The sequence below is a fragment of the Diorhabda sublineata genome, chromosome 11 (assembly GCF_026230105.1).
Source record: "Diorhabda sublineata isolate icDioSubl1.1 chromosome 11, icDioSubl1.1, whole genome shotgun sequence".
NCBI classification, from domain to species: Eukaryota; Metazoa; Arthropoda; class Insecta; order Coleoptera; family Chrysomelidae; genus Diorhabda; species Diorhabda sublineata.
In genome coordinates, this window is record NC_079484.1 from 7,350,828 (window position 1) to 7,412,530 (window position 61,703).

At 32.9% G+C, this 61,703-nt stretch overlaps 3 protein-coding genes across 3 annotated transcripts; all 3 read right to left on the reverse strand.

Moving 5' to 3' along the window:
- Positions 1 to 11,124: 11,124 nt before the first annotated feature.
- On the reverse strand, positions 11,125 to 21,481 carry LOC130450532 (uncharacterized). Its single transcript, XM_056788992.1, has 4 exons — positions 21,457 to 21,481; positions 17,558 to 17,785; positions 15,150 to 15,325; positions 11,125 to 12,036 (listed from the first exon to the last, which is right to left on the reverse strand). Exons 1-4 carry the CDS (start codon positions 21,478 to 21,480, stop codon positions 11,277 to 11,279), a joined length of 1,188 nt encoding a protein of 395 aa, XP_056644970.1. The 5' UTR covers position 21,481; the 3' UTR covers positions 11,125 to 11,276.
- Positions 21,482 to 27,049: 5,568 nt separating this feature from the next.
- LOC130450436 (cytoplasmic aconitate hydratase-like) lies at positions 27,050 to 48,640 on the reverse strand. Its single transcript, XM_056788810.1, has 14 exons — positions 48,538 to 48,640; positions 46,283 to 46,449; positions 44,066 to 44,211; positions 43,672 to 43,741; positions 40,553 to 40,684; positions 37,954 to 38,148; positions 37,725 to 37,896; positions 36,786 to 37,003; positions 34,982 to 35,291; positions 31,813 to 32,169; positions 31,531 to 31,756; positions 31,310 to 31,475; positions 31,132 to 31,254; positions 27,050 to 27,352 (listed from the first exon to the last, which is right to left on the reverse strand). Exons 1-14 carry the CDS (start codon positions 48,638 to 48,640, stop codon positions 27,050 to 27,052), a joined length of 2,688 nt encoding a protein of 895 aa, XP_056644788.1.
- A 3,914-nt stretch (positions 48,641 to 52,554) lies between these two features.
- On the reverse strand, positions 52,555 to 60,047 carry LOC130450437 (enkurin-like). The gene is made up of 4 exons (XM_056788811.1): positions 59,849 to 60,047; positions 59,576 to 59,782; positions 55,045 to 55,235; positions 52,555 to 52,743 (listed from the first exon to the last, which is right to left on the reverse strand). The coding sequence occupies exons 1-4, from the start codon at positions 60,045 to 60,047 to the stop codon at positions 52,555 to 52,557; spliced, it is 786 nt and encodes a 261-aa protein (XP_056644789.1).
- Between the last annotated feature and the right edge of the window lie 1,656 nt (positions 60,048 to 61,703).

Below are 61,703 nucleotides of genomic sequence, written 5' to 3' on the forward strand. Positions count from 1 at the left end.
ATATTTTGGGCTTCCTTCATTAATTTTTTTTTATTTTTTAATCTGTAAGCTCGCTGTCTCTCGGCTGGAGATTTTGGAGGTTTAGAACTTTTCCTAGTCAAAAAATATACAAAAATTAGAAAATTTATAAATGCATAATTATAAAAATTTCAACCGACTTTAAGAAAATTGATAAAAAAAGGTTTTTATAAACATTTTTTTTAAATTATTATAATTAATTTTTTATTTAAAATATAATATTATCTTAATAATTAACAAAAATGGTTATAAAAAGATAATTATGTCACTAAATCTTTCACATACAATGATAAATATTTTATGAAAATTATTTAAATAAGCTAAAAAATAACTTTTCTAAAGAAAATTATATAAAAACATTATTATAATGAAAAAATATTGTCGATTTTTCTGATAATATTATCGAATTATTGACTACAGTTGTTAATATTTAAAAATTATTTATAAAATAAATCATAATAACGTGGAAGAATTTATAGACATCGACAAAAAAATTAATTTTTGGTTAGGTTAGAAATTTTCTATTTTATGTGGATGCGCTCGATAATTCATATTGGGTTGATTATCTAATTTTATGTGTTGTTTTCAAATATATATTTATATGAACTACATCGATAATTATTAAAATATTTAATAAATACAAATTGCACATGCTCATACATATAATACATGAATTATAACGTACCTTGCAACCACGTGTTTGTTAGATGTTCCGGCAATATCATCTACACCTCTTTCTGACATAGTTATTTGAAAATACTTTCAGTTCACTTTAGCGGAACACAATGATGACTCCTCACATTTTTCTCATACCGGGCCCCTTATATATGCAAATCGATTCTTAAGGAGTAAACTCCAAAAATCAGAATGTTTACGACAAATTTTTCATTGATAAATAATTCAAAAGTGTCTGAAGAAGTATTATTTCGATAAATAAGCTGCAAAATATAGCATGTCGATGCCTTCGATCAAAGAAAGTTGCAAACACAACTTTGACTTTTAATTTACAAACAGTAAAAGGAAAGAAAATAATTTCCTAGTTTTGGTTGGCTCCAGACATGAAAACTCTCATTTTTAAAACAGATTATATGACATTGGACACCTTTTTATCATAAAAATTCTTTTATTGCTTTAGATGTATCCGATTTCTCCAGTAGAAATTGATTACCAATTTTTTTAAGTCCTATAATTACATTAACACCCCCTTGCTTCATCTGTCATTGCTTCGGTACCCCTATGATCTTAGAAATAGATCGGAATTTCAGTCTTACGTATTTTTGGGCTGTTAATACGCGGCCATCTGGAAACATAAGATAATTTTGACTTTTTCGCATCGTTACTGTAATAAATACTTGATTTCACTTATTATTTTTCAGGCCAGTTATGAACTTATGGATATTACCATAGATTAAATATTTCCTCTATACATACAGCCCATATATTTCCATGCAACGTTTGTTTTGAACCCATAATGATGGATATCTACTCCCTTATCAGTAGCAGTAGGAAAATCCTTGATATGTCGACCTCATCCTCTTAGAAGGCGACCAATAGGAATCGAGAATTAGACCACCAGTTTAATTGCCACACCAGATCATAAGCTGCTGTAATGGAGCGTTTTTCTATTTATTTTTAAATCTAGATTTTCGTAGCTTAAGCTCGATACATATCAATTATATAATATGCTGACGACATGTTTATATTTGTGAAAAAATTTGCAGTTATATATCTATCAGCTATAAAGCTTGTGCATTCGATAGTATCTATCTATCTATTTAGTCTTGATATGTTGAGATTCCCATAGAAGCTACTCGAATTCCTGGAATCGTGGTGAAGTTTTTAGATCAAAATAATAATAAAATGTTAACTAAATTACTAATCAATTATTATTCATATCAAAACACATAATTTTTAGTTGGGTCTTCGATTTCCTCCAGGTCCACAGCAGCAGCAAACCAAAAATAGAGTTAGTCCAACTGTTGCTGTAAAAAATACAAATTATACATTTAGATTCATATATTTCTTCAGATATTTTTTCAAATTAAACATATGTAAGGTTGATGGGTAAACTTTCATCTACCATTATTACTCGAAATATTTTCAATCATCTCAAAATTTTGGATTGATTGATTGTTTTCAGAAGATAACTACAATACATGGGACAAAAGTTGAAATTTCGGTCCTGCGCGTCATGATGCCCTTAATTCAACTTACGACCCATGTAGTGTAATTAACTATTGTTAATATACGTCTGCAATCGTAGAAAAGGCATTGGAAAAAATAGTAGACTGGGACAACCTTCAGGAGCTGAGACAGGCCAAGATTCTATAAGCCATAACCAGAGAAGATGTATCAGCATAAGTAAGAACAACCTACGAATACTAAAAAGAGTCCTTTCGTCTTAATAGACACCTGAATATATTAGAAATAGAAGACAAAAATCTCTGGCAACTACAGCCATCCCACATTCTAAACTTTTTAAAAAGAGTGGGTTAACAGATCTAAATATTGGGTCCCCTAGTATATAAACCATTTGAATTGCGTTGTACATGATATCCTAATATACATACGTACTAGCCAATTCCTTATTCTTGAAAATAAGGGAAAATCACTAAATATAATATCAGTATTATAGGGTTGGTTACCTCCAATGCGCAAGTTAACAGTACCGCTCCATCCCGCCACTAGTTACGTTTTGGTCCAGAAATGAATCAAGCTGTAGTCATCCAAAAATGTAAAATCTGTCCTATTCGCTCACCTTTATGATGACAAGCAATTTTGGCATCCTCCTTGTATAAAATTTGTGCTAGCTTAGCTTTTCAATTTTGAAAAACAGTATGTGTGAAACGTAAATGAAAGATCTGTTATTTTAGAACAAAGAGCTGTTAATGCGTCTGCATATCCCTTCATGAAAGTTAGTTTGGTTATTTTGAAACTGAACATACCACACATGTTTTGCTAACAGAAAAAATAAAATAGATAGTAGACTAAACGCAATCGAGATGAAGTACCAACGAAAAATTGAAGGAAAAGCTAAGATGGATAGAATAAGCAACATAATAACTTGGAACAAGAAAACAAGAGCTATGGGAAGAAGGAAAAGGGACAGACCAAAGAAAACATTGAACGAAGAAATAGGGAAACAAAGACAATAAATCAAATGATGATACTGGCACAGGATAGAAAAAGCTGGAGGAAATGGGTAAATGGATAAGAAATAAATTTCTGGCTTCTGGAGAGAGCAAAAGGAAAATGAGAAGAAGAAGATCAAAAGTTCTATAAACTTAAAATTAACAGTATTTTCTAATAAGAAAATCTGGATTCTTGTAATAAATATTTTCGAATTGAAATGCGATTAACCTAGCATCGATTAACTAGGAACTACCATCATCGCTTTCACGGATATTTTACATCAATCTTATGAATAGTAACTAAATATTTCATTATTCAGTAAGGTACGTACCTCCTAATAAAGATATCATGGAAAGATCGTACTCCACATGTAGGGGTTTCTGTTCTTCTAGTTGTTGTTTTATTGTCGGTGCCATTTCAAATACTTAAATTTTAATAAAAAGCTCTAACGTTTACAATTTTGACATTTGCATTGACAATTGAGGTGAGTACTATCTTAAAGTTCAAAGTTTAAATTCTATTATTGTTGTTGGATTAAGATAAAATACATTCTTAATATTGTGTTATCGATCTATAGTATGACAAGATTTATTGTTGTCAAAATCATGCAATTGTGTCAGAGCTTTTTGAGTTTTTGATTTTGGTTTGTGTTATATAAGTAACAGATAATGAGATATTCTCATAACTATTTACAAATAATTCGAATTAAATACTGCGTAACTTATCGTCTATTCAATAATCTCATTAAAATCTGTGTTAAGGATTTCCATGAATCATTCAGAATTATGATATTTGAGTGAAAGTCTAAATAGTAGTGAAAGTTGTTCTGTCACTTGAAATTCTTGACATTTGTCACAATACTCTTTAAAATGTCCCAAGTGATGAAATTTTTGTAGCTGCTTCCTATATAGCATACCATGTTCCAGTAAATTAGGTAATTTTATCTTTGATAGACATATACTAATTTTTACATTAAAATTAATTAGGTTGTCGTATTTATTTGAGTGGTTTATCTAAATAATTCTTTAATTAATTTATGTTTATTCTAATTCAACTTTCCACAGGTTATCAAAAGCGTAAAATATGGATAAAGATACTTTAGCAAATACACATAAAGTTAACAATAAAAAGGAGAAAATTGTTAAAAAAGAGACATTTAGAAAGCATAAATTGAATAGTCTAAAAGCACGGATTCAGAAAAAGGTTGAATTGAAACAAAAACCAAACATTTTGAAAGAGTCTTCCAATAAAATTAATGAGAAAGTAACCAGCGAATCAACAAAAATACAAAAAAAACAAGCTCCTCTCAAGAAATTTCTTCAGGTAAATAGATCAATATATCACATTAAAATTGGTTAATAAGAATCGAAACAGTAATTATATATGAGGTGGGAAGGAAAAGGGAACTTCTGCAAACTTCTTAAGTCTGATCTATCGTGGTCTTCTTATTGTGAAGAAGGTTTTCAAAGCATTATCCTATCAATACATTTTTTAGTTTCTTCAAAAACTCGTGTAACACGAGAAGAGATACGTTGGTAAATTTTTGTCTTAGTACTCACACAGTTTCGTGTCAGTGCCTCTTTTGTGATACTGAAATGAACAAGTTCGACCGCCTTCAACAGATTCTCATCTATTTTTGATGCCGAACGACGTCTCGATTGTTCTGGCTCATTTTTATTTTTGAATTACTAATACCACTTGTGAACAATTTCGGGGGAAATATGAACTTAATGCTTTTTTAATGTAAAACGCAAGCACAAGAAGGTAAAACTAATTCCACTCGAGTAGTTCCAGTGGTGCCTGACGTGTAGAGACTCTTGTGGATATTTATCTTGAACTTCTGTAGATTGTATTATTCGTAGTATTCGGGAAAGATATGCCTTGGTAACTTGCACTTCTCCAAAGAAAGGAGTTCCGATAAATTGACGTTCTAGACGTCTGCCTGTGAACTCGGTGTTCAACAGCCACGTTTGTCTGTTGAGTAGGTTTTGCAAATACTGTTCTAGGTATGATTATGTAAAACAGCTCGAAAGAGAATCTGACGTGGCAGTATCGGTAAAATAGAATCAAGTCAGCTCTAAACTAAACTGTCCAAGTTTAAAGTCAACTTTAAGCTCTGTATTGAGCCGAGCATCCTTGGAAGCCGAACTCAAAATGTGCGATCAAAGATAGGCATGCCAAACAGTGTCAAAAGTCCAGTGCGATTGCTTTGAATTCTCCATATTTCTATACAGCTTCAATCCATACGTTGGTGACATATGTCGGGAGATCCCCGGTTAATCTATTTTTAAGAAAGCCATATTGATGATCGCCGATGATGTTGAAAGACTAAAAGTATTTCAGGATTTGCTGTTTGTCGACTTTTTCAATGACCTTGGCAATGGCTAGGACTAAAGCAATCAGACTGTGGTTGTTGGAAACCCAAGACTAATACGTAATTCAACATTCATGTTTCAATACCCACTACCAATACCAGCGCACTAAAGTGATTAAACAACTTGTCACTAAAATCCATTCAATGTATTCCTTATCGAAAATCAAAACTAATATCTTCACATTATGTTGTTTAAATAAGCTATTCAGCTATATAAACTTTCGCCACGCTAGAATATTTAATATTTTTTCTATTGTTCACATCCCAAGAAATAAAAATGTTGTCGAAGTATATTCTGTTCGTATTTCGAACATAAATGACTTAAGTATACTTAAGTATAATCTATTACGAACAACAACTACTGCTTGGACACCACTTCAATGCTATTAGGAAAAAGAAGAAAATCATTACTTTTTATGCTTTTACTGGACCATTTATTTTCTCTCCACTACCGTCTAAAAACTCTATACCCATCCATAAAGTATTTTACAATCTGATAAAACATGACACAAGATCTAAAATATGTGTTGACATACATTCATATGTTCCAATTTATTCAAAACATTTTTGCTCGTCTCGAGTTAGTACTGAACAAGTTCAATTTGTTGCTAGAACGTAAAACTTTTTGTGCTAACTTGATACCTTTGGAACGTGATTTTCATATCGCGCTCGATCAACCAATGCCTGATATCCTTTGCTTCAACGCTCCAACATGCAAGTAAGTTGATTAAGATGATGTTATAATTTTTGGTATTTAATTTTGAGAAAAAAAGATTTGTTAATTCCACGTAACGCGAGAGTCGGCGTTTGAATAATGAAATGTATATGATAATAATTCAAAAAGCCCTGCAAATGTTAAGGCAGCCTTTCACTATGGCTGGACCATCCCGGCTGGTGCTTCTCAAGATGGTGGTTGGTGGCAACCTAAACACATTTAGGCTTGTTCTAAAGTGATTTACCTTCCAAATTAAAGGCATCGACTACGTCTGGTTTGGTCACGACTTCTGACCCCACTAGCTTTCGAAGTCACTATTTTGAACAAGCAATTGGAATAGTAGTAGTTTTCTCTTCATTTTCAAAAACAAGGAGTAGAAGTGTTCTAGGACATCCATAATCCAGCTTTCTAAAGTTACTACGATACTCTTCAAGCTTTTGGTATTCCGTTGTAGTTGATACGAATGCAAATGTAATCGCCATAAAAGCGGCCCACATACATCCACTCTTATGTCGCAGGGAAAGGTCTAGAAAATAGCTACAAATACCTTTTAAGAAAATTATGATGATTAACAACAAAAACACATACAACCAGCAACTATCTTGACGAATAGTTTGAATAAAATTTCGAATGATTTAAGCGTTTGCTTAAATCTCGTGAACAACACTTCTGGAGAGAATTTGTGTTATGTTCTACTTTACTGTCCCCTTTTTATATATTCACTTACATTTCACAATGTATGTCAACTGTTTTGAAGCTTTTAGTACCCAGAAACGTATTTAAGTACGCTCTTTCTCAGTTGTCTGAATTCACAACAGATAGCAGCTAAATTAAGGCAATAAGGATGATTCCATAAAAAACATTGCCAAATTAAATTACCAATTTCTTTTCCAGGGGAACGTCTTCAAATGTACGCATGCAAAAACTGAAAAAGGTAAAACATTGTTAACTTTACAACCGTTAATGTACAATGTCGAGGAAGGTAGAATCAAACTTATGGGCGTCATCGTCAATGGTCCAAAAAAGATTAAAAAGAAAAAACAGAAAGTAGATGGAACGGACGAATATATATTACCTCTGTCTGATGCTGTAAAATCCAAGGAGAAATCGGGGAAAGTTTCGACAAGCAAAGGAACAAAAGAAAAATCTTCCACCGAACAGAAATCGAAAAGGTCTACAGGAATTACAAAAAAGACCGATCAAATGATGAAAGTAATTAATAACAAGATAATTGGACAAAGGAAAATTGGAAACCGTTGAATAATTTATTCTGTACTAATCATTGTTAATAAAACGTTTTTTTGAAATATATAAATTTATTATTTAAAATATTTTTCGCAATAATAAAATATTTATTAACTAAACAAGATAAAATACTAATGGTTGACAATCTGAAATAATATTCTAAAGAATTGTGTAAATTACAGACATTTTTTAGTCCAAGAAACTACCTTATCCACAGGTAGTTTCTAGCTTCCTCATTATATCACCAAACTGTTGAATTCACAAGGAAGTAAAGGTAAACTATCGCGTTTAAAACTGTCAACCATCAGTACTCTCTCTCACTTTTTATATTTATTAATATAGAAACCTAAATATGAAAAACTAATCTTAAAATAGAGAATCAAACGGTTCGAAGAAAATGTATGAGCAGGGCCGGATTAAGCTAGGGGCTTGGGGGGGGGGGCTATAGTCCCGGGCCCCAGGTCCAAGAGGGCCCCATAATTTGGAAAATATTTGTATTTTTTCATGTGTTGATACCACAAATCTAACGTTTTGATATTATTTTGTGAATTTTTCCGGGTTTTCGAATTCCTTAAGGGGGCCCCGTCATTATTTTAGCCCCGGGCCTTATAAATCTTAATCCAGCCCTGTGTATGAGTATTCCCGTTCTAAAACTAAAAACAAGTAGTCTTATACCCTTAACTTTTATGTTCTGTTGGACGGTTTGAATGTAGATGTAGACCAATTTGTGTCAGCTCTTATTTATTTTGTGCTTTGAATTGCGCGATTTTATTAATTATTATTAAAAAATGACCTAAAGTCAGTTCTGTCTCAGTATAGATTAAGCCATATTAACAAAGATATAGAAATGCGGTATTCACAACCCTGTATCACTTTTTAGTAAAACTTTTAAAGCCACAAACAGAAATATTCCAACTACTTTTGTTCCTGAAATACAACGCGAAACGAATAATGCTCACTTATGGAGATTTCTCAGGTTCTGTATAAGAATTGAAACTACTTATAATAGATATTTTGACATAACTGTCAGGCGTACTCAAAAATTTTTTTGGAGTTTTGTGTTTAAGATTGGACACAAGTGTGTTTTTTCAATGGAACACCCTATATATTTTAAAGTGAAATTTTTTCGGATCCAAAAATCAGGAAAATCTATATTTCTGTTGTTGTTTATTTAATATAAGGCCATGAATTCTTTCACCCGTGCATAAAAGTTGGCTGACGATAAAAATAAGGAATTTTAAAATTTTGAAAAGTACGATATTATAAAATGTATAAGGTTAATCTTGTTCAAGAATTGCATCCTGGCGATCTATTTAAAGGATTGAAATTTTCAAATCCGGATTTTGGAAAAAAGGTAAAATGGTCTGACGAATCCCATACAAGAAGCAGTGACATATTTAATAGGCAAAATGTAAGACATTGGTATCAAGGAAACCAACATATTACTTTTGAACGACAGCAACAAGGCCGATTTGGTTTTAATGTTTCATGTTTTGTATTGGGCACTAAAATTGAATATACAATTTTTGAGGGTAACTTAACTGCCCAACTATATCTAAATATATTACAAAATAATATGCCAGAGTTGCTGGAGGACATACCTTTGGAACAGCGACATCAGATATATTTCCAGCAAGATAGAGCACCCGCTCATAATTCAAGAGTAGCTAGAGAATATTTAAGTGGTCATTTTAGTAAACGCTGGAATGACACATACGGGCCAATCAGATGGCCCCCGAGGTTACCGGACTTAAGTATTATAGATTTCTTTGTATGGTCATACTTAAAAAATAAGATATATGCAAATCGGTATAATAATATAGATAAACTCTAAATCTCAACTGAAGAAGCATTTAGAAACTTACAAAGGCAACCCTCTACGATTTTAAATGCATAAAGGCGAATTGAAACTGTATGTGGTTTATGTATAAGACAAAATGGACGACAGTTTGAACAATTTTATTAGATTTACCGTCTTTATAAGTCATTTTCTAATTTGATTCTTGTAATTAGAGTTTTTAATGTTGAATCTGAACCGATATATTTTTTTTGTTTTCAACATTTTTAAATTAATGCTGAAGTGTGATATTTTGAGTTTATGTTTAGAATATAATTGAATAAACAGGTTTAAATCACATGGCGTTTTAAGTAATCATAAAATGCATGTAAGAATTCATGGCTTACAATTAAATAAACAAACGGGGATTTTTCTGAATTTTGAATCTGAAGATTAGGTTGCGATTCATCAATATATTCAGAAAAAAATTACAAAATTTTACGTTAAAATATACATGGTGTTCCATTCAAAAACTACCAATTTGTGACCAATCTTGAATACAGTGCTCGAAAGAAATTTTCAAATACGCCACAGACTTTTATGTAAAAATATCTATTATAAGCAGTTTTTATTTTTTTGCATCTTGTACAGGATCTGAGAAATAATGACATCTCCAAAAATGAACATTTTTGTATTCGTCTTGTATTTAAGGAACAAAAGTAGTTATAATATTTCTGTTTGTGGCTTTAAAAGTTTTACAAAAAAGTGATGCAGGGTCTATATCTTTAATTATAGCTGAGAGTGAAATCTCAACCAAAATGGGACAGAGTGTTACTGTTCTGCATGCGTTCAAATAGTTAGTTTTGTGTATTCAATACAAATGGCGGTCGATACGTGCTATTTTTTCAAGAGTTACAGACGCAAAATGTCGTCGCTAAGAACACCTATCAATAAATAAGCAATATAACGTCTTCTGAAATTGGTGGTTTCATCAATACATTGCTTCTAAAGAAAAGAAAAGACTTTTTCAACATTTTTTTCCTGAGCTTGTTCCTGAAGATAATTTTGTGATCATTTTGTTAGATGCAGTACCGCACATGAAAAAGGCTGGGCAAAATTTCCTATCCATGCCTTACCCATGCTTTAAAAATATTTTTGTAAGTGATCTAATTTCAAATATAAAAAACATCTAGTTACATAAAGAAAAATTACCCAACTCTCTTCTTCCACCTCAACCTATTATTACAAGATGGGGTACTTGGTTCGAAACCGCTTTTCTATTGCGAGAATTGTTGTCAGCTGAAAGATTCAATTCCAGAATTGTCTGGCGAATATTTTCAATCCCCTACTGATATTGAGAAATTATCAAAAAAACGAAAATAAGACGACAGCTTTCGTTTATGAAAACCAGAACAATAACACAAAAATAGGAATCTAATTTGGCATTTACCTATAGTAAAAAACTGATAAAACTCTCTGAAACAGCTTTTGAAAATGTCGCTGAGGTAGAAAGAGAGAGATTCTTTGGAAAATTTTTAGGTAGTATAAGGGTAATTTCTTATAGGAGGAAGGTTTGTTGGAGTTGACCCTGATATAGGAGTTGCTCCTCTGCATGGGTCAAAATGTCATAGGTAAAACAAGAGGCATAATTTTTTAAACTTTCAAAAATTTGATTGAAAAAAATTGTGAATTTCAATTAATTAGCCAAGTAGCTAATATTTCAGAGGGAATGATTCCTGCATTACTCAGCAGTTATAAAAATGTCCCCATTATATGTGGATAGAAGTTTTTCCATTGATAAATTTCTATAATCAGACAGGTGACAAATTTTTTTTATTGAGAACTTCGATTTATTTACGGTGCAATAAATGCATAATTTTAATACATGATTTGCATATTTACTCGCATATTTTGGATTTTCCATTTGCATATTTGAGTTTCCTTATTTATTACGATCGTAAAATCGTTTATAGAGTATATAAATATATTATTATTATCAAATACATAAAAATAATTTAAAACAAAGTTAAATTTTTAATATTCCACCAATCTAAATCTCCATCGTTTCCTTGTATATCCCCTTTTATATCACTTTCGGTAAGTTGAAATTCTTCGTCGAATTCACTATCGGTCATAGGCGTTGGTGACGAAGCATGCAAAACTGGAACTTTATTATACAAATTCTCATCCAATTGAATTTTTGGTTGATTCTGATCTTGTCTGATATTCATACTTGAGCTTGGCAGATCCAAAAATGGAAAGTCATTCTTGAAATTATCGAAAGATTTACTTAGAAAACTAGAATCAAGTTCTAAGTTCAATGTCCAAGAAGGGCGGTTTCTTATTGCAGCAATATGTTCACTTGAGGGACAGTTGAATCCAGTTGCAGCTGATGATTGTAAAGATGTACGACTAGATCTGTCATTCAACGAAAAATGATTCACTATTATTCCAGAAACATTCTGCCCATCGTCTGTTTGTACACTCTTATCCATCATTCTATTTTGTTTACGTTGTACGTGATTAAAAACATAAAGTTGCGTTGGAAACTTGAAAACTGGTAAATTTACGTAGGATGGAATGAAAGTAAAAGAAGGCATTTGACTATTGGTTATACACCAGGATTGACGATGTTCTCTATGATTAGATAGAAATTGTTTAGATCGCAGCTGAATCAGGTTTTTGAAAATTGTACCGTATGCGTCGAAGAAAAATGGACTTGGATTAAACATTACAGTAAAAAACGGTGCGTAGTACTGGTTCATTGTATAGAATCTAAAAAACAAAAATAATGTTTTAGAAATATATTTTGAGTATCATCGTAACTAGATTCAAATGTTTCAACAAATTAATTGCTTCAAATTATAATCCTACTAATATTATAAATGTAAATATTGATTAATTCAACGTTCAACCAACTTAACTTATGAAAATAGTTAATTGCTTCTAGTGAAAAAACTCGTTATCTATACTAAATTGTTAGTCCATGAGCCATAGTGGTTATCAAGTCTTCAAGGTCGTTTTCAGTTGTAATAATTCAACAATGAAAATGTCCTCTTGAGGAAACATATTCCCAACGCAGACGTCAATTTCAATTTAAGATAATACGTAAGCATTTTCCGGAAACTTCAACCCGGGTTAAAGTAAATCACTTATCATCCGATTACGGATCCTAATCCAGGACGAGATTTATAGTCCAATCAATGACGGTAAAAAACGGGTAAACTGTGTATTTATCCCATACAGTAAAGATTTCAAAATCTACCCTTAGCCGAGGGCTGCTTTTTAGCAATTTAAATCATATTTGTATCAGACAACCACCCCTTATAACAGATATCATTAAAAAATAATAATTAACATCTTATCAAATAGTTATTTAATTGATTAAACAGTGTCGAATTGCATAAAAATTTGGATTTGGCTTCTGCCTACCCTCTACTTTAAATTTAAGCTTTTGCCGGGGGTTAGGCTCATAAAATACTAGTTTTAAGCGTATAATTATCTGTAAATACGTTAAATACACAGTGTACAGAGAATATATGTATATGTTAACAGATGTTTCAAATTGTCTAGCTCTTTTTGGTCTTCTTTCTACACTACTACTATACACATCCTCTTCACTATTATACACTGCTCCTCGTACGTGCGAAACTATTTCGTCAGCCAAGCTACTCGACCAGGTTTAAACACATGTACACGGAGCATCATTTTGCTTTTTCCCTATTATTCGGTTACTTTTTAAGCAATCAACTCTCTAACAAACCATTTTGTAGATTTTTTAAAAAGCTATATGCTTATTTAAATACAATTTTTTTCAGATCTTATTTTGAAAAGGCTAATGCCAAAAATGCCCAAAAAAGTACTTTGCGCGAACTTTAAATGACCATATCTTACTCAATTTTTATCCTACAGAAAAAAAATTTTAAGAAAACCAAATCAAGCAGCTTTCTACTCTACAAAATATTGTGTATCAATAATAGTTTTCGAGATATTTTTTAGAAAACTATTTTTCGTTAAATAACGAAAATAATTTTCTCACTTCAAGCTCAATTTTTTTTTTAAATAAATACTTTAAACGGGTCAAATACTCAGAGCAGAGCAGAGAATATGAATAAAGCGAATTGTAAATTTTGTCAAATGAGGTGGAAGAGAGGGTGAGATTATCGCTATTTTTTGCAACGGAAAAATAGGAATTGACTTTATTTTCTTCATAACTCGCTTAGTTTTAAAGCTGGGAACTTTCTTAAAAAATAATTTTTCCGCGAAAAATGCATTAGTTTCCGGTTATTGTGCATATAAACTTTCCATTTTGGCGTTTGAAAATAATAATTACATTTCATTAAACAATAATTCTGTTTGTATTGGATCTGCATAAATCATAGATACACGTAAGCTACAATTTTGGTCACTACTCAGGTTTCTCGATTGAATGCATATTTTGCCACTTATTCGCGAAAAACAATCTAAAAAAGTGACAATTTCCCTCGTGAATAATTCGAAAAGTATTGACTTTCAGAAAAAACTTACTAACACAAATGTTGCTTAGAATTAATCAAATTTTTAGGTTTCCGCACTTATTTTCAATAAAACATTTTTCGCCCCCGGAAAAAAGCAGCCCTCGGTACAGGATAAATTTTGAAAAAAGAGTAAGCAGAACCTGATTCCTAATTTTTATGAAAATCGGTGCTGTATCGGATAAATACACGGAAAAACGGTAATTGATTGGACTATTAAATCACAGTTTCCAAGCGTCGCATTCAATTTTCGGTGCAAATTTTAAATTTAGAACTTTTGATTTTTATTACTTTTTTGTGCGTTAATTTTTTTATGTTATTTTGCAGCAGTTTTTGAGACGCTGGTCACGTGATTATCTAGCGCAGCTCCAACATCGAAACAAATGGAAAAATGATGTTACCAACATTGTCAAGATAGATTCGTATGGTAATATTGAAGGAAGATAATACAGCACCTTTAAATTGGCTCATGGATCATGTAACAGAACTTCAGCCCAGGACTAGACGGTGTCGTTAGAGTAGTATCAGTAAAAACAGCCTCTGGAAGGATACTCAAGAGATTATTAGCAAGATGTGTTATGCCCAATATAGACTGATATTTCTTGTTTTTAATTTTGTTACTCAAGAATTTCATATTGTAAAATTGTTCTGAATAGACACTTTGCAACGTATGCGGCTATGCTAAGGCCTCATTTTATATAGACGAAAGCAACAAGCAAGTGTCACGCCTTATTTGTATTATATTTAATTCATCACACCACAACTCTAATTCATTGAATGATAGAGCTTTTTGACCCAGCTTATCGACTAGAAGAGAAATGCCTTGCTCTACCTCATTTCTTAACGGATGTCGTTTCGTGGTTGGAAGGGAAACTTCTCCATCTCGTACCAATCCATTGCGGTGCACAAGAGAATGTTGACCAGACTATTTTTTGACGTTTAGCACTTTCTTGGCTTCCATTCACTGACAAGATCTCGTAAAGGTTTAGATGAAAATAAGATGAGAACTTGTTGGACTGAGGCTGCTTAACAAGAATATTCATGGGGGGGGGGCAACGTACTGCTCCTGGTTAGCATATCCTGCCTTTTGTATTTGTTAACAGGGTCTTGGATTTCTACTTTCAAGTTCCTCACTGCAGGCTCAATATTTGGCAGGTAGCCAATTAGGAAAGGATATTTGACGACTTGTAGGGCTGACTCGGTAGTTGCAAAGCTGCAATAGTTTATCAAATAAGCACTCAGCTTTGTTGGTCAGTTTTGTCTCTTCCACTTTTTTAGCATCTTAAGAAACCTTTCTGTGAGTACCTAAGGTATGATGATAATTTTTATAGGGCTGCTATGTGGTGTTGTTCATAGTTTGTATTGATTACATACCTGGAAAATATTGAAACATGAAATGGTTTCTTTCTATCGTTTTTTTGTAATGTATCTCCTGCAGCTTTTTCTCGACGTAATCTACCTCGCTCATTTTCTTTGTACTGTAAGCTGAGTATAATCCCTATATTATAATGCCCACTGCCATCAACGGTTTTTATAAAAATTTCGTAATCCTAAAAAAATATTATTTTAGACAAAATAAAAGAGTACATATCACACCTCCGCTCAAATAGTGTCATAAGTCAAAGAAACAATCTACCAAGTAATAAGCGTTTGAAATTAATTCAAATTTTATTTTTCACTTTTCGGATTTCAAAAACTCACAAAGTTACCGCGATAACAACTATTTACTAAACATTATTTGAGATAAGATTTCCAATTTTTCTAGCACCAATAATAAATTAAAAGAGGTTTCCTAATTTTTTGAGTTATGACGCTATTTGAGCGGAAGTGCGATATATAACTACATCATGATCTAATTAATGTTTGTCACTCATTTACGTTGGAACTTGCTACGTGAATTTGAACGAAACAGTAAGTTAATTACTTGGATTAACGTAAAATATAATTTTTACTCCGAAAGAATGGTGAATTCCTTTGGGAATAACGAAAAACTATTTTATATTATCCCCTTCTTACATGGTTTAGGTGTCTTCTTCGTTCAGCTCCTTAAAAATTGGTTCTTTCCATGTGAACCTAACATTTGTCGAAATAACGAATGTCCCATGAAGCTTTCGTACGATTGTCATATTCACAAAATAAAGTATTAGATTTGATTTCTTTGATGAAATCATACGAGGCATATTTTTTAAGTAAGTACCGTTTTGCGATTCTGCCGCCGCAACCCCAAGGTCGGCGTTCCGCTTTACAATTTCATCATTGTGCGAATACTTTCCTCAATATTCTCGTTGTGTTTTGTATCGCATTGTGGCCGGAAATTGTGTTCACGTTGAGTTCCAAAAATGTTGCCGGATTTACACAAAACCCAACATTTAGGCATTGCATTGACTTTCCTTAAGCGGTACCACGATGAAGGTGAAGATTTTTTAGACGAAATTGTTACTGGTGACGCAACATAGGTGGCCTACGTCACACCAGAATCGAAACAACAATCCATGGAATGGCGACATTCATCATCACCCAAAAAAGTGAAGTTTTAGCAAACAATTTCTGCCCGGAAAATCATGTGCACAGTTTTTTGGAACAGAAAAGGAGTATTGCTAGTGGAGTTTCGGCCTAGTAATGAGACAATCAAGGCAGCGTCTTATTGTGAGACATTGATCAATCTGCGTCGTGCAATCCAGAACAAAAGACGTGGCAAGTTGAGTAAGGGTATCGTTTCCTGCATGTGGCTAATCGGATCAAAGATCTCATCGAATCTTTTCAATGGGAAACTCCATATCATCCTCCCTACAGCCCTGATCTGGCGCCCAGCGACTACCATTTATTCCTGCACTTGAAAAAACACCTGAGTGGTCAGCATCTTCAAGACGATAACGAAATCAAAACAGTTGTGATACAGTGGTTAACAAGTCAGGCGGCAGAATTTTATGAGGAGGGTATCCAAAAACTGGTGCCACGTTTTGACAAGTACCTCAATATTCACGGATATTATGTAGAAAAGTAGATTAAGGTACAGGCTTTCATGTAAAAATAAAATTATTGCGATATCTTTGCGATACTTCTTTTTTTAAATCCAAAACGGTACTTACTTAAAAAGTATGCCTCGTATATAAAAATTAATCACGACCTGTTTCTATCAGTTACGTTTTTCAATTAAATCGGTCTTCTGATTTGTCTCTCCCTTTTCTTTGTGCGCGATATAAACCTGGAGCTCCACGTAGACATATTTAAAATCATGTTATTGTTGTTTGACATGAAACAAGCGCGCAAAATAAGGCATTAAAGGTCTTTATTACAACCATGCGCAAAAAAATCAGCTGATTGATTCTTGCAATATTTCGCAGTTCCTACTTTATTGATTTGATCGCTATTGCCTATAAGTTGTAATTCTAAGAATAAATCTGGTTTCTTTTCATTTAATAAACTAATCAAATGTCAATTATAAAAGCTGATTGGTAAAACCAATTTTGTCTCGTCTCCTTTTGGTAACTCGTCTTGCAGATTTTGGTTGCTATCAGTAATTTGAAAGTTACTGTTGCTTTGGATGGATGAAATATATTACAGACAGTAGGCAGTAGAAAAGAAAATGTTTAGTTTCGGTAAGTAGCAGCCTTGAGTCTTTCATAATGTCAAGCTTCAAAAATTCATCAAAAATGTGCGATATTTTAACCTTGACTGAGTACCCTTTTTCATACTTATACGTGTTTCATTACTTTCTGTACCCAGATCTACGTAAAAGTCAACGCGAGCAATGGTGATACCAAAAGCTAATTAGGACCTACCTGTATTAAAATTGGACCATATCTTTTTGGATAAAACACAGCTGAACATGTATCATGTGCAATGGGCTGCATATCTATCCAATGACCATCACTTTTAATATGTCTGCAAGGTATTCCGAAACGACCACAGACACATAAGCAGTGTCCATTGACAGCAGAAAAGAATGGCCAGTAAGCGGTATTCAGAACGTTGGCAGTAGTAAAAACTTGAGCGAAAATATCAAATATCTAGAAACAGATTCAAAACAATTCATTAAAATGTTTCAAATAGTAGTGTCAAGCCATAGTAATAAACGATATTTCCATACAGGAACTTTCAAAGTCAGTTTTCAGTTTAATCCTAGTACTCCAACGTGGGGTGGCCCATGAACCAGGCGTAATGATTTTTTCCAACACTCTTGCTCGTGTTAAAGGTACAGAGCTCTGCGTTTCAGTATTTGTTAACAGTATCAAGGGACAAGTGCTTTTCGGTTAAAATAATCCTTGCTCCAGATATTAATCTCCACTTAATGATGGTCTAATCATTAAAATTATAGGAAAATAGAAGAAAAAAATAACCAGCTTAGAGAAAAATGATGTTGTATGGACGAACACACCCCCTTCATGACAAGAAACTATGGGATTCATTACACAAGGATGAAGGAAATGAAAATAGATTGAAAAAACTATTTTTGAATGAAGAATATAGCGAAGACGAAGACGGTATCCTAGTGAATGATTTAATATCTGTCGAAATAACATGGAAAGAACTACTGGAGGATATAGCAAACTCTAAGAACGCTGAAAGTACTGAAGCCATAGATATACCACCCATAGAAGGGGAGAATAGAGAATAATGATGATGAGATGATATCTATTAAGAATTTTCTATGATATTCTTAGTAGAGAGTCACGTGAAGAGAAGCGCAGAAAAACAGTGTTCCTCCAAAAAATTGAAGTAATCTCTTCGTGACAACCTTGGATATCCAGAGGATGTTCTGTCCCAACAACTCTACGTCATTTTTGAGCTGTTTGCCCGAAATATGTGTGAGCAGAATATCGATTTGGCATTTGTGAAGATTGTAAAGCCTAATGAGTATTAATCTTTTATTTTGGAAAAATATGAGTTCTTCATATTGTCGATTATAAATATTTGTATCTCATTTTATCGTTTATCTTTATATAAAAGTTTTGCTAAATATATAAGTATTTAAAAACTTGAAATGGGTTTTATCCTTTTGAGAAAAGTGACTCAGAAAATATGTGACCAGCTACCCCATTCCACGAAATAAACACTCTTTATATGGTTAACTAGTGAAGAAATAACTTTTTATTATGCTTAGTAAATTAAATACTATCTAGATTTCAAATTAATTGTTACATAAATCATCCACGAACATATGTATATGAGGCTATCTAAAAAGTATATCATTGTTTTGCATTAATTTTATATTTTTAAGTATTAAGTATTTCCAATATATAAAATACATAAATTTATTAATTTCCGAAATATATATTGTCAAGCTATATGGTGGATTTGTTCACCTAGAACGTCTTACAAGTTTGTATTCGATTTTCAAATGAATTTGTCACATTTTACAACATTTATTCGTCACTACTGTTGCACTTTCTTGGTTTATCCTGCTATCCACTATCCACATAAAAAAATCTTGTCCAGTGATAAAGTTAATCGTGCAGATGGTCCTCCTTTGCCTATCCTCTTGCCAGGAAAATTATTATCGTGTGAAAACTTGATTCTTTGCCAAATGTTAGATGGAAAACGTTTCATTGATAGTGGCAAATGATTTTCAAGAAAAAAGATACAGTACTATCACGTGACCGTCAATGAAACGTGGACCAAAAATGGGGTTTCTAACGATAAACCTCATCTATAGACCACCTATTTTTACGATATTGTATGTTATCCTCGTCACCAAAAACCACAAATTCAAAAGGTGAATAATTTTCTGCTTATTTTTGGTGTAATTGAATATGGGATGGCAGCATTTTTTATTTGGGGAATATATTTATGGCCAACAGAGGCTACTGCATTAGCTTTGCAGTGCTGCTAACGTCGAACAACATCTTTGGTTACTTAGTCAACTTTTCTCAACTTGGCGTTTGGTGTATCATCCATAACATACCTCATTTGTACAACACTAGAGCATGGAATTAAAGTTAAATGTTGAATCCGTTTGATAATAGTATTTTCTGATTGATCTCTCCATGTTCTCGTCTTAGACACATAAATATATTTAGAACCTTTGATATTGGACACGTAAAGTCTAGAATGTCTAAAAAATTCTGAGCGACCTCTTGAAAAATTTTAAAATATGATGAACTATCAAAGAAAATAGTCGATTTTTAGGAGAGAAGAAAGGGAAACTTGATACTACAACAAGATACTAAAATAATATAATTAATCAGTCGGTGCAAGATCCAGACTGAATGCTGGTAGGAATATACCACCAGGTTCTTTGATCTTATTCTGCGTAACACACGAAGTATATGATGTAGCATTGTCTTGTTGTAATGCGTTTACGGTTAACTGATATTTCTCCGACAAAATCTCATACATATGCATCAGATATCCACTATATCCCTCGGCATTGATAGCTCGGCCATCTGGAATGATTTGGAAGCACACTAAATCCTCTTTGCGACGGATTTTGGTAAATCCTTTGGTAATTCTTTCATGTTTGTCTATCCAATGCGTCTAATAAAGAAATCATCTTTCAGGCAAGCAAGCTGTTTACATACATCTCCTCGACGTTTCCCTTGAATCTCAGTTAATTCGTGAGGCACTAATCGACAACTTTCGTAGATCTCATCTAATGATTTCAAATGGCAATGTATGGTATCTTTAGATAGTCCAATGGACTCCTAATCGATGTCTATTGGTACTAGGTTGGTTTCCTACTATTTCCTTTGTAACATCAATATCCCATGGACATGAGCGCGAACGATTTTTAAGCATGAAATATCCACTATTGAAACGATTAAACCAACGCTGTGCCGTTCGCTCATTAACTGTGTCTTCCCCTTCAATTTTCCTAGTTGCCACGGCTTCTTTAAGCTTTTATATGCAATAATGTCTTATACTAATTTCATATTTATCGCAAGCTATACTATTTGTAATGAAATTGTACAGTGTAGTCAATAAACAAAGAGAGAGAATCATTAAAAGAAAGTAATGAAATTATACCCCTCATATAATTAGAGATAAGTCTTAACAAGTTACGACATATTCAAATTTAGGCGTTGGAAATTTCACACAAACCGAAATTACTTGGGAAACAACCTCTTGAGATAGCATGTTGGTCATTTTCAATAAATGTTACTGAACTATGACAAAATGGTAAAATTCATGCATATAATCGGACTTATGTCTCATGATGTTAAAAAGTGGTCATTTGGTGTGTAAAAAGGGAAGTAAAAAAATAATGGGTGTTGTAGTATTAGACAATCTTATAAGACATAAGACGAAAGTATGAATAAAAAATTTAAAACAAAACAGAAAGTAATGGGAAACAATTGTACGAGAAATTTTACACTTCAAGGTATATCACTAACCATTATGGCTACCATAAGTGAGTTGGTAGTATATTCATTGAAACTATATATAATACAATACAGATTTTGTGTTTGTATGTCAATGGTTCTCAAAAAACTTGAAATTCAAATGAATTTTTCTAGAAATGTGCATCTAAAAGATAAATTATTATATCACCAGTAAAGATTATTCGTCATTATATATTTTTAATTCGATATATCGAAATATTATCAACTACATTTTCAGTTTTTTCGCCATTTACCAAAAATACTCTATGGTATATTTTCCAGCTGTATACTTCGTCCAAGACATAGAAGCATTGAGTTAAAACAAATAAAATTTAGAACCCTTACTATTATTATTTTACCTTAGATGCGTTAAACTCATCCATCTCTCTATTACATAATATAAAAGCAACTTCAAAGCTTTCTTCCACTATCCTTCTCAGCCTCTCATCAGTAATTTGGACAATATTATAATTTTGTACTTCGCCACAACTCAACATTGCCATTGTTAGACACGTATACAATCAGTATTTGGCAGTATTATATCAATGGAAATATATTCAAAGTAGACTGTAGTCATCCTCAATTGATATGTCACCTGTTTTTTATCAACCCATTATTACCATGTATCTAATCGTTTGTTTATAACATTAAAATTATTTATTGGGTTGTTTATATTTTGATAGACGCGTGATAAACATTTCAAAGCTCACTGTGGCATTCGTACCAATCAATATCAAATAATTTTGCTACTAATTAATCATACTTCATATGAATCTTGTTCACTGCAACCAAAATCTTGTGTAACTATCCTTTATTCTTTTAGTTTTGATCTCATTTAATTAGTAATAGAATATCTTAACATTATAAACAATTATTAGTTGAGACAAAATGAATTTTAAGCTCCGGCATTATAAAAAAACTGTGATTGATTGAAGAAATTAAGAATAAAATTTCCAAACTTGCGTCCATGTATTTTTATAATTTTTAAAAATTAATTAAAAATTTTTATAAATAATTATAATGAGAAAAATAAATAGAATATATGGTAATCTGACGATGCAAAGTCTGAACAAAATGCTGGATTTGGTAGCAGTTCAATTCCACCAAGTTCTTCGATCTTATTCCACGTAACTTTTCAGTACGTGGTTTAGCATCGTCTTGTTATGAGAGGATTTAAGGCTTTTGGTTAACGAAATCTAAATATTACTCCGATAAAACTTCATACATTCGCATCAGTTATCCACTGTATACCTCGGCATTGATACCTCGACCATTTCGAAAAACTGTAAATGTTCGTAATTCCACCAGACATACATACGACAAGACTTTCCGCTTAAATCGACCTCTCTTTGCCACTGGTTATGGTAACTGCTCTTTGTCTAACAACCATTCTTCATGGCAAGTAACAATGCTAAAACGATTATCTATCGGCAGGGCACCTCCACACACCTCTCTCGACGGTTCACTCAAAGCTGGGTAAATTCGTGTGGCGGCACTTTAATCGGCTAATTCTGGTACTAAGGTCGTTTTCTACTGCTTTCCTTGTAATCTAATTATCTCACACAGGTGAACGACCTAAGCGCGAACGTCAAAACGTCAAATTTCTACTAAAGAAACGATTAAACCAAAGCTGTATCATTTGAACTGTGTCTTCACCTTCAATTTCACATATTTTCCTTGCTGCCACGGAAACTAAAAACTTTTGTTTTCTATAATGTTTAAAAAAACAGATTTATCGCACTTCATACTTGTTATATATTGAAAAAATTTATAAAAATCCAATGGCTATCCGTCTGGCCGTTCTATCCTTTCTTTTTTTTGGCTGCACGGTATTTATCCCTAGATTTGTTATAAAGCATTCAAAGTCATTTTATGCGCCCTCTTCAAGTTATACTGAAACGACTCTTTTCCCGTTCATTTTCGATGTTTTTATAGGTTTCTTTTTTCCTATCTCGAGTTCGTTTTGATCTAAAAACAATCAGTAAATCAAGCCCTTTAAATTGAGATATAATTGAGTTGATTGAGTCTGAGGAGAATTAAGAGCGGATATTCAACATGATAGATGTTTTTTTGACTGTGCTCCGATACTTATTGTATCCGTTTGACGACAAAATTATTAATTGACATCCTATGTATAAAGCAATCCCCGTCCTATTACAATTTGTACACCCTTTTTTGATACTACTATTTCATAAAAAAATTTTATTCATAAGTATGTTCAAATCATAATGATAATTATTATACATAATTAAACTTCACACGAATGACATTGTCATTTCGTTAACAGCTTTAAATGCATTAATAACGACGTTGATTCTCTAGGGTATCGTATTAACCAATTCTTGATAATGTTGTGACGTATATTCATTCTACATATTCCTCTATGTCTGACATTGACTTCTTCCATCGATCTTGCATAAGACGCTCGCACATCTTTTCATTTCATGCCAGAGAGTCTCCTTTGGCGATAGGTTAGGGCTGCTCGAGATCCATGCTAACCATAAGATATTGTCCTCAAATAATTTCAATGCTCTTAGGTAAAAAGTATATCTTAAGAAAGGTTGAATATTTATAGGTATTGACAGTACCATCTATAATTTATAACCATACCTTTGGCCGCCATCGACCCTCACAATATGAAGGATACCAGAAATTCTAGATGAAATGTGTCATTACTTTGACAAAGGTATTTATTCCAGCTGTCATTGACTACAAAGCGGGGCTCACCAATCAGATGGATTTTGCTCTACTGTTCTAATTTCAATTTTCTATCGTCTTCTGTCTATTCCAATCTATTTTTCATAAGTGTTGACATCAATGAAGGTTTATGCTTATTTGTGACATTTCTACAATTACGAAATGTGCCTACAATTCATTATCAATAAAGAATGTAGAAGGAAGAGAAAAAAATAAACATGCCGGGGAGCCAGGCCAAGCAAACCCCAAGCAAACTCTAGATTAAATAAAAAGGTAGGATGGAAAGATTGGATATGAGATGAACCGGAACCAAAATACTCGCCCCACACCTGATAAGGTAGAAGTAAAAGGAGAAATAAGATATAACATGAATATAGGCAGCAAGAAGTAGAAGAAAACCCTTTAAACAAAATTATTTATACACTGTTACTTACTTATTCAATTTATTTGAATACTTAAGCCTTAACTAGCTTATATAATAATTAATCATTCACTAATACTTAGCTAACTTAAATTATTTATTTAAATTCACTATTTATTATATACTAAACTTAGCTCCGCTAAACTAGCTCGATATATATAGCAGTAACAAAATTTTTTGAATTCCAGAAAGTAAACAAACCGCCTACTAAGATAAAAGCATATATAAAAACAAACCTTAAGCGAATTCCGCTGTTTATAAAAAGTAAATCAGTCGTGCCGCGACTTCGTCAAATTATAGAATTCCATAATAACCTGACAGAACCGGCTTCACGGCCTATACTTGTTCATAACAATACGCAATGACCTCGATAGTACATTTGCTGTCACGACATCATGACGTAACATTTCGTCCATCGTGAAGAATTTCTTAAGAATGGTAGTATAAAGTATAATGGAATTTGTGTAGGAAATGTCTAATCTCTTTCACGAAGTACTTGCCTCTGTCGTCTACATAGAGTTTAAAACGAAACTCATCCCTCCGATGGATTTTGTTCCACAATTCCAAAACCGCTTTTTCATGGTTTCCAGTACATTTAAATCTATTTTCTTATATGTTGAGTTCAAAACAAAAAAATTTTGTAACCTTCAAATTTGCAGGTTCTTTGTGACAATTTTCGCAATTGGGAAATGCAGCCAGTTCATTTGCAAGATAAAAAAGAGAGGTTAATAATAATTATGTCGTTTAGTCAAGCATGAATTAAAGCGCTGATTTTTTTGGAAGCAGATACAAAAATTATTAGGGAGGCATACTTAAAGAAATAGACCAAAACAACATAGTTATTATAAGTACTAAGACAGATTGGACTAGAAGCTGATATACTATCATAAAAGGGTTCTTTATTCTTTTGTAGGAAACATAATATTACAAGGAATTGATCTTAGAGGGAAGTGGGAATATGTAAAGTACTCTACCACAAGAAAAAGGACAGGCTACATTCATTAACCCTGCACAAGGCAGCAAGCAATCCCATGAAAACTATTATCTTGGTGACATTGAAAAGAAAAATGATCAGCTTTTCATGTGAGGCATATAATTTTATCCGAATGTCAGAAGATATTCACAATTTATTGACCTTATAAAGGTTTACATTATAGAAACCACATGTCACTAGATGGCGTTGAATTTGGCTTCTATAGCGGTGAACAACAAGACAATATGTAAGGATGTTTGATGCTGCTTAGTTTGTTAAGCGTTTCCAGTGATTTTCCTAAACGTGTTTGGGTAGTTAGAACAAAAAATTGGGCTTAAGACTTGGTTTGACAATGACCAAAACTTAACTAACCCTTTTTAACATCAAGTTGGAGTCGAAAGCAGACCAATAAAAGAAAATGAAGAGGTTTTTAAAGCAGGACATATTGTATAATCTTGCCTAGAAGGAACAAATTAAAAAACCATTAAAAATGTGTATCTACAGGCGTCAGGTCTCATTCCCATTCTCATGAAATAACAATTAATCTGAATTATGTGGTAAAAGATTGGAAATGCATTTGTTCATGTAAGAACGGGAGGAAGAGACTTAAATATCAACACGAAACTACTAACTGACCACTAGAATGGAGAGATAAGCCTTATTATCATAAGATATTTCACAATTTTATGGTGAAAACTACATAATTCACAATTCTTATTTACACTTAATTGAATTACGAGTGTCTATGATAGATTGTAGAAATCTGCTATAGAATACTAAGGTCTTTTAAGCAGAAACGCTTTTGTCAAACTCTGGAACTTATTAAATGTATTTGCTTTTAATTCCGAGGTAGCTGATTGAATAAGAGGAAGATAGATTCGAAGAGGTGCAAACTACAAGACCCCCATAAAGGCAAACCATGGTGAAGGTGTAATTTGAATAACAAGCAGTTGTTAAAGCAGTACGAGAATCCATCTGTTTAGAGACAGATTTAATGGCAAAACAAGTAGAGGATAATTTTTTGTATGATGAATACCAAAAGCAGGAATGGACCTAAAACTAAACCCTGAGGTACACCTCTGCCAACTGGTAAATTAGTCGAAATTTTACCATTAGCTCGTATCAGGTGTTTTCTATATTCAAGGTTAAATATAAACCATTTTAAGGGAATAACTCTGATGCCATAATACTCTAGTTCGGTAATCAGAACTCCATGATCGACACAATCGAAGGCCTTAGCGAAATCTCAAAAAAACCGAAGCCGTATAAAATTTATTATTAAAAAAAAAACACAGAGTCCTTAGTGCATTTATTAGGTTGTTGAGCTTTCAAAATATGTTCAAAAAGAAAATTTTTCTCGCCACCCTTGTGCAGGGGAACAATTATAGCTGTTTTTAGACAGCCCCTTTTATATAATAGTATTTCAACAACTAGTCCATTCGTAACAGTACAACTTTTACCACGTTTTTATTTTTTTCGAAGTGCACCTTATGAAAAGCACTTATAGACTTAAATGGCAAATAACACTTTCTATTGTTTATAAAACAACAAAATCAGTTCGTATTCTGGTTTTGTTGTTCACCACTATTGAAGTTTGAATGAAAACTAACAGATGTTAGTAATTTTCGCACTATTTCATCAGAGTACAGAAATATATGAAAGGAATGAGTAAACGTATAAATAAATAAAATCCTCGAAATCGAACTAATCAAGATTTATTTTTCAACAATATCATATATAATAGATAATATAAAAACAAGGTTTTCATATAACTTAACATTATTTTGGCGTCCATTAGCAGATCCTATCGTCGCACATTTCTAAACTTCATATAAATAAATAAATGTATATATGTAGTAAATTATTTAGTAGACATCTTTCTAACCATATAATTCAAAATGCCTCCATGTTTGTAGTATAAAAGATCGATTTCGGTATCGAATCTCAACATCACTTCGAAGATCTTTTCCGCGTCCGTAGATACTTTGATATTTTGACCTGGCTTTGGAACTGAAGGAAAATCAAACGTGTAAGTTTCTTTGCCTGTTAAACCGAGCTGTTTGGCGCCTTGTTCGGGAAGAAATTGGAAAGGTATAATGCCCATTCCTACTAAATTCGATCGATGGATACGTTCGAAAGATTCTGCGATAACTGCTCGGACACCCTGTTACAAAAACGATAATTAAATAGTTAATCAAATTTTCAGTTTGGGAAATTAGGGGATTATCTATTTATAGAGGAAGTGGGTAAAAAACTGAAAATAAGAGTGAATTTAACCTATCTGTATAAAATAGCTGAAGAAACTGTATCTTTTATATTATTCTACCCCCTCCGTTCTTTTTCAATTTTTATTCTTCTGTTGAGGTTCAAAAATGGTAAATACTAATTTTCTGAAACCGGAAAATGGCAACAATGAGGAAGGAAATGTAAAGTAGACCTACAGTAAAACTGAAAACTAAGTAAATGAAGACCTGAAAATACTGGAAAAGAAGGAATTTAACACATTCACCAGCCCCAAGAAGCTGAAGAAATGATAAAATCCTGATGTACTTACTTTAAATGGTGATGACCAGCAATTTAAATGTGCAAATGATACAGTTAAAGACAAGAAACGATCGAAACGTCCTTCTAACTTAGAAGAAGATGAAAAAGTGTATTTTGAAAAACAATTTCGTTCCAATAGACGATTAAGGTACTGGAAAAATGTATCGAAGTAGAACAAGCTCTTGCGTACCATGGCTTTTTAGGAAATTTTCTATAAGGAAAAAGACATCAATATTGACATTGATAAAGCAGATGAAAGAAATTCCCAAAGAAGCCTTCCATAAATGGTCCCAGTTATAGATCTATAATAAATGACTAAAGAAACAGAAAATTACTACAAAATAAAAGTATGTACCTAGGTAAGTACCCGCTTATTGAGTTGAGAAAGAATTGAGTGGAAAACAATCAGAAATTTTAAAAAAATGATATATTTTATCAACAAGTATTATTAAACGATGGGATATTGCAAAAATCATTTCTTGCATGTATTGAAATCAAATGACATTGATGTTCAAAATTGAATATGTGTGATTGATTTATTTCTATAAGGATTATTATCATATTCACAAAAATACTTTCATAAATAATGTTTTCTACCGTTATCAGAAAATATTATAATGAGTTTACCTTGACTTTACTAAAAGAGAGAAAATTGTTGATTAAGAATTTAAGTCATATAAGATATATATTAGGATGGATCAAAAAAAACTTTTTTTCTCTTGCTACTAGGAATGATGACGAAAAAACAAATTCTAGTGAAGTTTATAGCTTAAAATATCAATATTTAGAGGGACCGCATCGTAATTTTCTATTTCCAATTTAAATTACACGGGAATTTATATGTTCTTTTTGAGTTTTAATGTATTTCAACGATTTATTGTGTACTAAAAAGAAATATATATTTTTGTTGGAAATTAAGTGGTCTACAAAAAAGGTCTGTAATAATTTTTCGTTAAGTCAAATCAAAAGTTATTCGCAGTTAAAGTACAACCTAAAATAATATATGACTTTCAGAATCTCTTATAGTTTTCTACGAAAACGTAAAACAACGTATTTTTCGTTCCCAAATTTTTTGAAAAAAACTTACGTTATCTAACACGATTCGAATGAGAGTGTTGAAAACTGATTTCAAATAACAAATAATTAAATAATAGACATAATCGCATCAAAAATCTTTACAGTACTTCCAGCTACATTGAAATCAGTTTTCATACGAATTGTGTAAGTTTTTTTTTTAAAATTTGAGAACTAAGAAGTCAGAAAAACGACGAAAAATATGTTGTTTTACGTTTTTAAGACATTGTTTTGTAGAACTGTAAAAGATTGTGAAAGTCATCATATATTATTTTAGGTTGAACTCTAACTGCGAATAACTTTTAACCTAATGACTGAAATTATTTCATACCTTTTCTGTAGGGTTTAATTTCCTACAAAAAAATCTATTTCTTTTTACTACACAATAATTTGTTGAAACACATTAGAATTCCGAAAAAATAATTTATTTCCATGTAATTTAAATTGGAAATAAAAAAACGAGATGCGGCACCTCAAAATATTGATTGATTTGAGTTCAAACTTTACTAGAATTTTTTTTATTCATCTTGGAAGTTTTTTTTTGGCTCACCCACCTTACTATATATCTCCATTTTCATATTGCGAACAAAGAAGAAAAGTGTTAAACCGGAAATAAAAACCTTTTGGTTCTCCATGCACTAGACAGCACCTAACAATCATGAAAATAACTGGATCACAGAGAAAAATACGGCAAATATTATATTTCGACCACCACGGAATTTATTATAAAGAAAATTTGTTCAATTATCAGTATCTTGTATAAATTTATTGATGTCATCCCATGATAAAACTTTATAGTTCTTTCCTCGGTTTCGAGCGAGATCGATTTTGATAACTTCCTTATATCAATTTTTCCATAACATTCTATGTACTTTTCAACATTGCGTGGGCACTTCATAACGTGGGGAGTTTATAATTTTCGAGTTTTTTGTCGCATCATTCACGTAAACGGTCATATGTTTTCCAATATATCAACTCGGATTAGACCCGTAACATATGAGATACTATTGTATTTACTTCATCCGATATATCCGATGGGTATTAACACCAATATCATATTCAACATCCATCTTCTTGAAAACTACTTGAAATGGAGTAACTAAGAGCAAACACAATTAAACCCGCGGCATGCGAAGGAACTGTTTCTACAATAGCGACACAGAAAGACCAGCTGTGAATTATATTGAAAGTATTGATAACATTGAGGAAAAAACGTAGACGATGTAAATTCACATTCACAGTTGTACAGAAAATGTTGTGGTAATTATTTAGTTTAGGTTGCATATGCCCGATTTCCTTGAAATTTTAGTATATTATACAGTTTTTTATGCTGAAGAAGAATATGTATAAATGTTGGGCGCGGAAAATATTCCTTCACATAGTTTTTTAGGTTTGAACATTGGAAAATGTACACTATCTTGGATAGTTGATATTTTGCAAATACTTGATGTTGATGTCTGTTGAACATTTCGACTATCTTTTAACATTTTAACACCAAACCCCCCCTGGCCTCCAATCATCACCAACATTAAATATAATTAGTTACGATTAAAGTAATGACACAAATCAATTTCTAACAATAATCATTTATTTACACGTATAAATAATCATCAATTTCTATTATACATTCGTGACATTTCTTCAATGAATGATTCAATTCTATTTGAATATGAATAATGTCTTTTAAATAGAAACTCCCCAAAATGGATAATGAGATCTAGTTCTTCCATACCGTGATATGTTATCACGAATATCTCGCCATAGTCGCTCAATATTTTGAGTATGAGCCTAACCTAACCTAACCTAATCTAAACATAACTTAACCTAACCTAAACATAACCTAACCTAACTTAACCTAACCTAATCTAACCTAACCTAACCCAACCTAACCTAACCTAACCTAACCTAACCTGATCTATCGAAATTTTCAACCTCGAAAAAGTATGTGAGCGAATAATTTTCGCGCCCTATATGTATACATTAAATTAATCAGCATAATTTTCTCCACAACATACTAAAATTACAAGGAAATTGGGCGTATTCAACCTAAACTAAATAATTACCAATGTTTTTTGTATTTCATGTATTCATGGAAGAGAGAATTTTTGGTCTAAATTTGCGGTCGCGGTGAAAAATTAACCGTGTCATGTGCCATCAAAAAACAATCTTCTCACACAATAAATACGAAAATAACTATGTTGTTATTGTTCTATTATAAATAACTGGAAATAACATAGCTAATAAAATATTAAAAAAAACATTGAGATATAACCAATATAAATACATTTTCTGAAAAATAAGATATCTAATTTAACTAATACTAACCAGTAAGTATGGTCCTTTTGCAGCCCAATCTCTACTAGAACCAGATCCATAATCTTTACCTGCAATGATTATGAGAGGTATTTGATTTTTCATATAACTTTGAGCAGCGTCAAAAACATCCATCTGTTAGAAAGAAAACGGTTTTTAAACTAATATTATCATATTAAAAATATCTCACTTCTTCATTAGTTGGCAAATAAATAGTTCTAGGTCCAGGTTTTGACATAAACTGATTAACCAATCTGATATTGGCGAAAGTACCTCTCGACATCACGTCATCGTTTCCCCTTCGAGATCCATACGTATTAAATTCTTTTGGAGCCAATCCTCGATGAGCCAAATATCTATAATGATAATAAATTCTTTGTAGTCTATATCTCATCTTCTATGATATTTTACCTTGCAGCAGGACTTTTTCTCCCAATAGATCCAGCGGGACTAATATGATCCGTGGTAACAGAATCCCCCAATAAAAGTAGTACCCTAGCATTCTGTATAGGTTTACTTTCAGGTGGTTTTAACGTCATACCCTCGAAAAATGGTGGTTTTTTTATATAAGTAGAAGCACTCGACCATGGATATAAATCACCAGTGGGTGCATCCAATTTTCTCCAATTATTTGAACCTAAAACGGATTTAATATAAAATATAAATTTAATACTAATATACCAAAAAAAATACCTTTTTCTATTTTTCCGTACACCTCTTTGAATATAGCCGGAGTGACAAATTTGTGTTCGATATCTAGGATATCTTTCCTGGTAGGTATTATGTCCCTCAAATAAATATCTTTTCCATCCGATCCTTTTCCAAGAGGTTCTTTCTCAAAATCGATATCGACTCTACCCGCTATCGAATAAGCTATTACCAAAAGGGGACTACATAAATAATTGGCTCTTGTATTCGGATGTATACGACCTTCGAAATTTCGATTTCCGGATAACACACCGCAGCAAACGAGATCGTTTTCTTCAATGGCATTTACTATATTTTCATCTATGGATCCGCTATTACCGATACAAGTCATACAACCATAACCTTAAAACAACGTAAAGTCTATAATGTTACAAATATTTTTATCAATATTAGATTAACTTTTTTGATATACGGGGATATATTGAAAAATTCTTAGCCTACTATAGAATCAAATAAAATTTCATTGTCATATTTTATTACTCAACATTTATTACAGCGAACCTTAAACGTCTCTAGACCTTTAAAAAAAATGTTTCTTCTTGATCTGCAAATCAGACCTCCACAGCTTTTATAACCTCCCCGTTGGAAGAAAATTTACGACCCCTTTAACTTTTTTTTCAGTTGAGGAAAGAGATGGACGGAGCCAAATCTGGTGAATAAGGGGGTGTTCAAGTAATTGAAACCCTAAATCACGAATTTTTTGCATGGCCACATAGGATTTATGTGCAAGGTCTTTGTTCTGCACAAACAAAACACCTTTGAATAGCTTTACGTGGTTTTTCTCTTTAATTTTTTTCCCTTTCAGTGATCAGTAATATCGAATAGTAATCTCCAGTTATTTTTCACCCTTATCCAAATAATCAATCATGATTACTCCTGGCAATCCCAAAAAACTGAAGCAAGAACTTTTCCAGCAGATTTTTAGACAAGAAACTTCTTAGGTCTTGGAGAACCAAAGTGTCGCCATTCCATCAATTGTTGCTTTGTTTTTGGATGCTAGAAACGTACCCAAGTCTCATTCATAGTAACAATTCGGTTTAAGAAATCGATGTTTCTACCCTTGCACGCTTTTGGTCAACATTCAAACATTTGGGGATCCATTTTGCAGCAATTTTTCTCATGTCCAAATTGACGTGAACTATATGATAAACGCGTTCGTATGGAATATTTAATGCTTCAGATATTTTCGGGGACTGACACAGAAACTGGCCTTCCCGATCGGTCATCATTTTCAATGGAACATTTACGTCTTTTGAAGCTTACAGTCCAATTTTTCACAGTCTCATACGAAGGACATTGTTCAGCAAGGGTATCAAGTATATCTTCGTAAATCTATTTACGTCTTAACCCTTTTAAATACAAATGATGGCTCGATACTCAAATTTTTGGATTTTCACAATTTCGGTGGACATCTCTTTTCTTTTTATTGCGTATCTGTGGTTCACTTTTTTGACTTCAAACTTCTAATGACACTTCTGACACTTCTAATAAGCTATTGTTGGTTGCTATGGTAACGCAATATTTTGTTTATGCATGGAAATGGTCTAGGCTAACTAGATATCAATACATCCTCGTATCAGTTAATACAACGAGAACCATTAAACCCATAATTTAAAAAATATGTAAGTAAATATATATTTCATTTTTTCTTGATATATTTTATTTTATTTCGTTATTCGTTATACCATTTTATAAATGTGGCAAGATACAGAAGCTAGTGAATATAAAGACAACAGGATAAGAATACACATGAAATATAATGGAAGAACCACTGGGAAGAGAAATCTAGTATAAATATCTGGAAAATTATGAATGAATTATAGTGATAGATGTCGGAAAATAGAAGTACAATAAGATAACGATAACAATAATAAAATATGTAAGTGAAAATTAGTCATTTATAAAAAAGGATCGTGCCAAGATGAAGATAACTGAGATCAAACACTAAATTAAGTGTAAAAATAAGATTGGAAATAATAGAAAAATTGCATACAAAAGGAACAGGAAAACCTGATAAGGTAGAAGAAGAGTATAAGAAAAAGAAATTATCAATAAGAAAAAAATATAATAAATATATGGAGGAAAGTAAAAAAATCGATTATTTCCACGACTTATTCAAATTTGATAAGCTTTTAATTATAATAATTGCTTCTGGATAGCTTTCTTATATTTTTCCAATTTTTTTTATAATGAAACACCAGCATATGCTTATTAGTAAAAATCACAATTTATTATTCTAAATAACCGAAAAATTTTAGAGAGAACACCAAATAATCCGTCGTGGGAGACTATCATCAACTTTTTTCATTAAGGAATATTGGGTGCCTAATTGAAAACATATCGATACACGATCATTTTCCTAAATTCCGCTGCAGCGATACCCTTGACAAGTAAACGATTAAAAATATAATTAGATTAAACTTGTGGCATACATAAACAAATTGTTCAAAAATTGACAGTTGAAAAAGATTTCCTACAATTTTGATGTCCAATCTTTTTCCCCAACAAACATTGAAGATGAGGAAGACCCTCAAGGACCTCGAGGTATCCACGAAGACCATCAGCGTAAAAAATGATCGTGCGTCGATATGCCCTCGTTCAGGGATATAATATTACTCTTTGATTTAAGATTGATATTTTGACTTTATCCGGACTAAAACTACATTATATGCCTTAGAAGAACAGAAATATAATCAAAAAAACACTGAAATGGAAATACGCAACGACCTTGGAATCTTGATCCCCACATTTTATCGCGGCCCCTGTAACCAGGATCAGGCTTGGGTACCACCCCCAACCCTTATGTTCGCGTGCTACCGGTATGTTGTTTAAAAAATTAAATGGTTGAAGGAGAAGGTAGAGGGAGTGTGTGGGGCCTGAAAAACCGTTGTATGCAACATTACAAAAAGTAACTAACACGTGCCCCTCTAATCTAAGATCCAAGGTAAAATATTCTGCAATAAATTTAGGAATTAAATTAAAGAGAGGTCTAGGCCCGGGTCCTGTGACCAGAGTTGCATCAGCCCCACCCTCGGGCTTGGAATTATAACCTCGAAAAACGAAACTTTTCCTTATGTATTGATCACTTTTAGGTTAGTTGTAAGTTTCTTGACATGATTTTTGACAACGTAAGATGTAAGAAATTTTAACTCACCCACAACAGCAAATCCTAACTTCTCCAATGAAGACATTACATCGGAATCTTTCAAATAATTAGTAACCACGGCAGATCCGGGTGATAAGCTAGTTTTAATGTAAGGAGCGACAGTTAAGCCGGCGTTTACAGCATTTTTAGCGAGCAAACCACCACCAATCATCACGCTTGGATTGCTAGTGTTTGTACAAGATGTAATTGCACCTATCACGACACTTCCATGACGTAATGTGTATTCGGCGCCTTCGTACGTAAATTTAACGGCAGTGTTAAGTTTCTCATTAGGAATACCAAAACCTTTGAATCCCGTCTGTAACAAAATAAATTTGGGTTAGAATTTGGAGATGACGTGGTTAAAATCTTTAGTTCAAATCCATCCTTTAGAATTCATAATACTGATTGGATATCATTTTTCCTAATTTACTTGGTGGGCCAGAAAGTTTTGCGAATTTAAAAAAATAATAAAAAAACTAAATATAATCTACATATGAGTACAATGTTTTATTCTATTCGAAATATATGAGAAGTTACCGTTTGGTTCAAATATGCTAGATTTCTGGCCACCGGAAGGAGCTGTGAAGATTTTACCAGTTACAAGTTTACCAGTATCATCTACGCTCAATCATTGGGCAGAATAATACTCGAAACTTGTTATGCAGGATTGCAGACTCATTTAAAGAAATGTGGTACTTTCCCCACCAATTACTAAATCTTCTATTGTCACTTTGGAAGTAATGGAAGAATTTAAGATGGAGGTGTATTAAAAGCTAGTGAATTCTATGAAAAGTTGATGTCTGGAAAAATAAATATACCTAAACCAGAAAAAATAGAACACAGCGACCGAAAAAAAGCCATTTTTAATTACAGAGTGTCAAGAGCGCGTCGTATAATTAAAAATGTTTTCGGAATTTTGGCAGCTAGATTTCGAATATTTCATACTGACATTAATGTTAATTCGAAGGCACTTGGAAAAATAGTGCTGGTGTGTTGCGTTCTACATAACTATTTGCGAACGAAAAGTCCGAAGAGATATACCCCTCAACAACATTTGGATAATGAGGATCAAGAAACTGGAACACTCACATTAGTGCTTTGAGTTAGCTCAGAGGATTTAATTGATCTACAAAGGTCTTCAAGGTCTTCCATAAGTTGGAAATCGCTGCCTTGGGTACATCTCGATCATTTAGGAACGACAGTAGTTGAAAATACCATAATTTCGGTTTATAGATATCATCAGCCCCCATTCTGGACTTACTTAAGTTCTTTACTAATTTCAGTTCTCTTTTATAAGATGTTAAAAATTAATTATTTCTTTTTGACAAAATCTTCTTTATTAACCTCTCTAAATTTTTTAATTAAAATGTTCATAGCCCTTCTTCGACATTTTAAGTTATAAGGAAACAAATTTTAAAACAAGAAAAGTTTCAACAAATCGGTCATACGGCTAAAATGTTCATTCAACCGACACTGCTGTACTGCAGCAGTCAGCCTTTTCTGTCTATAGTCAAATCGTACGATTTAGTTGGATGCAAGGCTACTCACGATCCAATTGCATTCAATTTAGTTGGATGCGATGAAATTGTACGACGCCGCAGTAAGTGGCCAGCTTAACCTCATTTATTCATTTATCAAATTTATGTACTTATAAAAAATTTAGCCTATTGCTTTTAATATTGTACTTAAATAATAGTATTTAATATTTATTTCTTCTTAATATATTCTTTCGCAACAAAATAGTTGATTTAGTTCGAGGGAATTTTACAAATTGTTATCAAACAACAATTCTGGAAATCGCATCTCTCACCTTGTTAGGAAGACAGTTCAAGAAATCTTGCTTCATATCTTTAACAGAAACTCGATCATTCGGTCTTTTGGGTCCACTCACTGAAGGCTCCACTGTAGATAAATCTAACCCTTCTTTTTTGCTAAAAATCGGCTCTTGTGATTCTGAAGTATAGTTTCTAAGTTGGTTTGTCGCTTTTAGATAAGCCTCGATAACTTTTACTTGTTCCTCTGAACGATCTGCACAAAATATTTTAGGTATAACAAGTGTTATTAAAATTATTTTATTAAAAAGAAAGTATCAATGTTTTCCCAATTCCATCGGTTAATCCATTAGGTGCTGGAAGCACTTTTAAGAAACTTCTTTCGGAATGACTCATTTGCACTTCAAGTTTCTCAGTGACACGAATAATGTCCGCTTTCCTTCCAGTATTTTTTTCTAAAAGCCGCTTAGTGCTAAATCTGGTGTGTAACACCAATGTTCTCAAACTGGAAGACTTCTGACGTCCAAAAACTAGCTAATCAAAAGCGATGTGTGTCACGAAGAAAGCACATCTCATTTTTAGCACATTCTAGGACTCCAATTATCTGTTTGCCCACTTTTTGCTCTGTTTTTGAGGTTGAAGGATAACAGTTCGTTAGTTTAAATGAACAAATATTGGGTATATTTGTACCGAAACTTTTGATTCCTAAAAACATAAAATTGTTAATTGTTTCTGCGTCATATACATATGAAATTCCATTTATCAAATATTTCAACTTGACCTGATACAAGCAAGTTGAAGTTCCATATAGTAAATAGAGTGCGTGCGTAAAAAACTTCAGTCAGTGAGCAGTCTCAACAAGCTTTAGACAAAGTTTCAACTTGCTACTTGGATCCATTTTAGACCTCGAACGACCACTCAGTCATTTGGCAATGTCAATAAAAAATGATTGTTCTTATTAAGCAACAAATACGTACTTGTTTTTCTCAAATATTCCAAACAAATTTCGTCTATTGGAAAATATCCTACGGTGGCTCCGTATTCGGGACACATATTGGCGATAGTAGCCCTATCGGCTATAGATAAAACAGCTACACCTGGTCCGTAAAATTCAACAAACTTTCCAACAACTCCAAGTTGACGTAAGTGCTATAAGAAAAAAATGTTCATTCAAAAATTCATATTAACTATTTTCGAACGACGTACCTTCGTTATCGTAAGTACGAGATCAGTGGAAGTGACGTATTCATTCAATTTACCGTATAGTTTATAACCAACAACTTTGGGTAATAACATGCTAATCGATTGACCTAACATGACAGCTTCGGCTTCAATACCTCCCACACCCCAGCCCAGGACGCCTAAGCCGTTGATCATGGTGGTATGAGAATCGGTGCCAACCTAAAAAGTGCTTAAAACTATTCCAAAAATTTGGTAAAGCTTGTTTTTGGTGATATGCGTTTTAATCCAAGAGAGTCCTTTTTGACTACACATTCCTATTGTCATATATATTGATGATAATTGAGCTCTACAACTGCTGACTATTTATTCTTAATTTTTATAGAAATCAGAAATTATTAGGCGAACTATGTTCAATTTTGTAAGGGGCATGAATGACTTTGTGATTACTTTTCTAAATTTTTCACTAAATATTTATATATAGTGATATAAATTTTGGCCATCTTCTACTATTGATTACAAAGATGTTTTGTTTTGGAATATAATATTTTTGCCAATAAATATCATAAAAATTAATAGGTTAGGCTAGACCTGAGAATCACTTTATTAAGCCCTGCAGAGGAGCGATTCCTATATCAGGGCCAAACCTTTCTCCTATTAAAATTTTCCTTATCCTACCAAATTCTATCCAACGAATCTTTCTCTCCCTCCCTTTCTTTTGCAGGATTTGTAAATTTAGTTAACTAGCTAATCACCCTCTAATCATTTTTCTTTTAATAGTTTATTTTTAGGCATTTCCAACTCAGAATAAAGTTTTTTTACGTTTCCTATTATGCTATAATGTGTCAATAACATCTTCTAACAATTTCATCAGTAGTAGCATTGATTTGTTTCTTCGGCAACCTCGATCTATATTGTTCGTGGTTCATTCGGAGACCTGAGAATCACTTTATTGAGCCCTGCAGAAGAGCGATTCCTATATCGGGGCCAAACCTGTCTCCTATTAAAATTTTCCTTATCCTACCAAATTCTATCCAACGAATCTTTCTCTCCCTCCCTTTCTTTTGCAGGATTTGTAAATTTAGTTAACTAGCTAATCACCCTCCAATCATTCTTCTGTTAATAGTTTATTTTTAGGCGTTTCCAACTCAGAATAAAGTTTTTTTACGTTTCCTATTATGCTATAATGTGTCAATAACATCTTCTAACAATTTCATCAGTAGTAGCATTGATTTGTTTCTTCGGCAACCTCGATCTATATTGTTCGTGGTTCATTCGGAGACCTGAGAATCACTTTATTGAGCCCTGCAGAAGAGCGATTCCTATATCGGGGCCAAACCTTTCTCCTATTAAAATTTTCCTTATCCTACCAAATTCTATCCAACGAATCTTTCTCTCCCTCCCTTTCTTTTGCAGGATTTGTAAATTTAGTTAACTAGCTAATCACCCTCTAATCATTTTTCTTTTAATAGTTTATTTTTAGGCATTTCCAACTCAGAATAAAGTTTTTTTATGTTTCCTATTTCTCATTATGCTATAATGTGTCAATAACATCTTCTAACAATTTCATCAGTAGTAGCATTGTATTGTTTCTTCAGCAACCTCGATCTATATTGTTCGTGGTTCATTCGGAGACCTGAGAATCACTTTATTGAGCCCTGCAGAAGAGCGATTCCTATATCGGGGCCAAACCTTTCTCCTATTAAAATTTTCCTTATCCTACCAAATTCTATCCAACGAATCTTTCTCTCCCTCCCTTTCTTATGCAGGATTTGTAAATTTAGTTAACTAGCTAATCACCCTCCAATCATTTTTCTTTTAATAGTTTATTTTTAGGCATTTCCAACTCAGAATAAAGTTTTTTTACGTTTCCTATTTCTCATTATGCTATAATGTGTCAATAACATCTTCTAACAATTTCATCAGTAGTAGCATTGTATTGTTTCTTCAGCAACCTCGATCTATATTGTTCGTGGTTCATTCGAAGACCTGAGAATCACTTTATTGAGCCCTTGCAGGATTTGTAAATTTAGTTAACTAGCTAATCACCCTCCAATAATTTTCCCTTGAATAAAATTTTTTTTATGTTTCCTATTTCTCATTATCCAATTTTTTAAGGCAATCTATTGTGTCGTCAACTAAGAGCAGATGTACGATCGTTTCTTCTTCTCCGCTACATTCTTCCTATTCCTGAAATCTTGTATCAACAATAAAATGCCCAGTAATCGCCCCAATAATATTCTGGATTGAATGCATTCTCTCTAGATATCGTGCAATCTTTTCTGTTTGACCATGTATCCTGATATTTGATTCTGATTCCTGTGTCAATAACATCTTCTAACAATTTCGTCAATTTCGTAGCTTTGTTTTGTCTCTTCGGTATTCTCTCTCTTGTCCCACTTTTAGCAATTCTATCTGCACTCTTCCACTTCATAGTGTCCAAGTACCCAACAGGCTTACTCCAGTGTCATGAAACCAGGATAATGCTTCGCGACAGCTCATTACTATATTTGATTTTGTCGTTTTTAATGCTATTTTTACGGCTATCTGTACAAATTGTTGTATTTCCATTTGATTCAAATATTAAGACATTGTATGTAAAAATATAATAGGAAATTATTCTTACCACAGAGTCTGGATATAAAGTACCCTTAGCATCGACAAATACTACTCGAGCTAAGAATTCCAAATTGATTTGGTGAACAATTCCACTTCCTGGGGGAAATATTATCATGTTATTGAAAGCTTTTGCTCCCCACTAAAAAATAACATTCAATTACGACAGTACCGATATGATTTTATATTTGTTAATTATAAAATTAAAATCTGCTAAGTTTCTTTGCATAACTTAAGTCAATTTGAACGCAGCATGTCCGCAATAGAAGTCGGTTATAGAGTAGAAGGCACTTTCCAGTACAAAAACCCTCAAATTATTGCGAAATCAGGAAAGATCGAATTAATTTCGATTGGCAAGTGATTATGCATTTTTTGCATTGTAAAATATTGAGCTCTTAACTAATTCTGAACGTTGAGTAGGTAGGTAAAGGTCATGCTTGGAGAAGAGTGCTTAAGAATTAGGCAAACGGATTCAAAGATGAATAAGAGGGGAAGAGTCAGAACTTTAATCTTTTAAAGAAGTTCCTGCAGTGAGCCCTGCTGTTTAGTCCGAGTAAATATCTAACAGCTCTCTTCTGTAGTTTGAAGATTCGCTAAAATTGAATCGCACCACTCGTACCCCAGAAGGGAAGGGCATATCGGAGATGCGACTCAATAAGGGCATAATAGTCTGTTAAGGAGATGGATAAGCTCAGTTCCTTGGAAACTGATCTCAGCGCAAAGCAAGAGGAACTAATTTTTTTATATAAGGTGGCAATATGTTACTCCCATTTCAAGGAATTGTCCACAACAAGCCCTAAGAATTTTCCAGACTCAACCACGTTAATGATGGTGTTATTTAAAAATAATTAAAATTTCTGTTTGCATTGTGATTAACACGCAAAATTGTTAGTGAAGATCGAATATTAGAGCGATATTGAGCAATTGCATTTGTGTGATAGTAATGGTACAAAGAACTAATTCCACTTCTATGAAATTTTAGTGCATATGAAAACTATGAAAGCTTTAGTGCTAGATAACACGATCCTCATTAACCTCCTAACACTCCAACATACAAACAATCAAACTCGTCAAACACAATCGACGCTTTTACAAAAAAAAATACAAACTTCGAATGCGCAGTCAGCTACTGGACTATTGATATATTTAACACTCGTATATTGCTAGTAAATGGAACCGTGGACCATAAAAAGATACAGCCAATTACTACTTCTATCTTGTTATTTTTATTTAGAGCGCCGTGCGCTGTAATGGCAAGTGGGGAAAGGTAAGCCGCCTCCCTTTCGTAGCTCAAAATATACTTATTGTAATGACTTTTGCTCACGCATCATCCAATCACGATCATGCGAACTGGACTCAACGTATAATAACTGAGATATACTCATATATGTCTGCACCGAAATGGTTAAGTCACTCTACCTATCACACAAAACATACCCAATAATAACGTCAATTTGCATGTAAATTTCGGCAACATAAATTTAGTTCTGCCACTTACCAATCGTGGCGCTAGTGTAAGAAAAATGTATCATTACTTTCAATGTCAATTGTCAAGATAAATAAACATCTTTTAGTCGAAGTTTTCAAGGAAAAATTAGACTATTACGGTAGGCATGACTAGAAGAAAAATGGGGGGCACATCATTTTTCCCATGTTTTAAGACCTCCTGAACACGATTATGATGGTTTTTCGAATGTCTGTAGTTTATATATATAGCTACAATTTTTATTTTCGCCTCTCGAGCAATTGCTATGGGTCCGATTTGGTTCAAAATTAGCATACATGGCTTCTTTGGCGGCGGATTGATGTTATTAGAGTTTGGTTGAAAACAAATGAATATTTCGAGGGGTCGCAGTGCAAAAAAAGTGGTTTTTGACCTTTGCTCACCTCTGCAGATCAAACGAAAAGCGACTGAAATATGAAATTTCACATGTAGGTTCAATTAGTTGCGAGATGATTTCCTGTCTAAGGTCGAAACTTTCCATCTCCATCCCTCTCCATTTTATGGTCATTTTTGTTATATTTTCTTATTTTTTGACCAGAAAAAGTTTAACTAGAGGGTTCGAACTTCGCATGCAAGTAGGGGTGATGTTGAAGTATTGTCTTTCTCAAGTTCAAAGTTTTCTTCTTCAGTTCTTCTAGCACATAACGCCCGAAATCATTTTGATCGTTGTAATTGTTGAACTGGACCGCCTCCTATTTAATGAATAATACGAGTATGATCGTTACTAGGGTGATTTTTTTTACTTCCCATTTTCGAAATTTCTTGTCATTATGACAATTTTTTCTTAATTATGAATTTTCATTCGTGAGAGAGAGAGTTAACTTGTGAAATGAAAAGTTATTGAGGAATAGCAAATTTTTCATATAAAAAAATAAGATTGAAAATTGATATCATTTCCAAGAAATTCATTTTATGGAAAGATTTGTTTGTGTATTAGTTAAATTCTTCATTCGACGAAAAATTCGACTTTCGTGATGGAGCTCTGCTGCTCACAGTTTTTCTTAATTTCCCATACGCTTTCCTGATGTCTGTCCTAAATGGTAGGAATTTTGTAAAATTGAATGTTCGACATCATATTATCGCTTGCGTGAAAATAATTTTCAGGAAAGTGAGTGAGTGAGTTTTCATTTTAAAAGTTATAATGTAATCATTTCTTACTAATTTTCCTTAGTTTAGTTAAAAGATGATTATCGTGAATTCAGGTAACTGCGAAATCAGGACTGAATGCTGCCGAGTACCATCGAGGGCATTAGCATAGAAAATCCGCCATGTTGGCTCTACTGAATAACCACTAAGTTTGCATTTCTTCTTATGGTATGTTTTTTGTCCTACCCCGACTAGTAATATATGAGTATTAGGTATATGGTTTATCCACAAGCTTATTCACATATACACGAACAAATTTCACGCACAGCGTAAACAGTCATGAACCACAAAAATATCAAACATGTTATGACGGTGGTTGTCATAATAAAATCCAGATAAAAAGGTATCAATATTCAATTTTATTATTTCAAAATCCTGGATATAGACGTTTGCTGTACAAACAGTGCTACCATTCATTATTTAGAAAATCAAATTTCTGTTTTTCTGAAATAAAAAGAAAAAATATGAAATTATATTACCTTCAAAAACTCGAATCTCTCTTTATTACGTATAAATTCCATATCTTGATTTTTTTTCAAAGCGTCCTTACTAAAAAATAGAATCAACTGAAGCTTTATTTAAAAAAATCTTTTTGCTATATTGTAATATTACGGGAAATGGATGTTTAAGTTGTCCAATATCTAATAATTCGCCTAGTTGAGGAAAACGGGCCCCTTCATTTAGAGGATAATAATTAGTAATCTCAGCCCTTTTAAAAATATATCTGACATTCTTGTTTTTTTTAATATGTGCAATAACTTTATGTACAAAGCAAAGGAGATGTGAGAGGTAGTTTCAATCTCAATCATAGCAACAACAAAATAAGATGAATAATTTCTCCATTAATACAAATCATGGAATATGGAAACTTACGATCTAGCAAAATCTACTTGGACGGAATGGTCGATAACCAAATCCACGGGACATATTGGATTGATTTTTTGTGGATCCGATCCCAGATCCTTGATGGCGTTTCGCATAGCTGCAAAATCCACTACGGCAGGTACACCAGTAAAATCCTAAAAATCATATTTTATAACTTGTGATAGAAGCAAATGAATCAGATTTAAAGTAAAGATATGTCACAAGTGAAAACTGGAATATTGTGTCACAGATTTTTTTATTCCAACAACCTTTTTACTAAATTACTTGTCACAAAATATCAAACCTGCCTACTATTCTAAAACTGTCTTCAATAGCAGCGACACAGACGCAAGCACGAGCGATCACCTGTGATATTGCGTACAAAAAGTATGTTTCCATAGTAAAAATTAATAATTTTTCGTAATATTTTATTATAAAATCAAATGAAAAAATGAAAATAGTCAGTTTACCATTGCAATGCGAAGTAAACGCGAAAAGTTGATATTGCTAGAAATTCGTTTATAAAATCTAAAGTTTCATGTTATAATGGTCAACATTAAAACGAAACAAAGTTCCATCATTTGTATAATCAACTACAAAAGTATCCATACAGCCCCCAACAACTGCCATCCGAATCCTTTAGTCCCAACCACTGACAAGGTCATGAAGAAAGTCAGTCATAAACCAGCAAATCTGTAGACTGCTAACATCATCAGCAACCATCAAAATGTCTTTCGTAGAAATAGATCTACCTGGAATCTCCTGGTCTATATCACCAAAGTATGGATTGGAGCTATAGAGAAACATGGGAAATCTCGAGCAATCACACTGAACATATCAAAAGCTTTCAACAGGATTTGGCACGCCAGCCTTCAACGTAAAATTTGTCGTCCACACTTATCGAATGACTTAGTAGCTGAAAGATCGATCTTGTCACCTATTCTCTCCCTCCTGTTTATCAACGATCTATTCGACAAAACTGCAAGTCCGATCTTTAGTTTTGCCGACGATAGCACACTGCTGTCGTCGTTTAAATCAGCTGCCAATAAACTCGGCTAACACCCAATTCCGTAGGCAGCAACAGATCACTACCATCAATACCAAAAACATTCTGGAGTGAGATCGAAGCAATCTGATTGAGTTTAATGCAGCAAAGACCACCGAGATCACCAGTACCGCGAATTCGCTTGTTGGATGTTGTCCTGGCATACCACATGACCAAATTATCTACGGCAGCTTCACAATAACTTGGAGTCCTCTTCATGACCAAAAAGCTATATATTCCGCAATAGCTTTTAATCTTCTATAAGACCCAGATTCGTTTATCTTTGCATTATTGCTCGCACATTTGGAACTCGGCTTCCAAGCATCCCATGAGGATGCTCAACTCTATACAGAAGAGAGCAATTCGACTTATAGACGACCCAGAGTTCCTCAGAGAAAGATTGCTGGAATGACTGTTTCACCGATACTCCCACGGCAGATGCTGTTCCAAACTGTCCAACAGAATCCCACCAAGAGCAATATTTGTAAGACCTACTCGACAGGCAGAAAAGGCTCATGAGCACCTAGTTCGCCTACGGACGCCAAGAATTTATCGTCTCTATCGACTCCTGTCTTTGGATAAATGCAAGCCTGTAGAATGAGTTACGAAGGCACGTTTTTACTGAACACTACAACGTACAGAAGCTCAAGAACAATATCCACAGTCATCTCCACACGACAGGCACCCCTCGAGCTACTCGATTGTAATAGGGTTTACTTGCTTGCTTTTTACATAATAAAAATGTCTAAAATTGTACAAAATCATGGTTAGCAACATTTAATTACGTTCATGATGCAATTAGAGTAGATTTTCATTAAACAAACTATTTAAACACATTTAATAATTACACTTTGGCAACAACAATAGTTTTTGATTCAATAGCAATATATCCTGTTGGGATAGTCTCCGTAAAGTGCAGATCTTCCTCTATATCTTGATTTTCTGTGATGTCTGGAGTAGTGTTTCCATTTTCTGGTATTTTTTTCAAAATAAAAGATTCCACTTCAACAAGTCCTTCACCTGATGTAGATACGTTCGTTTACTTCTGTAATAAGCTATATAAGTAGTTCGTGCTTGTAGTTCAAATGCAACAATGTATCGAAACTCGTCCAGACGTTTTATTGTCAATGAAGACTCTTATCGCTATCACTGCCCCTAAAGATACAATGTAAAAAAATTACCTGAAGAATAACTCTAGCAGGTCTGAAAGGTATTTCGATACCACCTTGAACATTTTGATTTTTTTCCCAATCTAAAATATGTGTTACGTCCGCTTCTTTGATCGCAAAGTTGTCACAATTTCTAACGGCTGATTCTAATAGAATTCTTATGGAGAAAGGCAAATGTTCTAAAACAAAGTATAATATAATATATTTTCAAATTCTAAAACAAAAGCTATACTCTTTATGGTCATGTGGAATTCAAAATACATTTCTCATTTACGATGAAATTAGTTCACATACAATCAATAACAATCGCTTGTAATTGAAAATTTACTAGTGATCAAGTCAATTAAACATCATTAAGTGAATAAAATGAGGGCTAACAATCGTACAATTAATCTTAGAAATATTTCTGTACCCACAAACGAATATTTTTTCGTAATGATAAGACACTGGATTAACATTTGCAATTGCATTTTTTGCCAAAACAAATTATCAATCTAATCGCGACAGGTAACGGTGAAATGAAACCGTTTTAAAGAGTATTAAAGATCCATTAAAATGGCGTCTCTGGAGCCAAAACTTTGAAATGAAATAGATAGACTTCATAACTGAGGAGAAGAAAATAGACGCAAAGATTACGAAGCGAAAATGGAGATGGATAGCTCCTTCACGACGGAAACTATCAACAAAAAGAAATAGACAAGCATCAAATTATAATTCAACAAGTAAAAGAAATAGAGGCAGACCTGTACGAACTATCGACAAAGAACTGCAACGGAATCCACATGAGGATAGCGATCTTTTCATTTTATTGCTACACTGGGAGATATATGACAATGATGATAATGAAAATGGTGTGCGTACCCTGAAACTCTTGCCATTTAAGACTATAGAGGTAACAACTACTCCTCCCAAATATACATGTATTTGAAAATAAAAATCATTCGATAAATCAGATGAAAGAAAGATAAACCAGATATGGAATAATTGTGAGCTAGTTGTGCCTATAAATCCAAGTGGTAGGTAACTCTGAAATACTTTGCATGGAATCAATTTTGTACCAGTTGTATCCTGGGTGAGGGATTATACACAGGGCTACGATGTTGAGTGAAATTACAAATCAATGTCGAAACGTCCATTGAAAACAGAAAAACACTGCCAGCCACTGCATTTTTTAACAGTAAATCATAGAAAAATATATAATTGATGATATAAATATTGAACGCTGATCAGAATTCAATAGCAGTGGTTTATATAAAGGAGAACAAGCCAGAAAAGAATGAGCTGACTACCAGAAACTCGACGAAGCTGAATGATTCTAAAGAGCAAACTTCACAAATACTCAATGAAATAAAAATATTGTAGAATGTCTTACCAAATATTTATATTATTATGAAAATTTACTCTAAACTGTACAAGATGTGAGCAAAATTTTGGCCAAAAAAATTATTTACTATCCTGCATTAACTAGGAAAATTAATCGAGTATCGTTATCTTGGAGACAGAAAATCGAATCTAAACGAATTCACTGCGACAGAACAAATTGATGGTAATTTCAATATGAAATACTACAATATATTTAGTTTTACAAGGGCCGGCAGACGCTACGCGGACAGAAGAAAGCGGGCATGCGCTGTAGGCGACTGCGAACCTCTCGCACTACACACTCCGCCATTGTTGATATTCAGGCGTCAGTCGGCGTTGTGCTACAGCCACGTAAACATGTCCGCCAAATGTAAATCGCTAAGTGTGATTCGTTTTATACAGTCTGAAGGCCATTGTGCTGCAGAAATCCACCGGAGAATGAGTCGTATGTATGGAGAAAACTTCTTGAGTGATGGTGTTGTGCTTGAATGGTCTCGAAAGTTTAAAGATGGCCCTAATGATGAAGGGGGCCAAGGACGCTAAGCTGTAGTTTCAGATGACCTGGTTCAACGAGTTGTATATAGGTAAAAATGACGAAGAAAGAAAAGAAAGAGCTAGTAACATTCTTCCTATGATTGTGGGTATATGATAGTTGAAATTATGATAAGGTAAAAATGAAGGAAATGCTGGGCGACTCTCTGTTGGCATGTCTTTGCAGCTAGTAGGATGGCAACAATTACACAACGATATCCCTAGATATAAACATAAAAATAAAAATATATCTAAGCAATGTGGTATTCCATGATATTATTCATGTTTTTATTATGAGACTTTTGTTGTCTTTCTGTATCCCTTTAGGAAGTACCTTTCATACAATATGTTCCTACTTTTATATGAACTCTTACCAAAAGTGGATGCAAGTTGAGAAATATCATAATATGTATACGTCTTTCCATTCACTTCTAATGTTTTCAAATATTTATCAAAAGGATTGGGACCTGAAAACATAAAAATATAATAAATCTTCCCCTTCAACAGTTCATATCTGTTTATATATTATATTTATTCTTTGTTTTATTTGTAATGGGGTAATTCGAGATTTGAGGTTAAACTTTTTCACCCCACATGTTAATAGCTCATTAGAAATGTAAAATGGTGTTTACTTTCTGGTTCTTTAACATTCAAGTAAAACAATGTGTGAGCTTTTGTTATCATAATCATCCAAAGATTAAAATAGTGTAATTTATTATAAATGGAAATCTATTAGTCTTTTTAATCAGTAAACAAGGAATAAATCATTTAATTAACAACCAATAAATCGAAGGAAATTATTATAGAATCCCTTATGAGAATAAAGCCTGCGTCCCATGCATCTGTTTTCCATCTAGATTGTTTATAATTAATTGCAAGAAAACATCGGATGACAAGCATTAAAATATCAAAAAATGAATTTCTCTGGTCACGGATTAAAGAACAAATCGATTATCATCAGGTTATGATATTAGGATCAAATTGTATGCGTAATTTTTGTTTGGAATCGTGTCATCAACAAAGGGATGCATCGGTCTTTTGTTTAGACCTTCAAAAATACAAAAAGGGCGCACGATATGGAATAGCTCTGTTGTTGTTGACAAATTAGAAAATTTAGACTTCCAACCACTTGAGCTATCTAAAAATATAGATCCCGTACCACCATGGACTGTTCATAATTACGTAAAATATACGACATCGGACCTATATCGAGTCATTGTATTTATTGGATTAATTGCTTAATCAATAATTGAAGATTTTGTAAATAATAATTATTCAAACCTCTTTTTGAAGCCAACGACTTTCCGAATATTTTTTGAAAATGTTTCGGCTTGCAGATATTTGAAACAAGGCGGGGGATCATTCTTCAATTTTACCATGCAAAAAATATGGGAATATCTTCATAGAATGACAAACATGACGTAAGGTGACATATATAGGCTCGAATTTTCTCGAATTTAAAATCATTAGATGGAAAAACAAATTTGACTTTTGTGACTGTAACAAAATGAAATAGTTTCGACCGCACATCTGATATACCGAGGTGAGTTAGAAAAGGCACTTATAATATCTAATCACGCCTCAAATATAGTAGATTTTTGGAAGCTTACATATTCATAATAATCTCGGTAAGTGATAAGTGTCATAAAACATGTCTTCAGATAAAAAAGCCGGCTGTTTATTTGCAAAGAAGCCACTCCATTATATGTATAGATGGATTAGGAATGTTAACAGTAGCGGTTCGTATTTAATACGTGTTATAAATATTTTAACTTATTTTTCCAATCTTGGCTCATTTTATATTGAACACACTATTTACACTAGCTCTACACCAACACTCACAATTACACTGTTTGAAGCGCGCTTCGATAACCACTTTATTGAAGCTTTAAAATTTTGAACATAACCCGCTGATTTATACAAAAAGAAATTTCCTCTCTTGTTAGCGTAGGAGGAGGAAAAAAATTATATTAAGAGAATACCCGAAATAGTACATACCTCACCACCCGACACTAAACCCTGTGTGGATCTTGAACTCCTCAACAATGGACCTCCATGGCATTTTTTTCCTTGACTTGGACTTCTATCTTCTAATTCGCTTAGCTGGGAGATCATCTGAGATAATATCCAACCTTTTCATGTTTGACTTTCCTCTTCTCCCAGTATTGTACACTTCAATATTCAATAACTTTTTTAGCATTAGTATAATAAAAGTTCTGTAGACAATAATTTTGGCTTTAGTAAGCTCTGAATCTAGCTTGTATTCACTCATTAATGGATGTTGAGCATTTTACATTGTTGTGTATCAGATTCCCAAGCAATTTGAAGGTCAATGCTTGATGATTCTTTTTGATGGCAAGATCTATTGTATTAAAAGCTCTATCCGCTAAACCGATCATATACTGCGTTTTAATTTCATCGCTGATGAGGCCCACCTTTCTCATCAAGCAACACCACCAGTCTAGTTTTTCTTCTTACTATATTTGTATTGAGTGGTTAAATACTTTACGTTACGTTGGTAAAAATGCTTATGCCTGAGTGAAGAGTGATTATAAACAGTATTGCAGATAGTCCATCACCTTACCTCATTCCTTTATTGATCTTGAATGGGTCACTTAGTTGATTGTTGATTATGAGTTGAGTTTTTGGTTCTTCCATAGATATCATTATCAAGTGTCTTAGTTTTCTAGACACCTAGTGCAGCTGTCATTTTGAATCTACTGATGTTATCAGACGCTTGCTTAAAATCAATGAACAAAATGTGGAGGTCATTATATCTCGTAATGGTACAGTTAAAGTAAATACTGTAAGGTTTCTCGGGTAAAGATTCGTCAATAAAATTGTACAAGTTAACACTCAAAACTTCAATACATCACAATTGTCACACTAATTACCACACTACTGTCTTCTATCGCTCACCAAGTATTCTCAATATAAAACTACTCTTTACTGTGAGCTCTAGCCTTCTAAATACTTTGGCGATGTTCCAGAACATGGTGGAGCCTCCCAGAGGGTGCAGTAATAGCTGAGGTTCTTTTCCCCAGTGCCACGCACTTAAATTCATGTCCTGGAAATTTACTGGTAAAATGAGATTTTCCAAAAGAAATTGTGTCCGGTTGCGATTTTCTGATTCCTGCCGTATTTATTGAAAGATAGTATGATATTTCTGATGTCATGTGATTCTGGAAGACACTGTTTACACACTGACTACACCAACACTCACAATTACACTGTCTGACGCGCGTTTCGATAACCAAGTGATCGTCTTCAGAGACTGAAGGTAAACTAAAACCTAATAACTTGACTGTTTTATACCAAATTTTCTCACCAATAAACATTCTCCTGCGAAAATTAACTCCATCAGGAAAATCTCTTTGGTGGGAATCTTCACATTTATTCCTAGACTTTCAATATTGAACTATGATACTGAATTTTTTTATTTTCCATACTTCAAATCATCTACAATCGCTACGTTCATGCTATACTCTTTGTTCACAGCAGCGCCATTCTGGAAGGTTTTTTAACTATAGTTCATCGTATAAAGCTGTACACTTTTTCAACTTTTTTCTCATATTAGATACTCCTCCTTCTCTCTTCCCTCCATAATTTTTCTATACATTAAGTTATGACTACCGCCGTCAGATGTCGTTGTTTCCCCATTTGCTCCAGCCTACTAATCTGGACTGTTCTTGGAACGGTTATTGGAAACGTTAAAATATTTTCACTCAATCTCTCGCTAACTACGGTTCTTGTAACAGTACTTTCCAGCAGCCAAATTTAGCCAAATATCTTTGATGGGTTGGAACGAACCTAATATTAACAATAAATATTCAAGAAGACTCCCTACAAATGTTGTAGACAAGTGCTAGGATTAGATAACATTATTAGGCTAGATTTCAAGGGCCTTCGAAAGAGGGTGCAAAAAAGGAGGTAGAATCCTACTTTTTGGCGGCAAAATTGTTAAATTTCAACTACTGTCTCTTTCTATTAGAAAAAGAGAAAAATAGAACTCGGCGGTAAGAAATGAAACTGTGAATCAGGCATTATAAAACCGAATACTGATATCGCTGCTACCACCGTATACAATGTAATTTCTCTTCATACATGATTATAGATTAAAATTACACTTTGGATTTTATTCAATTCCATTGTTACTATAAATGTAAAAATTACAAACTTATGTGGTTCTCGGTTTTCACTATTTGCTTTCTAAATGAATCGATGGATCAATGAAACTATAATAAATGGCTGTTAGATTTTATTATTTTGAAAAAAAATATAAATAAATATATATATATATATATATATATATATATATATATATATATATATATATATATATATATATATCAAAAGTTATTGACCAATTTCACATGTCGCCACTACTAATTTCAAGAATTTATTTCGACATCGTCTGGAACAAAGAGATAGTGATTTCTTTCTAATAAAACAATATCCTCTTCCAACTGCTTCAGTTCAGCTTGCATTTTAGCTTTTCTCTGATTACACATATAAGAATCGCTTGATAGTGGTATACGTTCATGTTGTTCCAGGATTTCATAATAATTTTGTATTAGACCCTACAAATCGATTATTCTAATTGAATAATTGATAAAGAACAATTATTATTTTCATCTGAAGATGATCATGACCGCAGAATGGACTTTCATGAAACAATAATAGTCACAATTATAGATATTGTTGAAGAGAAACTAATCCTAAGAGCATGCGAAAACATAAAAGATTTTTCTTGAAAATTACGGTCTGGAGACAGGTAATAAGCCCCACCGTTAATGGACCACTCTTTGTAGGAGACAATTTGATCGTATAAAGTATTTAAATTTGTTACGGAATCAAAATGTTACTGCAGTAAGAGTTGGTATGTATGTATGTATATATAGATTTGGGATCTCGTATACACTGCGACCCAAAGGATCTATCGTGTCCTCCTCTCTTGCTGGGATACTGGAGAACCCAGTGTTCACAGCTGAACCATCAATCCCGCCCCTTTTAAAAAGTCTAGAATGTGGGATTAGATATCTTCGTCTTCTTTTTCAAGCACTCCCAGGTGTAGAGTTCTGGAATTCCTCAGTGTTTCACACTTCGAGAGAAAGTGGATAGAGGCTTCGTCCTCTGAGCAAAAAAATCTGTATGCCGCATTATCTGCAGCGTCTTTAGGTGTTTTGTTGAGGCGACAGTGTTCCCATAGAACTCCTATTAGTATTCGTAGATTGTTCTTACTCAGATTGATACATTGATACTCTGGTTATAGTTTCCCAGAGAAGTCTTTGTCTGTCTCATCCCCTTTGTTTAAAATTATGTTTGTCAAAATATATGGCTTGTATGAATGACTACAACAGAGTGGCCAGCCATATCTCCAGATTTATCACTTCTAGAATATATTATAGGGAAATATCTAATAAATAATAGTATATTAATACAATTTGAACATATAATTTAAAAATATTGATAAATTATTTGTTCAAATCGTTTTTTTTTAATATTTCTCAATAATTTTAGAATAAATTAAGTTAAAATTATACGGTAACGACAGTTAGTTGCTTTTATGATAAACTAAAATAGAGAGTGTGATTTTTGGAAAAATATGTTGAAATTAACGCTATATTTTGAATCGAGTCGAGCAGATTGCCTGAATTATATCCACAATGTAAATTCTGTTTCTATTTCTATCAGCGGCAGCGCTGCAACAGCAGTTCCGAGCATATGCGGTAGTTACAATGAAAACGGAGATGATTTTCTTTGGTATCTTTTGACCTCGCAGAAACTAACAGCAATCAATCTCGAAATCTCATGAGCACCATATTTTGGAATAGAAAAGGCATACTGCGAGACCACTCAGAAATTGCGCTGCGCAATACAGAACAAGCTGATTACTCTCAAAAAGTGTTTTTTTTTCATCATCCGTACAACTCGAGCTTGGCTCCTAGCGACCCTCATCTCTTCTTGCACTTCAAATTTTTCCTTGGTAGTCAATGCTTCAACGATGATGCCGAGCTGAAAGAAAATGGTTGGAAACACACGCAACGACCTTCTATTAACAAGGCATACAAAATTTCGGAAGCTATGTAGAACATTAATTTATAAGTTGTAATAGAAAGATAATATCAACAATGTATTCATATTCATCGTTGCGTAGGGAGGAATATCAGTGAAAAAATCTTTAACTATGTTTAAAAATTCATTTGAATCATTGAAAATAATATTGGGGAGTATGTGCAGCAGAAAGCGTGAAAAATATATTGAAGTATATAAGATTAAACCTTCTTAGCGTCAATTTCAAACTTGATAAATGTATACTAACAACTTACATTAATCATTTTATCTTTTTCGAAGCACGGAATATATTTTCCAGGGCGTTGTTTGGCTTCGGACTGTTTATATTTATTTATAAGATAGTTAATCTGTTGTTTATACAGAATTCTCCATAAATAGTAGAATTCAAAACTAATAATTCAATAGTTGACGTGGATGATAAAATAAGAATATTGGTGTTGCTTAATCGATATTAAAAAATTTTGCATTTCTAAGTTATGTTTGTGACGGAATTAAATTTCTCATTTACTTCATTCAAATTTTGTTTTTAAATAGTTTTTGATAGAACACTTATACGTTATGTGTTTATATTTTCATATTTTCAAATTTAAATTGGAAAATATAATGATGAAATCTAATTGTTTTGACGAGTTAGGGAGGAATATCAGTGAAAAAATCTTTAACTATGTTTAAAAATTCATTTGAATCATTGAAAATAATATTGGGGAGTATGTGCAGCAGAAAGCGTGAAAAATATATTGAAGTATATAAGATTAAACCTTCTTAGCGTCAATTTCAAACTTGATAAATGTATACTAACAACTTACATTAATCATTTTATCTTTTTCGAAGCACGGAATATATTTTCCAGGGCGTTGTTTGGCTTCGGACTGTTTATATTTATTTATAAGATAGTTAATCTGTTGTTTATACAGAATTCTCCATAAATAAGGAGGATATTTTCCAAATGTTTTGATATCGGCTGGTCGTAAACCGGGTTTTGCAAGCACTTTATTACCTGCAAAAAGAGTAATTTCAGTTTTTATTTGGTTCTGCAATTGAACCTTTAAGCTTCTCTTATCTTGGCTCGTATTTTTCCACTACTGTAATTTTGAGTCCTACAGTACTGGGAAGTAGAATTCAAAACTAATAATTCAATAGTTGACGTGGATGATAAAATAAGAATATTGGTGTTGCTTAATCGATATTAAAAAATTTTGCATTTCTAAGTTATGTTTGTGACGGAATTAAATTTCTCATTTACTTCATTCAAATTTTGTTTTTAAATAGTTTTTGATAGAACACTTATACGTTATGTGTTTATATTTTCATATTTTCAAATTTAAATTGGAAAATATAATGATGAAATCTAATTGTTTTGACGAGTTATTTCTATGCAAATAAACTTTCACATACTAGGTATTTTAATTTAGTTTTTAATTAGGAAATTGTCAAAATGAAACTGAAAATATTTGAAAGACTAGAAAATATTAAGTAAACAATATCCATTCACTATTATTATTATTATTAATATCCATATTCTTTTTGCTTTACTATTCGTATAAGCTGGTTGATTATTCAACTTCTCTATATTTATATTGTATTCAACTCATAATAAAACACCAACATACGCTTATGTATAAATAAGGGTTTAAAGGACAACCTTTTGTGTCTGCTAGTCGAATAACAGTCGATAGACTGGTAAAAATAGCAAAAGATAATACTCTAATTAGAGTACGAAGTAGAGGTCCACCACAAACGAAGTGGAAAAAATTAAAAAGTTAACAAAAAGGTGAAAAAATACAGACCAAAAAAACAGCAAGAAACAGAATAAAAAACAAAGCAATGCGAATTTAAATATAACCTTGGAACCTTTTGTCCACGAGTTGAGTTGGAGATGGTCATCGATGATGTTCATAATGAAGATTGTAATCAATACACAAAAATATTTTATTAATGATTTGTGTTATTAAAACATATAAGAAACTATTAATTAGTTTCATGAGTATTTGAAGCTGATATTTGTAATATACTAGCTTTTACCCGCGGCTTCGCTCGCATCGAATCCATTAAATAAGTATCAAAAATCATTATAATAGAAAAGAACGAACTCTGTAGCTATATTAGAACCTGAGATATGGATCTTTGAATGTAGAAAAATTGCCAAAAGCCTACAAAAATCCATAACTCCACATTGAATGTCCGCGCCTAGCTCCTCTCCAACTCAACCGATTTAAGTGTTCAAAAACTCAAAAGAAAGAGGATATTTCAGCGAGTGCTCTTAAACTAAAACGAACTCTGTAGCTATATTAGAACCTGAGATATAGATCTTTGAATGTAGAAAAATTACCAAAAACCTACAAAAATCCATAACTCCACATTGAATGTCCGCGCCTAGCTCCTCTCCAACTCAACCGATTTAAGTGTTCAAAAACTCACAAGAAAGAAGGTGTTGCAGCGAGTGCTCTTAAACCAAAACGAACTCTGTAGTTATATTAGAACCTGAGATATAGATCTTTGAATGTAGAAAAATTGCCAAAAACCTACAAAAATCCATAACTCCACATTGAATGTCCGCGCCTAGCTCCTCTCCAACTCAACCGATTTAAGTGTTCAACAACTCAAAAGAAAGAAGATGTTTCAGCAAGTGTTCTTAAACCAAAACGAAGTCTCTATCTTGAATAGAACCTGAGATATTGAGGATAGAACGTGTGTATGTGAAAAATTCCCATAAGTAATGTACAGGGGGAAATCGCATTTGAGTATAACTTGGGAATGGTGGAAATTAGTTGAAATCCGATGGTTGATGGCTGATCTGTGCATCAATAACTTTCATTGAAAAAAAAAAAAATTAAGCAAATCGGTTGGGTAGAACGCCTGAACGGACTCGGAATGGAAATCATCAATTTTTTTAATATATAAGATTGATACAAATAAACAAATTTTCACATCAGATAGCAAAAAAATATTAACAAAATATAACAGATCCAAATAAAAACATAACTTAATTCTAAAAACGAGAGGTTGAAATTGAATTGATTTCATTAATTCAATTAGAAAAGTGTCAAGAAAAAATATACCCCTCAATTTTATTTTTCTTATGGTTACAACTTTTTGTTGACAGCCAAATTATCACACAAGTACAATCTTCATTTTCAATTCTTGGAATCGTTGTCATGCTGGAAGAAACTTTTTTTGCCGATCACGCCGGGCCATAACGTACTACGTTTTAAATTAATATTGTTTATAGGATTGTTTCTTCAAAATCCCTTCAATTTTCACCAAGTATCCAGTCGCCCTTCCTCCAAAACATCCCCAAACCATCACCGACCCTCGCCGTGTTTTACAGTCGCGATTATACATGGATCTAGCATCCGTTCTTCCTTTTACCTGATCATAAACACTTCTCAGAACCAAAAACCTCAAACTTTGACTCAGAACTTCATGAAACACACTCCCACTCTTCATACGTCTAATTTTTATATTCTTTAGGTCACTGCAACCTCTTAATTTTATTTTGACGTCTCAGAAGAGGTTTCTTCACTGTCACCTTTCCAAAAAGACCAGCTTCTCTCAATATCCTTTTCACTTGAGGACAGCGATTCTTAACCTTTTTAGATCTGTTACCAAAGACCTAACTAGGGTCACTAATTTTACTCCTCCTCCCAACGTTAAAATCAAACAATATACAAATACGTAGGTAGGCTTTATTACACATAAAAGAATTGCACATAAAAAATTAAGACATTTTTACTCTAAATTACAGTCATAAGCTAAAAAACATAAAATAAATTGGTAATTTTAGGTTTTGTCTCACTTAAAACACATCTCAAATCGTGTTCTACATTGAGACAATTTCTGGTCTTCGTTTTTAGTGTCAAAGTTGAAAAATCACTCTCACATCTGTAAATAGTAGCAAACGATACCAACATTTTTAAAGCTCTGTTTGCTATGATAGGATAAGTCATAATTTTGGAATTCGTCTTTAAAATACAATCCTCACGTAGTCCAAGTAATTCAACTTTAGCAGATCCCTAGCTTCAGTGATCTGAGCTGCTATCTCTGGGCCCGTAAGTGAATACTGATCAAAACAATTCGTTCATCTTCAGCGGTTGTGGTTTTTCCCGCCCTGAACGTTTTCTATCGCCAAAGGTTCTGGTGGATGCATTTTTTTCACGTTGTAGTCCACAGTACGTCGAATTTTTTTTTAATTCATCGGCAATGTCTGTTACTTTTGCTTATGCTATGAAGACTTACGATTAATGGACGACTTTTTCAACCAATAGTTTTACCTATTATAAAACTTACAAGTCTGAATTTTCGAGAGCGGAAAATATTCGTATACGAACCTCACAAAAAGATGTCCTGGTCCAAAAAGTATAAATCACAGCACATGGCTAATAATTCACAGTTTAAAAATAATAAACAAATCAGCCCATAACTTACCATTTTTAACTTGTCGCACTTAACGAACACTATTATTTTTGGTTTTTAAGAAGCCGTTTCGACCTTCGTTGACAATATGAAAGAGAAATTTCTTCAACATTCAATGAATGGGTCACGGGGGGCAAGTGCTTTTGAACGTTAGTAATAAATAATAAATGGGTTCCTGAACAGATGTAGGATCAAGAATATCCGAAGAGATAGCAAGTTTTATGAATTTTATGAAACTACAAAAATCCTTTACGGGATGTTATGTCTTTAATGTACTCTTAAACGGCGCAGATCACAGAAGATCAGCTTATACAACTTGAAATCGTTTCAAATGTGGGTTTATCGCTGTATTGTGAAGATCGATTCGGAGTTACAATCACCAAGGCTTTTGATATAGTCAACACTGTAAAGCGACGTAAATATATATATTTAATACTCTTATATGGACAGTTGATATGGGAAAAAACGTCCCTACGTTACGGAGGCGACAATATTCATTTTATCTCTCGTTCGAAACACTTTATCTATACTGCGTATGCTTGAGAATACGCAGAACCGAGCTGGAACCTCGGAGGATAGAGAAATCGTTCCTATTATGTCTTCCTTAGTCGGAACAGCTTCCAATTATAGAAACTGTCCGTACAGAATTATTACATACATGCGTAAATCAGAATACTTTCATTGTCATGTGATTTGTTGCGTGAACCTGTAAAGAACATTTCTTCTTCTTTTAGTAAGGTAAACTAATGGTTACGAGAAGCATACGGCGCGCGAAGAAGAAGATAAAAACCGTGAGTTTAAATTCAACTCAGTTCTCTATTATCCGAATTGGGGGTAATGATACAACAAGATTTAATCTATAATTTAACTGAGATCTCATACATGTTCCTTCTATGGTTCTCATTTGTAGGTAGATATACTTACCAAATCGATCAATGACAACTGTAGGTATAGGGGGATTTGGTTTCATTTTACAAATAGTATTTATGTTATCTAATATGTAATTTTTGCAAGGTCGTGGTGGTTTTTCGGCTTTTAAACACTCTGCCGTTTTTGGTACCTCTATTTTCTGTCTAACCGGTGGCGTTGGTTCTTTTTTAATAATGTCTTTAGCGCCATAACAACTTTTTCCTGTAATAAATAACAATTTTTGATTCAATATTTTTTCAGTTCAGTCCCAGAATCACAAGGAATTACCCGTATGCTTCTTAAGATAATTTTGAGGGTCGGGTAGTTCTGTTAAAGGTATTCCCATGGTTGCATGTGCTTTTTTCTGAACTTTTCCTTCATCTTTATGGTACTTTGTTTTATAAAGTTTTAGTTTCGGCAAGGGGGTTGGTTCTTTACAAAGATCACGTATATGTTCATCGTGACTTGTTATCAAAATTACAGCCATTTTCACTTATCTGCTTCGACTATGTTATCAAAAAATTGACAACATATGGACATAAACTTCAAATATAAATCTATGTTACCTTGGATATATTTCTATAGAATTTATACCCATAGGCGGCATTAAATAAATCATTTATGAAGGAAATAAATGATGTTACAATTTTTCATTTTTTTTTTCAAATATAAACCAATCAATATTTTTGTAATGTGAACAATTTTTCATTTATAATGTCGAACTTATTATATTTCTTCAAAAATTTTACACAACTTTTGAACGTAACATTGTTTATTTATAACAAAAATATTTATTCAGTAAGAAACATTTGAGTATGGTAATTGATCCTTAGTCTTCCATGTTAACTTCTGTGTAGTTAGCATTCTTGTAGAGTATTATAAAAATCTTCAAATACATACTTCGTTATTTCTTTTAATGTTGTTAATATTGTTAATCTTAAATGGAATTTTTCCATCTCCATAAGCTTTTTTAATTGATAGTAATTCTAACGCCACCTTTAAAAAAATGAAAAAAACTGACCTTAATATGCACGAAATCGTATCTTATGATCTTTCTTGTTTACATGTTTTTAATTTTAGTAATTAACTAAATATAATTTTAAATATTCGATTAATTTCTAATGGTACAAGCCAATTTAAACTAAAAAAAAATTTATTATAATCTAGTGGATCTTTTTGTATGGTAAAGATTTTTTTTACTAATGTGGTTAGTTAGAATACATAGCGAGGAACTGAAATGAAATTTAATTTAAGAATTTGGAATTTGAGTCAATTTTTTAGTTATCAAAATAAATTTTTTAGTATGCCTACGACACGAGGCCATTAAAAAGAAGTGGAATTTGACAGTTGTATAATAATAAGGAAAAGAAGAAATTTTGATTTAAAATTTGAAAGCTAAAAAGCAACTAACTGTGAAGGAAACTTATTTTCATTTTTACCAATTGAACATTGTTTGGAATGCTTAGTTCGCTGGTTATATACGTCGGTAAAGAATCTTCATATTTTCATCCATCTCTGGAATTATATTTAAGGCATAAAACACTACTAAATTTTGACTCCCAATATCAAGCTTTATGATTCTCAACAACTAATAGAACATAGAATGATGAAACATTTTAAAAAACTGATTACTAGAAAAATTAAGCCATATCTATATCTGAATCAAAACAACTAATATTAATACAAAAGAACTGAAATTTCTACTTCATTTTCTTTTAGATTCTTGAGAAGTATTCCAAACAAACGCTATCTGTCCAGAAAAGTATCTAATCCAAATTCTTCTTCCAAATAAATTGCCATATTTTCTGAAATTAATTTATCGTTTGTTTTCTACATATTTGATTTGAAAATTTGATATGAGGCTCAGAGTGAGCGCAACAGGACATCCTTTAACCCCAATACATTGAAAAGCACAACTATAATTTGTTAAGGATGTGCGCTGGACATCATCATTGGTCTAATGTAACGCTCTCAAACATTCATATTTTGCTTATTTGGCATTGATCGATGTATTCCACTATATAAAAAAGCAAACAAGAGGATTCCAAACTAAAATATCGCTGACAAATTAGAACAAAAAAATGTTAAACTTGAGTTCCAGAAGCAATTTCCGGAGTCGACTCCAGTACATGTTGCAACTTCG

Coding starts and splice junctions, on each gene's coding strand:
- LOC130450437 (XM_056788811.1), bottom strand. CDS start 60,047: ATGGCTGTAATTTTGATAACAAGTCACGATGAACATATACGTGATCTT. Junction 59,783..59,848: donor TTATCTTAAGAAGCATACGG/GTAATTCCTTGT, acceptor TATTTATTACAG/GAAAAAGTTGTTATGGCGCT. Junction 55,236..59,575: donor AGTTGTCATTGATCGATTTG/GTAAGTATATCT, acceptor CTCTTTTTGCAG/GTAATAAAGTGCTTGCAAAA.
- LOC130450436 (XM_056788810.1), bottom strand. CDS start 48,640: ATGTTTTCAGGTCCCAATCCTTTTGATAAATATTTGAAAACATTAGAA. Junction 44,212..46,282: donor CTGCTAGAGTTATTCTTCAG/GTAATTTTTTTA, acceptor TATGATTTTTAG/GATTTTACTGGTGTACCTGC. Junction 35,292..36,785: donor TGAACTGTCTTCCTAACAAG/GTGAGAGATGCG, acceptor ATTTTGTTACAG/ACGGGATTCAAAGGTTTTGG.
- LOC130450532 (XM_056788992.1), bottom strand. CDS start 21,480: ATGGATGAGTTTAACGCATCTAAG. Junction 17,786..21,456: donor ATGAGTTTAACGCATCTAAG/GTAAAATAATAA, acceptor ATCTGTTTCTAG/ATATTTGATATTTTCGCTCA. Junction 12,037..15,149: donor CATGTTTCAATATTTTCCAG/GTATGTAATCAA, acceptor TTTGTTTTTTAG/ATTCTATACAATGAACCAGT.